Below are 72089 nucleotides of genomic sequence, written 5' to 3'. Positions count from 1 at the left end.
GTGCCCTAGTGACTGTGAATTCCACTTTGGCGTGACTTGGACCTGCTGACCCTGGTTGCCACCTGCGCCTGAACTCGAACTGTTGACTCTGGTTCTTTCAAGGGCCTCCCCTGTACCTGGTGATCCTGCTCCCACCTGGGACTCACCTGGACGTGGTGACCCTTGTAACCACGGGGGACTCACCTGGACCTGCTTACTGTGTTCCACACCTGGGTCTCAAGTGGACCTGTTGCCTCTGATCCCCACCGGATCCTCACGTGTACCTGGTAACTCTGGTCCTCACCTGGGCCTCATCTGCACCTAGTGACTCTGGTCCCCACCTGGGCTTCACCTCGATCTGGTGACTCAGGTCCCCACCTGGACTTCACCTGGATCTAGTGACTCTGGTTCCCACCTGGACCTCTCCTGGACCTGGTGACTCTCTTTCCAACATGGACCTCACCTGGATCTGGTGAATCTTGTACTCAGTTTGGCCTCACCATGTCCCCAGCTATGCCTCAATTCGACCTGTTGAATCTGGTCCTCACGTGGGCTTCACATGGACCTGGGACTCAGCTGGATAGAGTGGCTCTGGTTCCCACAAGGGGCTCACCTCATACTGGTGACTGTGGTCTTTTTCTGTGACTCACCAGGACCTAGTGATTCTGTTCCCCATCTGGGCCTGCATGGCCCTAGTGACTCTGGTCCTGACCCAGGCATCATTCGGAACTGGATACTCTATTCCACACCTGGGCCTCACTTTGACCACGGACCACTGGTCCCATTCTGGGCCTCAAACTAAACTGGTTACTCTGGTTCCCCTTCTGGGCCTCACCCTTACCTGGTAAATCTAGTCACCCCTTGGGCTTCACTTGGGCCTGGTGAATCTGGTCCTTAGCTGGTCTGCACATGGATCTGGTGACTGTTCGCTACCTGGGCCTCACATGGGCTTGGTGAATCCTGTTGCCACCTGCACCTCACCGGGACCTTGTGACTCTTTTCCCACCTGGCATCAATGGGACATCGTTACTCTGTTCCCCACCCGGGCCTCACCTGGACATGATAACTTTGCTCCACACTTTGGCCTCAATGGTCCTGATGACGCTGGTCCCCCCACCTAGGCCTCAATCTGGACCTGGAGACTGTGGTCCCCACCTCTTTCTCACCTGGACCTGGTGTCTCTCGTTCCCACATGAACCACACCTGGACCTGGTGATGGTGGTGTTCTTGAAGACGCACATTTACCTGGTGACTCCGGTCCCACTAGGGCCTCACGTGGATCTGGTGACTCTGGCCTGAAGGTTGTCCTCACCTGGACATGGTGAGTGGGGTTGCCACCCCATACCTGGTGACTCAGTTCCACACGTGGGCCTCTTGGACCTGTTAATCTGGTCGTTAACTGGTCCTCTCCCAGACCCGGGGACTCTGGTCCCCAACTGGGCCTCATCTGGACCTGTGAATCTGGTCCCCATCTGGGCCTCACCCAGTCCTGGTGAATTTGTTCCCCATCTGAATCTGATTGCTGTGGACTCTTTCTTGGCCTCACCGGGAACTGGTGACTCTGATCCTATCTGCGCGTCACCCAGACCTGGTGACTCTGGTCCTCACCTGGCCATCATTGGTACCTGGTGACTCTGTTCCACACCTGGCCTGCAGGTTGGGCTCACCTGGACCTGGTGAGTGGCGTTGTCACCTTGGCCTCACCCATGCCTGGAGACACAGGTCCCCACGTGGGCCTCACTTGGACCTGGTGAATCTGGTCCTTACCTGGTCCTCACCTGAAACTCCTAAATCGGTTCACCACCTGGGAATCACCTGAACCTGGTTAATCTGGTCCCCATCTGGTCCTCATCTAATCCTGGTGACTAAGTCACCCCACCTGGACCGGATTGCTGTGGACTCCTTCTTGGCCTCACCTGGAACTGGTGACTCTGATCCTAAGCATGGCCTCAACTGACCTGGTGACTGTGGTTCCCATCAGGACTTCACCCGGACCTCATGTCTCTGGTCCCACCTGGGCCTCACCAGGACCTGGTGTCTCTCGTACCCACCTGGGTAGCATTAGGATATGGTTACACTGTTCACTAACAGTGACCCAGCCGGACCTATTAACTCTGGTCTTCAGCTGGGCCACACCTGGACATGGTGACACTGGTTCCAACCTGGGCCTCACCTGGACATGGTGAGTCGGATACCCACCTGGTCCTCATTTGTAACTGGTGATTCTCGTTCCCACATGGACATCATGTGGACCTGGTGGCTGCAGTGTTTCTAGCTTCTCATGTACCTCGTGACTCTGGTCCCCACCAAGGACTCACCGGGACCTGGTGTGTGTGGTTGCCACCTCCGCCTCACCTGGACCTGGTGATTCTGGTCTGCACCTGAGACTAACCTGGATCTGGTGACGTGGTCCCCACCTGGGCTTCACCTGGATTTGGGGACTCCGGTCCCCACCTGGGCCTCACCTGGCCCTGTTGTCCATGGTCCTCACCTGGGCAAAATCGGAACCGGTGACTGTGTTCCACAACTGGACCTCACCTGGACCACATGACTCTGGTCCCCCTCTGGGTCTCACCGATCCCTAGTGACTGTGAAACCCACTTTGGCCTGACTTGGACCTTCTGACACTTGTTGCCACCTGCGCCTGACCTCGAACTGTTGACTCTGGTTATTTCAAGGTCCTCCCCTGTACCTGGTGATCCTGGTCCCACCAGGGCCTCATCTGGACATGGTGACACTTTTCAACACGGAGGACTCACCTGGACCTGCTTACTATGTTCCACTCCTGGGTCTCAAGTAGACCTGTTGACCATGGTCCCCAAGCCGGCCTCACATAGACCTGTTGCCTCTGATCCCCACCGAGGCCTCACGTGTACCTGGTAACTCTGGTCCTCACCTGGGCCTCAACCGGACATAGTGACTCTGGTCCACAACTGGGCTTCACGTGATCTGGAGACTCTGGTCCACACCTGGACCTCTCCTGGACCTGGTGACTCTCTTTCCAACATGGACCTCACCTGGATCTGGTGACTCTGGTCCTCAGTTTGGCCTCACCTGGACCTGGTGTCTCTCGTTCCCATTTTGACCTAACTCAGAACTGCTGAATCTTGCCCCACCTAGGCCGCACCCAGACCTGGTGACTCTTGTCCCCAGCTATGCCTCAATTCGACCTGATGAATCTGGTCCTCACGTGGGCCTCACATGGGCCTGTGACTCAGCTGGATAGAGTGGCTCTGGTTCCCACAAGGGGCTCACCTGATACTGCTGACTGGGGTGTGTTTCTATGCCTCACCAGGACCTAGTGATTCTGTTCCCCATCTGGTCCTGCATGGCCCTAGTGACTCTGGTCCTCACCCAGGCATCACTGGGATCTGGATACTCTATACCCCACATGAGCCTCACTTTGACCACGGAACTCTGGTCCGATTCTGGGCCTCAAACAAAATGGTTACTATGGTTCCCCCTCTGGGCCTCACCCTTACCTGGTGACTCTGGTCACCACTTGGGGTTCACTTGGGCCTTGTGTCTGGTCCTTAGGTGGTCCGCACCTGGATGTGGTGACTTGTCGCCATCTGGGCTTCACCTGGACCTGGTGAATCCTGTTGCCACCTGCACCTCACCTGGACCTTGTGACTGTGGCCACACCTGGACCTCACCTGGATCTGGTGGCTCTGGTTCCCATATGGGGCTCTCCTGGACCTGGTTCCTGTGGTCTCCATCTGGCCTCACCTGGAACACAATGACTCTGATCCATATCTGGACCTCTCCTGGACCTGTTGACTCTGGTCCTTACCTAGGCATCATTGGGACCTGGATACTCTCTTATATACCTGGGCCTCACCTGGACCTGGTGACTCAGGTCCTCATATGGGCATCATGGAACCTGGTTTCTCAGTTCCACATCGGGGCCTCACCTGGACCTAGTGATTCTCTTCCACCTCTGGGCCTCTTCCTGACGGGCTGACTCTGGTTCCCACCTGGATATCACCAGAACCGGGTGACTCTGGTCCCCCTCTGGGACTCACCCGAAGCTGGGGACACTGGTCCTCAGCTGGGCCTCAACAGGACCTGGTGAATCTACTCCTCACTTAGACCTCGTCTGGACCTTGTGACTCTTTTCCCACCTGGCATCAATGGGACATGGTTACTGTGTTCCCCACCTGGGCCTCACCTAGACATGATAACTTTGCTGCACACTTTGGCCTCAACTGGTCCTGATGACTCTGGTCCCCCCACCTAGGCCTCAATCTGGACCTGGTGACTGTGGTCCCACCTCTTTCTCACTTGGACCTGGTGACTCTCGTTCCCAGATGAACCACACGTGGACCTGGTGACTGTGGTGTTCTTGTAGACTCACATTTACCTGGTGACTCTGGTCCCCACTAGGGACTCACCTGGATCTAGTGACTCTGGCCTGCAGGTTGGCCTCACCTGGACCTGGTGAGTGGGGTTGCCACCTGGGGCTCACCCTTACATGGTGACTATGGTCCCCATCTGGGTGTCACCTTGACCAGGTGAATCTGGTACCCCTCTGGGCCTCAACTACACCTGGTGACACTGGTCCTCAACTGGGCCTCACCGGGACCTAGTGAATATGCTCCCCATTGCGCCTCATCTGGACCTGGTGACTCGGGTTCTACCTGGGCATCATCGGGTCATGGTTACTCTATTCCCCACTGGGACTGACCTGATCCTGGTAACTCTGGTCCTGACTTTTGGCTCTTCTGTACCAGGTGACTCTGGCTCCAACTGGGCCTCACCTGTATCTGTTGAATCTGATCCTAAGCATGGACTCACCTGACCTGATGTCTGTGGTGCCCATGGGACCTCACCTGGTCCTCATGTCTCTGGTCTCACCTGGGCCTCACCAGGACTTGGTGTCTCTCGTACCCACCTGGGAAGCATCAGGATATGGTTACACTGTTCACTAACAGTGACCCAGCCGGACCTATTAACTCTGGTCTTCACCTGGGCCACACATGTACATGGTGACACTGGTTCCCACCTGGGTCTCACCTGAACATGGTGAGTCGGATCCCCACAGGGCCCTCTCATCTAACTGGTGATTCTCGTTCCCACATGGACATCATGTGGACCTGGTGGCTGCAGTGTTTCTACCTTCTCATGTACCTCGTGACTCTGGTCCCCACCAGGGCCTCACCGGTACCTGGTGAGTGTGGTTGCCACCTGCACCTCACCTGGACCTGGTGATTCTGGTCTGCAACTGAGACTACCCTGGATCTGATGACTGGGGTCCCAACCTGGGCTTCACCTGGATTTGGGCACTCCGATTCCCATCTGGGCCTCACCTGGCCTTGTTGACCATGGTCCTCAACTGGGCAAAATTGGGACCCGGTGACTGTGTTCCACACCTGGACCTCACCTGGACCAGTTTACTCTGGTCCCCCTCTGGGTCTCACCGTTCTCTAGTGACTCTGAACCCCACTTTGGCCTGACTTGGACCTGCTGACCCTGTTTGCCACCTGCGCCTGACCTCGAACTGTTGCCTCTGGTTCTTTCAAGGGCCTCCCCTGTACCTGGTGATCCTGGTGCCCACCTGGGCCTCACCTGGACCTGGTGACTCTTGTCTCCACCGGGGACTCACTTGGACCTGGTTACAGTGTTCCACACTGAGCCTCAAGTAGAACTCTTGACCATGGTCCCCAAGCCTGCCTCACATGGACCTGTTGCCTCTGATACCTACCGGCGCCTCACGTGTACCTGGTAACTCTGGTCCTCACCTGGGCCTCATCTGGACCTAGTGACTCTGGTACCCATCTGGGCTTCACCTGGATCTGGTGACTCAGGTCCCCACCGGGACCTCTCCTGAACCTGGTGACTCTCTTTCCAACATGGACCTCCCCTGGATCTGGTGACTCTGGTCCTCAGTTTGGCCTCACCTGGACCTGGTGTCTCTCGTCCCCACTTTGACCTAACTCAGAACTGCTGAATCTTGCCCCACCTAGGCCGCACCCAGACCTGGTGACTCTTGTCCCCAGCTATGCCTCAATTCGACCTGATGAATCTGGTCCTCACGTGGGCCTCACATGGACCTGGGACTCAGCTGGATAGAGTGGCTCTGGTTCCCACAAGGGGCTCACCTGATACTGCTGAATGTGGTCATATTCTATGTCTCACCAGGACCTAGTGATTCTGTTCCCCATCTGGGTCTGCATGGCCCTAGGGACTCTGGTCCTCACATAGGCATCATTGGGTCCTGGATACTCTATTACACACCTGGACTTCACTTTGACCAGTGACCTCTGGTCCCATTCTGGGCCACAAACTAAACTGGTTACTCTGGTTACACTTTGGGCCTCACCCTTCCTGGTGACTCTGGTCACCCCTTGGGCTTCACTTGGCCCTGGTGAATCTAGTCCTTAGCTGGTCCGCACCTGGATCTGGTGACTGGTCGCCACCTGCGCCTCACCTGGGCTTGGTGAATCCTGTTGCCATCTGCGCCTCCCCTGGACCTTGTGACAGTGGTCCCACCTGGACCTCACCTGGATCTGGTGGCTCTGGTTCCCATATGGGGCTCTCCTGGACCTGGTTCCTGTGGTCTCCATCTGACCTCACCTGGAACACAATGACTCTGATCCATATTTGGGCCCCTCTGGACCTGTTTACTCTGTCCTCACCTTGGCATTATTGGGACCTGGATACACTCTTATATACCTGGGACTCAGCTGAACCTGGTGACTGTGGTCCCACCTGGCCTCAGCTGGACGAGGTGACTGGTTCCCACAGGGACCTCACCTGGACCTGGTGACTCAGGTCCTCATATGGGCATCATGGTTCCTGCTTTCTCAGGTCCACATTGGGGCCTCACCTGGACCTAGTGATTCTCGTCCCCCTCTGGGCCTCACCCTGACGTGGTGACTCTGGTCCCCACCTGGATATCACCAGAACCGGGTGACTCTCGTTCCCCTCTGGGACTCACCCAAAGCTGGGGACACTGGTCCTCAACTGGGCCTCAACAGGACCTGGTTAATCTCCTCCTCACTTAGACCTCGTCTGGACCTGTGACTCTTTTCCCACCTGACATCAATGGGACATGGTTACTCTGTTCCCCAACTGGGCCTCACCTGGATATGATAACTTTGCTCCACACTTTGGCCTCAACTGGTCCTGATGAATCTGGTCCCCACACCTAGGCCTCAATCTGGACCTGGTAACTGTGGTCCCCACCTGGGTCTCTCCTGGACCTGGTGACTCTTGTTCCTACATGAAACACACCTGGACCTGGTGACTGTGGTGTTCTTGTAGACTCACATTTACCTAGTGACTCTGGTCCCCACTGGGCTTCACATGGATCTGGTGACTCTGGCCTGCAGGATGGCCTCACCTGGACCTGGTGAGTGGGGTTGCCACCTAGGACACACCCATACCTGGTGACTCAGGTCCCCACGTGTGCCTCTTGGACCTGGAGAATATGGTCCTTACGTGGTCCTCTACTAGACCCGGGGACTCCGGTCACCACCTGGACCTCACTTGGACCTGGTGAGTGAATCTGGTCTCCATCTGGGCCTCACCCATTCCTGGTGACTTTGTTCCCCACCTGGACCTGATTGCTGTGGACTCTTTCTTGGCCTTACCTGGAACTGGTGGCTCTGATCCTATCTGAGCGTCACCGAGATCTGGTGACTCTGGTCCTCACCTGGGCATCATTGGTACCTGTGACGCTGTTCCACACCTGAGCCTCACCTGGACATGATGACTCTGGAACCTCTCTGGGCCTCAACCTGACCTGGTGACTCTTGTCCCCATCTGGATGTCAACTGGACCAGGTGATTCTTGTACCACTCTAATACTCAACCAGATCTGGTGACTCTGGTCCTCAACTGGGCCTCACCTGGACCTAGTGAATATGCTCCAACTGGGCCTCATTTGGACCTGGTGACTCTGGTCCCTTCCTGGGCATCATCGGGACATGGTTCAGCTGCATGGCCTTCAGGTTGGCCTCACCTGGACCTGGTAACTCTGGTCCCTACCTGGGCATCATCGGGACATTGTTCCTCTACATGGCCTGCAGGTTGGCCTCACATGGAGCTGGTGAGTGGGGTTGGCACCTGGGCCTCACACATACATGGTGACACAGCTCCCCCGTGGGCCCAGTTTGACCTGGTGATTCTCGTCCTTACCTGGTCCTCACCCGTACCTGGTAACCCTGGTCACCATCTGGGAATCACCTGGACCTGGTGAATCTGGTCCCCATCTGGTCGTCACCCAGTCCTGGTGACTTTGTTCCCCTCTGGACCTGATTGCTGTGGACTCCTTCTTGGCCTCAACTGGAAGTGGTGACTCTGATCCTACCTGGGCCTCACCCAGATCTGGTGACTCTGGTAATCACCTGTGGACCATTATGACCTGGATACTCTGTTAAACACCTGAGCCTCACCTGGACATGATGACTTTGGATCCCCTCGGGGCCTCACCCTGACATGTGACTCTGGTCCCCATCTGGATGTCACCTAGACCAGGTGAATCTGTTACCCCTCTAGGGCTCAAATAGACCTGGTGACACTGGTACTCAACTGGGTGTCACCGAGACCTAGTGAATATGCTCCCCACCTGCGCCTCATCTGGACCTGGTGACGCTGGGTCTCCCAGGGCATCATCGGGACATGGTTACTCTGTTCCCCACTGGGAATGACCTGATCCTGGTAACTCTGGTCCTGATTTTGGCCTCTTCTCTACCAAGTGACTCAGGCTCCACCTGGGCCTCACCTGTAACTGGTGACTCTGATCCAAAGCGTGGCCTCTCCTGATCTGGTGACTGTGGTTCCCATCGGGACCTCCCCTGGACCTCATGTCTCTGGTCCCACCTGGGCCTCACCAGGACCTGGTGTCTCTGGTACCCACCTGGGTAGCATCAGGATATGGTTACACTGTTCACTAACAGTGACCAAGCCGGACCTATTAACTCTGGTCTTCACCTGGACCACACCTGGACATGGTGACACTGGTTACCACCTGGGTCTCACCTGGAAATGGTGAGTCAGATAACCACCTGGTCCTAACCTATAACTGGTGATTCTCGTTCCCACATGGACATCATGTGGACCTGGTGGCTTCGGTGTTTCTAGTTTGTCATGTACCTTGTGACTCTGGTCCACACCAGGGCCTCACCGGGACCTGGTGATTGTGTTTGCCACCTGCACCTCACCTGGACCTGGTGATTCTGTTCTGCACCTGAGACTACCCTGGATCTGGTGACTGTTGTCCCCACCTGGGCTTCACCTGGATGTGGGGACTCTGGTCCCCATCTGAGCCTCACCTGGCCCTGTTGACCATGGTCCTCAACTGGCCAAAATTGGAACGCGGTGACTGTGTTCCACAACTGGACCTCACCTGGACCACATGACTCTGGTGCCCCTCTGGGTCTCACCATTCCCTAGTGACTGTGAACCCCACTTTCCCCTTACTTGGACCTGCTGACCCTGGTTGAAACCTGCGCCTGACCTCGAACTGTTGACTCTGGTTCTTTCAAGGGCCTCCCCTATACCTGGTGTTCCTGGTCCCCACCTGGGCTTCACATGGATCTGGTGACTCAGGACCCCACCTGGACTTCACCTGGATCTGGTGACTCTGGACCCCACCTGGACCTCTCCTGGACCTCGTGACTCTCTTTCCAACATGGACCTCACCTGGATCTGGTGACTCTGGTCCTCAGTTTGGACTCACCTGGTCCTGGTGTCTCTCGTCCCCACTTGGAACTAACTCAGAACTGCTGAATCTTGCCCCACCTAGGCCGCACCCAGACCTGGTGACTCTTGTCCCCAGCTATGCCTCAATTCGACCTGATGAATCTGGTCCTCACGTGGGACTCACCTGGTCCTGGTACTCAGCTCGATAGTGTGGCTCTGATTCTCACAATGGGCTCACCTGATACTGCTGAATGTGGTCTTATTCTATGCCTCACCAGGACCTAGTGATTCTGTTCCCCATCTGGGCCAGCATGGCCCTAGTGACTCTGGTCCTCACCCAGGCGTCATTGGGACCTGGATACTCTATTCCACACCTGGGCCTCTCTTTGACCAGGGACCTCTGGTCCCATTCTGGGCCTCAAACTAAACTGGTTACTCTGGTTCCCCCTCTGGGCCTCACCCTGCCCTGGTGACTCTGGTCACCCGTTGTGCTTCACTTGGGCCTGGAGAATCTGGTCCTTAGCTGTTCCACACCTGGATCTGGTGACTGGTCGCCACCTGGGCCTCACCTGGACTTGGTGAATCCTGTTGCCTCCTGCGCCTCACCTGGACCTTGTGACTGTAGTCCCACCAGGACCTCACCTGGACGAGGTGACTGGTTCCCACAGGGACCTCACCTGGACCTGGTGTCTCAGGTCCTCATATGGGCAACATGGGACCTGGTTTCTCAGTTCCACATCGGGGCCTCACCTGGACCTAGTGATTCTTGTCCCCCTCTGGGCCTCACCCTGACGTGGTGACTCTGGTTCCCACCCGGATATCACCAGAACCGGGTGACTCTGGTCCCCCACTGGGACTCACCTGGAGCTGGGGACACTGGTCCTCAGCTGATCCTCCACAGGACCTGGTGAATCTACTCCTCACTTAGGCCTCGTCTGGACCTTGTGTCTCTTTTCCCACCTGTCATCAATGGGACATTGTTACTCTGTTCCCCACCTGGCCCTCACCTGAACATGATAACTTTGATCCACACTTTGGCCTCAACTGCTCCTGATGACTCTCGTCCCCCCTCCTAGGTTCACTCTGGACCTGGTGACTGTGGTCCCCACCTGGGTCTCACCTGGGCCTGGTGACTCTCGTTCCCACATGAACCACACCTGGACCTGGTGACTGTGGTGTTCTTGTAGACTCACATTTACCTGGTGACACCGGTCCCCACTTGGGCCTCACCTGGATCTGCTGACGGTGCTTGCAGGTTGGCCTCACCTGGACCTGGTGAGTGGGGTTGCCACCTGAGCTTCACCTATACCTGGTGACTCAGGAACCCACGTGGTTCTCTTGGACCCGGTGAATCTGCTCCTTACATGGTCCTCTCCCAGACCCGGGGATTCTGGTCACCACCTGGGCCTCCCCTGGACCTGGTGAATCTCTTCCGCATCTGGGCCTCTACCAGTCCTGGTGACTTTGTTCCCCACCTGGACCTGATTGCTTTGGACTCTTTCTTGGCCTCACCTGGAACTGGTGACTCTTATCCTCTCTGCGCGAGACTCAGGCCTTGTGACTCTGGTCCTCACCTGGGCAACATTGGTACTTGGTGACTCTGTTCCATACCTGAGCCTCACCTGGACATGATGACTCTGGAACCTCTCTGGGCCTCACCCTGACCGGGTGACTCTGGTCCCAATCTGGATGTCACTTGGACCAGGTGATTCTGGTACCCCTCTAGGCCTAAACAAGATCTGGTGTCTCTGGTCCTCAACTTGGCCTCGGCTGGACCTAGTGAATATGCTCCATCTTGGCCTCATTTGGACCTGGTTACTCTGGTCCCTACCTGGGCATCTTGGGGACCTGGTTTCACTGCATGGCCTGCAGGTTGGCCTCACCTGGACCTGGTAACTCTGGTCCATACCTTGGCATTATCGGGACCCGGTTCCTTTGCATGGCCTGCAGGTAGGCCTCACCTGGACCTGGTGAGTGGGGTGGCCACTTGGGCCTCACACATACCTGGTTACACAGGACCCTACGTGGGCCTCACTTGGATGTGGTGTATCTGGTAATTCTGGTCACCACCTGGGAATCACCTGGACCTGGTGAATCTGGTAACTCTGGTCACCACCTGGGAATCACCTGGACCTGGTGAATCTGTGTCCCCATCTGGGCCTACCCATTCCTGGTGACTTTTTTCCCCACATGGACCTGATTGCTGTGGACTCCTTCTTAGCCTCACCTGGAACTACTGACTCTGATCCTAACTGGGCCTAACCCAGATCTGGTGACTCTGGTCCTCACTTGTGAACCATTATGACCTGGATACTCTGTTCCACACCTGAGACTCACCTGGACATGATGACTCTGGATCCCCTCTGGGCCTCTCACTGACATGGTGACTCTGGTCCCCATCTGGACGGCACCTAGACCAGGTGAATCTGGTACCCCTCTAGGCCTCAAGTTGACCTGGTGACTCTGGTCCTCAACTGGGCCTCAACCGGGACCTAGTGAACATGGTCCCCACCTGCGCCTCATCTGGACCTGGTGACTCTGGTTCTACCTGTGCATCACCGGTACATGGTTACTCAATTCCCCACTGGGACTGCCTGATCCTTGTAACTCTGGTCCTGACTTTGGCCTCTTCTATACCAGGTGACTCTGGCTCCACCTGGGCCTCACCTGTAACTGGTGACTCTGATTCAAAGCATGGCCTCACCTGACCTGGGGATTGTGGTTCCAATGGGGACCTCAACTGGACCTCAGGTCTCTGGTCCCATCTCGGGGTCACCAGGAACTGGTGTCTCTGGTACCCACCTGTGTAGCATCAGGATATCGTTACACTGTTCACTAACAGTGACCCAGCCGGACCTATTAACTCTAGTCTTCACCTGGGCCACACCTGGACATGGTGACACTGGCTCCCACCTGGGTCTCACCTGTACATGGTGAGTCGGATCCCCACCTGGTCCTCACCTGTAACTGGTGATTCTCGTTCCCACATGGACATCATGTGGATCTGGGGGCTGCAGTGTTTCTAGCTTCTCATGTACCTCGTGACTCTGGTCCCCACCAGGGCCTCACCGGGACCTGGTGAGTGTGGTTGCCACCTGCACCTCACCTGGACCTGGTGATTCTGGCCTGCACCTGAGACTACCCTGGATCTGGTGACTGTGGTCTCCACCTGGGCTTCACCTGGATTTGGGGACTCCGGTCCCCATCTGGGCCACACCTGGCCCTGTTAACGATGGTCCTCAACTGTGCAAAATTTGGACCCGGAGACTTTGTTCCACAACTGGACCTCACCTGGGCCATGTGACTCTGGTCCCCCTCTGGGTCTCACCGTGCCCTAATGACTCTGAACCCCACTTTGGCCTGACTTGGACCTGCTGTCCTTGGTTGCTACCTGTGCCTGACCTCGAACTGTTGACTCTGGTTCTTTCAAGGGCCTCCCCTGTATCTGGTGATCCTGGTCCCCACCTGGGTATCACTTGGACGTGGTGACTCTTGTCACCACCGGGGACTCACCTGGACCTGGTTACTGTGTTCCACACATGGGCCTCAAATACAACTGTTGACCATGGTCCCCAAGCCGGCCTCACATGGAGCTGTTGCCTCTGATTCCCACCGTGGCCTCACGTGTACCTGGTAACTCTGGTCCTCACCTGGGCCTCTTCTGGACCTAGTGACTCTGGTCCCCACCTGGGCTTCACTTGGATCTGTTGACTCTGGTCCCCACCGGGACTTCACCTGGATCTGGTGACTCTGGTCCCCACCTGGACCTCTCCTGGACCTGGTGACTCTCTTTCCAACATGGACCTCACCTGGATCTGGTGACTCTGGTCCTCAGTTTGGTCTCACATGGACCTGGTGTCTCTCGTCCCCACTTGTACCTAACTCAGAACTGCTGAATCTTCCCCCACCTAGGCCGCACGCAGACCTGGTGACTCTTGTCCCCAGCTATGCCTCAATTCGACCTGATGAATCTGGTCCTCACGTGGGCCTCACATGGACCTGGGACTCAGCTGGATAGAGTGGCTCTGGTTCTCACAAGGGGCTCACCTGATACTGCTGACTGTGGTCTTATTCTATGCCTCACCAGGACCAAGTGATTCTGTTCCCCATTTGGGCCTGCATGGCCCTAGTGACTCTGGTCCTCACCCAGGCATCATTGGGACCTGGATACTCTATTCCACACCTGGGCCTCACTTTGACCAGGGACCTCTGGTCCCATTCTGGGCCTCAAACTAAACTGGTTACTCTGGTTCCCCCTCTGGGCCTCACCCTTACCTGGTGACGCTGGTCACCCCTTGGGCTTAACCTGGGCCTGGTGAATCTAGTCCTTAGCTGGTCCTCACATGGATCTGGTGACTTGTCGCCACCTGGGCCTCACCTGGACTTGTGAATCCTGTTGCCACCTGCGCCTCACCGGGACCTTGTGACTCTTTTCCCACCTGGCATCAATGGGACATGGTTACGCTGTTCCCCACCTGGGCCTCACCTGGACATGATAACTTTGCTCCACACTTTGGCCTCAACTGGTCCTGATGACTCTGGTCCGCCCACCTAGCCCTCAATCTGCACCTGGTGACTGTGGTCCCCACCTGGGTCTCACGTGGACCTGGTGTCTCTCGTTCCCACATGACCACACCTGGACTTGGTGACTGTGGTGTTCTTGTAGACGCACATTTACTTGGTGACTCCAGTCCCCACTAGGGCCTCACGTGGATCTGGTGACTCTGGCATGAAGGTTGGCCTCACCTGGACCTGGTGAGTGGGGTTGCCACCCCGTACCTTGTGACAGTTCCCCACGTGGGCCTCTTGGACCTGGTGAAACTGGTCCTTACCTGGTCCACTCCCAGACCCGGGGACTCTGGTCACCACCTGGGCCTCACCTGGACCTGTTGAATCTGGTCCCCATCTGGGCCTCACCCAGTCCTGGTGACTGTGTTCCCCACCTGGACCTGATTGCTGTGGACACTTTCTTGGCCTCACCTGGAACTGGTGACTCTGATCCTATGTGCGCGTCACCCAGATCTGGTCACTCTGGTCCTCACCTGTGGACCACTATGACCTGGAAACTGTGTTCCCCACCTGAGCCTCACCTGGACATGTTGACTCTGGAGCCCCTCTGGGCCTCACCCTGACCTGGTGACTCTGGTCCCCATCTGGATGTCACCTGTACCGGGTGATTCTGGTACCCCTCTAGTCCTCAACCAGATCTGGTGACTCTGGTCCTCAACTGGGCCTCACCTGGACCTAGTGAATATGCTCCATCTGGGCCTCATTTGGGCCTGGTGACTCTGTTCCCTACCTGGGCATCATCGGGACATGGATCCACTGCATGGCCTGCAGGTTGGCCTCACCTGGACCTGGTAACTCTGGTCCCTACATGGGCATCATCCGGACATGGTTCCTCTACATGGCCTGCAGGTTGGCCTCACCTGGACCTGGTGAGTGGGGTTGCCACCTGGGCCTCACCCATACCTGATGACAAAGGTCCCCACGTGGGCCTAGATTGGACCTTGTGAATCTGGTCCTTACCTTATACTCACCCGGAACTGGTTACTCTGGTCACCACCTGGGCCTCACCCTGACTTGGTGATTCTGGACCCATCTGGATTTCACCTAGACCAGGTGAATCTGGACCCCTCTACGCCTCAACTAGAACTGGTGACTCTTTTCCTCAACTTGGCATCACCGGGACCTAGTGAATATGCTCCCACCTGCGGCTCATATGGACCTGGTGACTCTGGTTCTTCCTGGGCATCATCGGGACATGGTTACTCTATTCCCCACTGGGACTGACCTGATCCTGGTAACTCTTGTCCTGACTTTGGCCTCTTCTGTACCAGGTGACTCTGGCTCAACCTGTGCCTCACCTGTAACTGGTGACTCTGATCCTAAGCATGGTCTCACCTGACCTGCTGACTGCGGTTCCCATGGGGACCTCACCTGGACCTCATGTCTCGGGTCCCTCTTGGGCCTCACCAGGACCTGGTGTCTCTGGTAACCATCTATGTAGCATCAGGTTATGGTTACACTGTTCACTATCAGGAACTCTGGTCCCCATCTGGATGTCACCTGGACCAGGTGATTCTGGTACCCCTCTAGGCCTCAACCAGTTCTGGTGACTCTGGTCCTCAACTGGGCCTCACCTGGACCTAGTGAATATGCTCCATCTGGGCCTCATTTGGACCTGGTGACTCTGGTACCTACGTGGGCAACATCGCGACCTGGTTCCACATAATGGTCTGCAGGTTGGCCTCTTCTTGACCTGGTAAATCTGGTCCCTAACTGGGCATCATCGGGACACGGTTCCTCTGCATGGCCTGCAGGTTGGCGTCATCTGGACCTCGTACCTCTGGTCCCTACCTGGGCATCATCGGGACACGGTTCCTCTGCATCGCCTGCAGGTTGGCCTCACCTAGACCTGGTGAGTGGGTTTGTCACCTGGGCCTCACCCATACCTGGTGACACAGGTCTCACGTGGGCCTCACTTGGACCTGGGGAATCTGGTCCTTACCTGGTCCTCACCCGGAACTGGTAACTCTGGTCAGCACATGGGAATCACCTGGGCCTGGTGAATCTGGTCCCCATCTGGGCCTCACCCAGTCCTGTTGACTTTGTTTTTTTTTTTTTTTTGCTAGTCCTGTTGACTTTGATCCCCACCTGGACCTGATTGCTTTGGACTCCTTCTTGGCCTCACCTGGAACTTGTGACTCTGCTCCTAACTGGGCCTCACCCAGATCTGGTAACTCTGGTCCTCACCTGTGGACCATTATGACCTGGATACTCTTTTCCACACCTGAACCTCACCTGGACATGATGACTCTGGATGCACTCTGGGCCTCACCCTGACATGGTGACTCTGGTCCCCATCTGGATGTCCCCTAGACCAGGTGAATCTGGTACCCCTCTAGGCGTCAACTAGACCTGGTGACTCTGGTCCTCATCTGGGCCTCACCTGGACCTAGTGAATATTCTACCCACCTGCGCCACAGCTGGGCCTGGTGACTCTGATTCTACCTGGGCATCATTGGGACATGGTTACTGTATTACCCACTGGGACTGACCTGATCCTGGTAACTCTGGTCCTGACTTTGGCCTCTTCTGTACCAGGTGACTCTGGCTCCACCTGGGCCTCACCTGTACCTGGTAACTCTGATCCTAAGCATGGGCTCCCCTGACCTGATGACTGTGGTTCCCATGGGGACCTCACCTGGACCTCATGTCTCTGGTCCCACTTGGGCCTCACCAGGACCTGGTGTCTCTGCTACCCACCTGGGTAGCATCAGCATATGGTTATACTGTTCACTGACAGTGACCCACTAACACTCATCCAGCCGGACCTATTAACTCTGGTCTTCACCTGGTCCACACCTGGACATGGTGACACTGTTTCCCACCTGGGTCTCACCTGGACATGGTGAGTCGGATCCCCACCTGGTCCTCACCTGTAACTGGTGATTCTCGTTCCCACATGGAGATCATGTGGACCTGTTGGCCGCAGTGTTTCTAGCATCTTTTTTTTTTAATTTTTTTTTATTTATGATAGTCACAGAGAGAGAGAGAGGAAGAGACACAGGCAGAGGGAGAAGCAGTCTCCATGCACCGGGAGCCCGACGTAGGATTCGATCCCGGGTCTCCAGGTTCGCGCCCTGGTCCAAAGGCAGGCGCCAAACCGCTGCGCCACCCAGGGATCCTATGTGTTTCTAGCTTCTCATGTACCTCGTGACTTCTCATGTACCCCACCAGTGCCTTACCGGGACCTGGTGAGTTTGGTTGTCACCTGCACCACACCTGGATCTGGTGAATCTGGTCTGCACCTGAGCCTACCCTGGATCTGGTGACTGTGGTCCCCACCTGGGCTTCACCTGAATTTGGGGACTCCAGTCCCCATCTGGGCCTCACCTGGCCCTGTTGACCATGGTCCTCAACTGTGCGAAATTGGGACCCGGTGTCTGTGTTCCACAACTGGACCTCACCTGGACCAGGTGACTCTGGTCCCACTCTGGGTGTCACCGTGCCCTAGTGACTCTGAACCCCACTTTGGCCTGACTTGGACCTGCTGACCCTGGTTGCCACCTGCGCCTGACCACGAACTGTTGACTCTGGTTCTTTCAAGGGCCTTCCCTGGACCTGGTGATCCTGGTCGGACCTGGCTCACACCTGGACGTGGTGACTCCTGTCACCAATGGGGACTCACCTGGACCTGCTTACTGTGTTCCACACCTGGGCCTCAAGTAGACCTGTTGATCATGGTCCCCAAGCCGGCCTCACATGGACCTGTTGCCTCTGATCCCCACCGGATCCTCACGTGTACCTGGTATCTCTGGTCCTCACGTGGGCCTCATCTGGACCTAGTGACTCTGGTCCCCACCTGGGCTTCACATGGATCTGGTGACTCTGGTCCCCACCTGGACTTCACATGGATCTGGTGACTCTGGACCCCACCTGGACCTCTCCTGGACCTCATGACTCTCTTTCCAACATGGACCTCACCTGGATCTGGTGAATTTGGTCCTCAGTTTGGCCTCACCTGGACCTGGTGTCTCTCGTCCCCACTTTGACCTAACTCAGAACTGCTGAATCTTGCCCCACCTAGGCCGCACCCAGACCTGGTGACTCTTGTCCGCAGCTGTGCCTCAATTCGACCTGATGAATCTGGTCCTCACGTGGGACTCACCTGTTCCTGGGACTCAGCTGGATAGAGTGGCTCTGGTTCTCACAAGGGGCTCACCTGATACTGCTGAATGTGGTCTTATTCTATGCCTCACCAGGACCTAGTGATTCTGTTCCCCATCTGGGCCTGCATGGCCCTAGTGACTCTGGTCCTCACCCAGGCGTTATTGTGACCTGGATACTCTATTCCACACCTGGGCCTCTCTTTGACCAGGGACCTCTGGTCCCATTCTGGGCCTCAAACTAAACTGGTTACTCTGGTCCCCCCTCTGGGCCTCACCCTGTCCTGGTGACTCTGGTCACCCATTGGGCTTCACTTGGGCCTGGAGAATCTGGTCCTTATCTATTCCGCACCTGGATCTGGTGACTGGTCGCCACCTGGGCCTCACCTGGACTTGGTGAATCCTGTTGCCTCCTGCGGCTCACCTGGACCTTGTGACTGTTGTCCAACCTGGACCTCACCTGGACGAGTTGACTGGTTCCCACAGGGACCTCACCTGGACCTGGTGACTCAGGTCCTCATATGGGCTTCATGAGACCTGGTTTCTCAGTTCCACATCGGGGCCTCACCTGGACCTAGTGATTCTCGTCCCCCTCTGGGCCTTACCCGGACGTGGTGATTCTGGTCCCCACCTGGATATCACCAGAACCGGGTGACTCTGGTCCCCCTCTGGGACTCACCCGGAGCTGGGACACTGGTCCTCAGCTGATCCTCAACAGGACCTCTTGAATCTACTCCTTACTTAGGCCTCGTTTGGACCTTGTGACTCTTTTCTCACCTGACATCAATGGGACATGTTTATTCTGTTCCCCAACTGGGCCTCACCTGGACATGATAACTTTGCTCCACAGTTTGGCCTCAACTGCTCCTGATGACTCTTGTCCCCCCACCGAGGCCTCAATCTGGACCTGGTGACTGTGGTCCCCACCTGGGTCTCACCTGGACCTGGTGACTCTGGTTCCCACATGAAACACACCTGGACCTGGTGACTGTTGTTTTCTTGTAGACTCACATTTACCTGGTGACACCGGTCCCCACTAGGGCCTCACCTGGATCTGGTGACTCTGGCTTGCAGGTTGGCTTCACCTGGACCTGGTGAGTGGGGTTGCCACCTGAGCTTCACCCATACCTGATGACTCAGGAACCCACGTGATTCTCTTGGACCTGGTGAATCTGGTCCTTACATGGTCCTCTCCCAGACCAGGGGATTCTGGTCACCTCCTGGGCCTCACCTGGACCTGGTGAATCTCTATCCCATCTGGGCCTCAACCAGTCCTGGTGAGTTTGTTCCCCACCTGGACCTGATTGCTTTGGACTCTTTCTTGGCCTCACCTGGAACTGGTGACTCTTATCCTCTCTGCGTGTGACTCAGGCCTGGAGACTCTGGTCCTCATCTGGATATCACCTGGACCAGGTTATTCTGGTACCCCTCTAGGGCTAAACCAGATCTGGTGTCTCTGGTCCTCAACTGGGCCTCGTCTGGACCTAGTGAATATGCTCCATCTGGGCCTCATTTGGACCTGGTGACTCTCTTCCCTACCTGGGCATCATCGGGACAAGGTTCCACTGCATGGCCTTTAGGTTGGCCGCACCTGGACCTGGTAACTGTGGTTCTACCTGGGCATCATCGGGACGTGGTTACTCTATTCTCAGTGGGACTGACCTGATCGTGGTAACTCTGGTCCTGACTTTGGCCTTTTCTGTGTCATGTGACTCTGGCTCTCCCTGGACCTCACCTGTAAGTGGTAACTCTGATCCTAAGCATGGCCTCACCTCACCTGGAGACTGTGGTTTCCATCGGTACCTCACCTGGACCTCATGTCTCTGGTCCCAACTGGGACTCACCAGGACTTGTATCTGGTACCCACCTGAGTAGCATCAGGATATGGTTACACTGTTCACCAACAGTGACGCGGCCGGACCTATTAACTCTCGTCTTCACCTGGTCTACACTTGGACATGGTGACACTGGTTCCCACCAGGGTCTCACCTGGACATGGTGACTCAGATCCCTACCTGCTCCTCACCTGTAACTGGTGATTCTCGTTCCCACATGGACATCTTGTGGACCTGGTGGCTGCAGTGTTTCTAGCTTCTCATGTACCTCGTGACTCTGGTCCCCATCAGGACCTGACCGGGACCTGGTGAGTGTGGTTGCCACCTGCACCTCACCTGGATCTGGTGATTCTGGTCTGCACCTGAGACTACCCTGGATCTGGTGACTGTGGTCCCCACCTGGGTTCACCTGGATTTGGGGACTCTGGTCCCCATCTGGGCCTCACCTGGCCGTGTTGACCATGGTCCTCAACTGGGCAAAATTGGGACCCGGTGGCTGTGTTCCACAACTGGACCTCACCTGGACCAGGTGACTCTGGTACCCCTCTGGGTCTCACCGTGCCCTAGTGACTGTGAACCCCACTTTGGCCTGACTTGGACCTGCTGACCCTGGTTGCAACCTGCTCCTGACCTCGAACTTTTGACTCTGGTTCTTTCAAGGGCCTCCCCTGTACCTGGTGATCCTGGTCCCCACCTGGGCCTCACCTGGACGTGGTGACTCTTGTCAACACCGGGGACTCACCTGGCCCATATTACTGTGTTCTACACCTGGGCCTCAAGTAGAACTTTTGCCTCTGATCCCCACCGGGGCCTCAGTTGTCTGGTAACTCTGGTCCTCACCTGGCCTCATCTGGACCTAGTGACTCTGGTCACCACCTGTTCTTCACCTGGATCTGGTGACTCTGGTCCCCACCTGGACTTCACCTGGATCTGGTGACTCTGGTCCCCACCTGGACATCTCCTGGACCTGGTGACTCTCTGTCCAACATGGACCTCACCTGGATCTGGTGACTCTGGTCCTCACTTTGCCCTCACCTGGACCTGGTGTCTCTCATCCCCACATTGAACTAACTCAAAACTGCAGAATCTTGCCACACCTAGGCCGCCCCCAGACCTGGTGACTCTTGTCCCCAGCTATGCCTCAATTCGACCTGATGAATCTGGTCCTCACCTGGGCCTCACATGGACCTGGGACTCAGCTCCATAGAGTGGCTCTGGTTCCCACAAGGGGATCACCTGATACTGCTGACTGTGGTGTTATTCTATGCCTCACCAGGACCTAGTGATTCTGTTTGCCATCTGGGCCTGCATGGCCCTAGTGACTCTGGTCCTCACCCAGGCATCATTGTGAACTGGATAATCTATTCTACACCTGGGCCTCACTTTGACGAGGGACCTCTGGTCCCATTCTGGGCCTCAAACTAAACTGGTTACTCTGGTTCCCCCTCTGGGCCTTCACCCAGTCCTGGTGAATTTGTTCCCCACCTGGACCTGATTGCTGTGGACTCTTTCTTGGCCTCACCTGGATGTGGTGACTCTGATCCTATCTGCGCGTCACCCAGATCTGGTGAATCTGGTCCTCACCTGGGCATCATTGGTACCTGGTGACTCTGTTCCACAGCTTAGCCTCAGCTGGACATGATGAGTCTCGAAACTCTCTATGCCTCACCCTGACCTGGTGACTCTGGTCCCCATCTGGATGTCACCTGGACCAGGGGATTCTGGTACCCCTCTCGGCCTCAACCAGATCTGGTGACTCTGGTCCTCAACTGGGCCTCACCTGGACCTAGTGAATATGCTCCATCTGGGCCTCATTTGGACCTGGTGACTCTGGTCCCTACGTGGGCAACATCGGACCATGGTTCCACATAATGGTCTGCAGGTTGGCCTCTTCTTGACCTGGTAACTCTGATCCCTACCTGGGCAACATCGGGACATGGTTCAGCTGCATGGCCTTCAGGTTTGCCTCACCTGGACCTGGTAACTCTGGTCCCTACATGGGCATCATCGGGACATGGTTCCTCTACATGGCATGCAGGTTGGCCTCACCTGGACCTGGTGAGTGGGGTTGGCACCTGGGCCTCACCCATACATGGTGACACAGGTCCCCCGTGGGCCCAGTATGACCTGGTGAATCTCGTCCTTACCTGGTCATCACCCGCACCTGGTAACCCTGATCACCACCTGGGAATCACCTGGACCTGGTGAATCTGGTCCCCATCTGGGCCTCACCCAGTCCTGGTGACTTTGTTCCCCTCTGGACCTGATTGCTGTGGACTCCTTCTTGGCCTCAACTGGAAGTGGTGACTGTGATCCTACCTGGGCCTCACCCAGATCTGGTGACTCTGGTCCTCACCTGTGGACCATTATGACCTGGATACTCTGTTCCACACCTGAGCCTCACCTGGACATGATGACTCTGGATCCCCTCTGGGCCTCAGCCTGACATGGTGACTCTGGTCCCCATCTGGATTTCACGTAGACCAGGTGAATCTGGTACCCCTCTAGGCCTCAACTTGACCTGGTGACTCTGGGCCCCAAGTGGGCCTCACCGGGACCTAGTGAACATGCTCCCCACCTGCGCCGCATCTGGGCATGGTGACTCTGGTTTTACCTGGGCATCCTCGGGAAATGGTTACTGTATTCCCCACTGGGACTGACCTGATCATGGCAACTCTGGTCCTGACTTTGGGTCTCTGTACCAGGTGACTCTGGCTCTACCTGGGCCTCAACTGTAACTGGTGACTCTGATCCAAAGCATGGCCTCACCTGACCTGGTGACTGTGGTTCCCATCGGGACCTGACCTGGTCCTCATGTCTCTGGTCTCACCTGGGCCTCACCAGGACTTGGTGTCTCTCGTACCCACCTGGGTAGCATCAGGATATGGTTACACTGTTCACTAACAGTGACCCAGCCGGACCTATTATCTCTGGTCTTCACCTCGTCACACCTGGACATGGTGACACTGGTTCCCACCTGGGTCTCACCTGGACATGGTGAGTCGGATCCCCACAGGGTCCTCACATCTAAGTGGTGATTCTCGTTCCCACATGGATCATCATGTGGACCTGGTGGCTGCAGTGTTTCTAGCTTCTCATGTACCTCGTGACTCTGGTCCCCACCAGGGCCTCACCGGGACCTGGTGAGTGTGGTTGCCACCTGCACCTCACCTGGACCTGGTGATTCTGGTCTGCACCTGAGACTACCCTGGATCTGGTGACTATGGTCCCAACCTGGGCTTCACCTAGCCCTGTTGACCATGGTCCTCATCACGGAAAAATGGCACCCGGTGACTGTGTTCCACACCTGGACCTCACCTGGAGCAGGTGACTCTGTTCCCCCTGTGGGTCTCACCGTGCTCTAGTGACTGTGAACCCCACTTTGGTCTGACTTGGACCTGCTGACCCTGGTTGCCACCTGCGCGTGACCTCGAACTGTTGACTCAGGTTGTTTCAAGGGCCTACCCTGTACCTGGTGATCCTGGTTCCCACCTGGGCCTCACCTGGGCCTGGTGACTCTTGTCACCACCGGGGACTCACTTGGACCTGGTTACAGTGTTCCACACTGGGCCTCAAGTAGAACTCTTGACCCTGGTCCCCAAGCCTGCCTCACATGGACCAGTTGCCTCTGATACCTACCAGCACCTGAAGTGTACCTTGTAACTCTGGTCCTCACCTGGGCCTCATCTGGACCTAGTGACTCTGGTCCCCACCTGGGCTTCACCTGGATCTGGTGACTCTGGACCCCACCTGGCCTTCACCTGGATCTGGTGACTCTGGTCCCCACCTGGACCTCTCCTAGACCTGGTGACTCTCTTTCCAACATGGGCCTCACCTGGATCGGGTGACTCTGGTCCTCAGTTTGCCCTCACCTGGACCTGGTGTCTCTCGTCCTCACTTTGACCTAACTCAGAACTGCTGAATCTTGCCCCACCTAGGCCACACCCAGAACTGGTGACTCTTGTCCCCAGCTATGCCTCAATTCGACCTGATGTTTCTGGTCCTCACGTGGGCCTTAGATGGACCTGGGACTCAGCTGGATAGAGTGGTTCTGGTTCCCACAATGGGCTCACCTGATATTGGTGACTGGGGTCTTTTTCTATGCCTCACCAGGACCTAGTGATTCTGTTCCCCATCTGGGCCTGCATGGCCCTAGTGACTCTAGTCCTCACCCAGGCATCATTGGGACCTGGATACTCTATTCCACACCTGGGCCTCACTTTGACCAGGGACCTCTGGTCCCATTCTGGGCCTCAAACTAAACTGGTTACTCTGGTTCCCCCTCTGGGACTCACCCTTACCTGGTGAATCTGGTCACGCCTTGGGCTTCACTTTGGCCTGGTGAATCTGGTCCTTAGCTGGTACTCACCTGGATCTGGTGACTGGTCGCCACCTGGGCCTCACCTGGACCTGGTGAATCTCTTCCCCATCTGGGCCTCACCCAGTCCTGGTGACTTTGTTCCCCACCTGGACCTGATTGCTTTGGACACTTTCTTGGCCTCACCTGGAACTGGTGATTCTCGTTCCCACATGGACATCATGTGGACCTGGTGGCTGCAGTGTTTCTAGCTTCTCACGTACCTCGTGATTCTGGTCCCCACCAGGGCCTCAAAGGGACCTGGTGAGTGTGGTTGCCACCTGCATCACACCTGGAACTGATGATTCTGGTCTGCACCTGAGACTACCCTGGATCTGGTGACTGTGGTCCCCACCTGGGCTTCACCCGGATTTGGGGACTCCGGTTCCCATCCGGGCCTCAACTGTACCTGTTGACCATGGTCCTCAACTGGGCAAAATTTGTACCCGGTGACTGTTCCACAACTGGACCTCACCTGGACCACGTGACTCTGGTCCCCCTCTGGGTCTCACTGTGCCTTCGTGTCTGTGAACCCCACTTTGGCCTGACTTGGACCTGCTGACCCTGGTTGCCACCTGCGCCTGACCTCGAACTGTTGACTCTGGTTCTTTCAAGGGCCTCCCCTGTACCTGGTGATCCTGGTCCCCACCTGGGCCTCACGTGGACGTGGTGACTCTAGTCACCACCGCGGACTCACCTGGACCTGCTTACTGTGTTCCACACCTCGGCCTCAAGTAGACTTGTTGACCATGGTCCCCATGCCGGCCTCACATGGACATTTGACTCTAATCCCCACCGGGTCCTCACGTGTACCTGGTAACTCTGGTCCTCACCTGCGACTCATCTGGACCTAGTGACTCTGATCCCCACCTGGGTTTCACCTGGAACTGGTGGCTCTGGTCCCCACCTGGATTTCACCTGGAACTGGTGACGCTCTTTCCAACATGGACTTCACTTGGTGAATCTGGTCCTTAGCTGGTCCACATTTGGATCTGGTGACTGGTCGCCACCTGGGCCTCACCTGGACTTGGTGAAACCTGTTGCCACCTGCGCCCCCCCTGGAACTTGTGACTGTGGTCCCACCAGAACCTCACCTGGATCTGGAGGCTCTGGTTCCCCTAAGGGGCTCTCCTGGACCTGGTTCTTGTGGTCTCCGACTAGCCTCACCTGGAACACAATGACTCTGATCCATATTTGTGCCTCTCTTGGACCTGTGGACTCTGGTCCTTACCTGGGCATCATTGGGACATGGATACTCTCTTATATACCTGGGCGTCACCTGGACCTGGTGACTGTGGTCCCACCTGGGCCTCAGCTGGATGAGGTAACTGGTTCCCACAGGGACCTCACCTGGACCTGGTGACTCAGGTCCTCAAATGGGCATCATGGGACCTGTTATCTCAGTTCCAAATCGGGGCCTCACCTGGACCTAGTGATTCTCGTCCCCCTCTGGGCCTCACCCTGACCTGTTGACTCTGGTCCTCACCTGGATATCACAAGAACCGGGTGACTCTGGTCCTCCTTTGGGACTCACCGGAGCTGGGGAGACTGGTACTCAACTGGGCCTCAACACGATCTGGTGAATCTACTCCTCACTTAGGCCTCGTCTGCACCTTGTGACTCTTATCCCACCTGGAATCAATGGGATATGGTTACTCAGTTCCACACTTGGGCCTCACTTGGACATGATAACTGTTCTCCGCACTTTGGCCTCAACTGGTCCTGATGACTCTGGTCCCCCCACCTAGGCCTCAATCTGGACCTGGTGACTGTGGTCCCCACCTGGGTCTCACCTGGACCTGTTGCCTCTCGTTCCCAAATGAACCACACCTGGACCTGGTGACTGTGGTGTCCTTGTAGACTCACATTTACCTGGTGACTCCGTTCCCGTCTAGGGCCTCACCTGGATCTGGTGACTCTGGCCTGCAGGTTGGCTTCACCTGGAATTGGTGAGTGGGGTTGTCACCTGGGCCTCACCCATACCTGGTGACTCAGGTCCCTACGTGGGCCTCTTGGACCTGGTGAATCTAGTACTTACCTGGTCCTCTCCCCGACCCGGGGACTCTGGTCACGACCTGGGCCTCACCTGGACCTGGTGAATCTGTTCCATATCTTGGCCTCACCGAGTCCTGGTGCCTTTGTTCCCCACTTGGACCTGATTGCTGTGGACTCTTTTTGTCTCACCTGGAACTGGTGACTCTGATCCTATCTGCGCGTCACCCAGATATGGTGACTCTGGAACTCACCTGGGCATCATTGGTACCTGATTACTCTGTTCCACACCTGAGCCTCACCTGGACATGATGACTCTGGTACCTCTCTGGGCCTCACCCTGACCTGGTGACTCTGGTCCCCATCTGGATGTCACCTGGACCAGGTGATTCTGGTACCCCTCTAGGCCTCAACCAGATCTGGTGACTCTGGTCCTCAACTGGGCATCACCTGGACCTAGTGAATATACTCGATGTGGGCCACATTTGGACCTGGTGACTCTGCTCCCTACCTGGATATCATCGGGAGATGGTTCCACTGCATATCCTGCAGGTTGGCATCACCTGGACCTCGTAACTCTGGTCCCTACCTGGGCTTCATCGGGACACCGTTCCTCTGCATGGCCTGCAGGTTGGCCTCACCTGGACCTGGTGAGTGGTGTTTCCACATGGGCCTCACACATACCTGGTGACATAGGTCCCCAAGCGGGCCTCACTTGGACCTGGTGAATCTGATCCTTACCTGGTCCTCACCCAGAACTGGTAACTCTGGTCACCACCTGGGAATCACCTGGACAGGGTGAATCTGGTCCCCATCTGGGCCTCCCCCAGTCCTGATGACTTTGTTCCCCACCTGGAACTGATTGCTGTGGACTCCTTCTTGGCCTCACCTGGAACTGGTGACTCTCATCCTAACTGGGCCTAACTCAATCTGCTGACTCTTGTCCTCCCCTGTGGACCATTATGAACTGGATACTCTGTTCCACACGTGAGCCTCACCTGGACATGATGACTCTGGATCCACTCTGGGCCTCACCCTGACGTGGTGACTCTGGTCCTCATGTGGATGTCACCTAGACCAGGTGAATCTGGTACCCCTCCAGGCCTCAACTAGACCTGGTGACTCTGGTCCTCAACTGGGCCTCACCGGGACCTAGTGAATATGCTCCCCAACTGTGCCTTATCTGGACCTGATAACTCTGGTTCTACCTGGGCATCATCGGGACATGTTTACTGTATTCCCCACTGGGACTGACCTGATCCTGGTAACTCTGGTCCTGATTTGGCCTCTTCTGTACCAGGTGACTCTGGATCCACCTTGGGTTCACCGGTAACTGGTGACTCTGATCCTAAGCATGGCCTCACCTGACCTGGTGACTGTGGTTCCCATCGGGACCGCACCTGGACCTCATGTCTCTGGTCCCAACTTGGCTTCACCAGGACCTGGTGTCTCTGGTACCCACCTTGGTAGCATCAGGATACGGTTACACTGTTCACTAACAGAGGGACCTATTAACTCTGGTCTTCACCTGGGCCACACCTGGACATGTTGACACTGGTTCCCACCTGGTCTCACCTGGACATGGTGAGTCGGATCCAAAACTGGTCCTCCCCTGTACTGGTGATTCTCGTTCCCACATGGACATCATGTGGACCTGGTGGCTGCAGTGTTTCTAGCTTCTCATGTACCTCGTGACTCTGGTCCCCACCAGGGACTCACAGGGACCTGGTGAGTGTGGTTGCCACCTGCACCTCAAGTGGACCTGGTCATTCTGGTCTGCACCTGAGACTACCCTGGATCTGGTGACAATGGTCCCCGCCTGGGCTTCACCTGCTTTGGGGACTCCGGTCTCCATCTGAGCCTCACCTGGCCCTGTTGACCATGGTCCTCAACTGGGCAAAATTAGGACCCGGTGACTGTATTCCACAACTGTACCTCACCTGGACCAGGTGATTCTGGTCTCCCTCTGGGTCTCACCGCGCCCTAGTGACCATAATCCCAACTTTGCCCTGACTTGGACCTGCTGACCCTGGTTACCACCTGCGCCTCACCTCGAACTGTTGACTCTGGTAATTTCAAGGGCCTACACTGTACCTTGTGATCCTGGTCCCCACCTGGGACTCACCTGGACGTGGTGACACATGTCACAACCGCGTACTCACCTGGAGCTGTTTACGGTGTTCCACATCTGGGCCTCAAGTAGACTTGTTGACCATGGTCGCCAAGCCGGACTCACATGGACCTGTTGCCTCTGATCCCCACCGGGGCCTCACGTGTACCTGGTAACTCTGGTCCTCACCTGGGCCTCATCTGGACCTATTGACTCTGGTCCCCACCTGGGCTTCACCTGGATCTGGTGACTCTGGTCCCCTCCTGTACTTCACCTGGATCTGGTGACTCTGGTCCCCACCTGGAACTCTCCTAGACCTGGTGACTCTCTTTCCAACATGGACCTCACCTGGATCTGGTGACTCTGGTCCTCAGTTTGGCCTCACCTGGACCTGGTATCTCTCGTCCCCACTTTGACCTAACTCAGAACTGCTGAATCTTGCCCCACCTAGGCCGCACCCAGACCTGGTGACTCTTGTCCCCAGCTATGCCTCAATTTGCCCTAATGAATCTGGTCCTCACGTGGGCCTAACATGGACCTGGGACTCAGCTGGATAGAGTGGCTCTGGTTCCCACAAGGGGCTCACCTGATACTGGTGACTGTGGTCTTATTCTATGCCTCACCAGGACCTAGTGATTCTGTTCCCCATCTGGGCCTGCATGGCCCTAGTGTCTCTTGTCCTCACCCTGGAATCATTGGGAACTAGATACTCTATTCCACACCTGGGCCTCACTTTGACCAGGGACCTCTGGTCCCATTCTGGGCCTCAAACTAAACAGGTTACTCTGGTATCCCCTCTGGGCCTCACCCTAACCTGGTGACTCTGGTCACCCTTGGGCTTCACTTGGACCTGGTGAATCTGGTCCTTAGCTGGTCCGCACCTGGATCTGGTGACTGGTCGCCACCTGGGTCTCACCTGGACTTGGTGAATCCTGTTGCCACCTGCACTTCACCAGGACCTTGTGACTGTGGTCCCACCTGGACCTCACCTGGATCTGGTGGCTCTGGTTCCCATATGGGGCTCTCCTGGACCTGGTTCCTGTGGTCTCCATCTGGCCTCACCTGGAACACAATGACTCTGATCCATATTTGGGCCTCTCCTGGACCTGTTGACTCTTGTCCTTACCTGGGCATCATTGGGACCTGGATACTCTCTTATATACCTGGGCCTCACCTGGACCTGGTGACTGTGTTCCCACCTGGGCCTCACCTGGACGAGGTGACTGTTTCCCACAGGGACCTCACCTGGATCTGGTGACTCAGGTCCTCATATGTATATCATGGGACCTGGTTTCTGAGTTCCACATCGGGGCCTCACCTGGACCTAGTGATTCTCGTCCCCCTCTGGGCCTCACCCTGACATGCTGACTCTGGTCCCCCCCTGGATATCACCAGAACCGAGTGACTCTGGTCCCCCTCGGGACTCACCCCGAGCTGGGGTCACTGGTCCTCAACTCGGCCTCAACAGGACCTGGTGAATCTCCTCCTCACTTAGGCCTCGTCTGGACCTTGTGACTCTTTTCCCACCTGGCAACAATGGGACATGGTTACTCTGTTCCACACCTGGGCCTCACATGGACATGATAACTTTGCTCCGCACTTTGGCCTCAACTGGTCCTGATGACCCTGGTCCCCCAACCGAGGCCTCAATCTGGACCTGGAGACTGTCGTCCCCACGTGGGTCTCACCTGGACCTGGTGACTCTCGTTCCCACATGAACCACACCTGGACCTGGTGACTGTGGTGTACTTGTAGACTCACATTTACCTGGTGACTCCGGTCCCCACTAGGGCCTAACCTGGATCTGGTGACTCTGGCCTGCAGGTTTGCCTCACCTAAACTTGGTTAGTGGGATGCCACCTGGGCCTCAGACATACCTGGACTCAGGTGTGCACGTGGGCCCCTTGGATCTGGTGAATCTGGCCCTTACCTGGTCTTCTCCCAGACCCGGGGAATCTGGTCACAACCTGGGCCTCACGTGGACCTGGTGAATCTGGTCCCCATCTGGGCCTAACCCAGTCCTGGTGACTATGTTTCCCACCTGGAACTGATTGCTCTGGACTCTTTCTTGGCCTCACTTGGAACTGGTGACTCTGATCCTATCTGTGTGTCACCGAGACCTGGTGACTCTGGTCCTCACCTGGGCATCATTGGTACCTGGTTACTGTGTTCCACACCTGAGCCTCACCTGGACATGATGTCTCTGGGACCTCTCTGGGCCTCACCCTGACCTGGTGATCTGGTCCCCATCTGTATGTCACCTGGACCAGGGGATTCTGGAACCCCTCAAGGCCTCAACCAGATCTGGTGACTCTTGTCCTCAACTGGGCCTCACCTGGACCTAGTGAATATGCTCCATCTGGGCCTCATTTGGACCTGGTGACTCTGGTCACTCACTGGGCATCATCTGGAAATGGTTCCACTGCATGGCCTGCTGGTTTGCCTCACCTGGACCTGGTAACTCTGGTCCCTACCTGGGCATCATCGGGACATGGTTCCTCAGCATGGCCTGCAGATAGACCTCATCTTGACCTGGTGAGTGGAGTTCCCACCTGGGTCTTACCCATGCCTGGTCACACAGGTCCCCACGTGGGCCTCACTTGGACCTGGTGAATTTGGTCCTTACCTAGTCCTCACCCGGAACTGGTAAATGTGGTCACCACCTGGGCATCACCTAGACCTGGTGACTTTGTTCCCCACCTGGACCTGATTGCTGTGGACACCTTCTTGGCCTCACCTGGAAGTGGTAACTCTGATCGTAACTGGGCGTTTCCCAGATCTGGTGACTCTGGTCCTCACCTGTGGACAATTATGACCTGGATACTCTGTTCCACACCTGAGCCTCACCTGGACATGATGACTCTGGATCCACTCTGGGCCTCACCCTGACATGGTTACTCTGGTCCCCATCTGGATGTCACCTAGACCAGGTGAATCAGGTACCCCTCTGGGCCTCAACCAGATCTGGGGCCTCTGGTCCTCAACTGGGCCTCACCTGGACCTAGTGAATATGCTCCATCTGTGCCTCATTTGGACCTGGTGACTCTGGTCCCTACGTGGGCAACATCAGGACATGGTTCCACATAATGGTCTGCAGGTTGGCCTCTTCTTGACCTGGTAACTCTGGTCCCTACCTGGGCATCATCTGGACACGGTTCCTCTGCATGGCCTGCAGGTTGGCGTCACCTGGACCTCGTAACTCTGGTCCCTACCTGGGCATCATCTGGACACGGTTCCTCTGCATGGCCTGCAGATAGGCCTCACCTGGACCTGGAGAGTGGGCTTGCCTTCTGGGCCTCACCCATACCTGGTGACACAGGTCTCACGTGGGCCTCACTTGGACCTGGTGAACCTGGTCCTTACCTGGTCCTCACCCGGAACAGGTAACCCTTGTCACCACCTGGGAATCACCTGGACCTGGTGAATCTGGTCCCCATCTGGGCCTCACCCAGTCCTGGTGACTTTGTTCCCCACATGGAGCTGATTGCTTTGGACTCTTTCTTGGCCTCACCTGGAACTGGTGACTCTTATCCTCTCTGCGCGTGACTCAGGCCTGGTGAATCTGGTCCTCACCTGGTTATCATTGGTACCTGGTGACTCTGTTCCACACCTGAGCCACACCTGGACATGATGACTCTGAAACCTCTCTGGGCCTCACCCTGACCTGGTGACTCTGGTCCCCATCTGGATGTCACCTGGACCAGGTGATTCTGGTACCCCTCTAGGCCTCAACCAGATCTGGTGTCTCTGGTCCTCAACTGGGACTCGGCTGGACTTAGTGAATATGCTCCATCTTGGCCTCATTTGGACCTGGTTACTCTGGACCCTACCTGTGCATCATGGGGACCTGGTTCCACTGCATGGCCTGCAGGTTGTCCTCACCTGGACCTGGTAACTCTGGTCCCTACCTTGGCATTATCGGGACCCGGTTACTTTGCATGGCCTGCAGGTAGGCCTCACCTGGACGTGGTGAGTGGGGTTGCCACTTGGGCCTCACGCATACCTGGTGACACAGGCCCCTACGTGGGCCTGACTTGGACCTGGTGTATCTGGTAATTCTTGTCACCACCGGGAATCACCTGGATCTCTTGAATCTGGTAACTCTGGTCACCACCTGGGAATCACTTGGACCTGGTGGATCTGTGTCCCCATCTGGGCCTCACCCAGTCCTCGTGAATTTTTTCCCCACCTGGAACTGATTGCTGTGGACTCCTTCTTAGCCTCACCTGGAACTGTTGACTCTGATCCTAACTGGGCCTCACCCAGATCTGGTGACTCTGGTCCTCACCTGTGGACCATTATGACCTGGATACTCTGTTCCACACCTGAGACTCACCTGGACATGATGACTCTGGATCCCCTCTGGGCCTCTCCCTGACATGGTGACTCTGGTCCCCATCTGGAAGGCACCTAGTCCAGGTGAATCTGGTACCCCTCTATGCCTCAACTAGACCTGGTGACTCTGGTCCTCTACTGGGCCTCAAAGGGACGTAGTGAATATGCTCCCCACCTTTGCCTCATCTGGACCTGGTGACTCTGACTCCACCTGGGCCTCACCTGTAACTTGTGACTCAAATCCTAAGCATGGCCTCACCTGACCTGTTGACTGTGGTTCCCATAGGGAACTCACCTGGACCTCATGTCTCTGTTCCACCTGGGCCTCACCAGGAACTTTTGTCTCTGGTTACCACCTGGGTAGCATCAGGATATGGTTACACTGTTCACTATCAGTGACCCAGCCAGACCTATTAACTCTGGTCTTCACCTGGGCCACACCTAGACATGGTGACACTCGTTCCCACCTGGGTCTCACCTGGACATGGTGAGTCGGATCCCCACCTGGTCCTCACCTGTAACTGGTGATTCTCGTTCCCACATGGACATCATATGGACCTGTTGGCTGCAGTGTTTCTAGCTTCTCATGTACCTCGTGACTCTGGTCCCCACCAGGGCCTCACCGGGACCTGGTGAGTGTAGTTGCCACCTGCACCTCACCTGGACCTGGTGATTCTGGTCTGCACCTGAGACTACCCTGGATCTGGTGACTGTGGTCTCCACCTGGGCTTCTCCTGGATTTGGGGTCTCCGGTCCCCATCTGGGCCACACCTGGCCCTGTTGACCATGTCCTCAACTGTGCAAAATTGGGACCCGGTGACTTTAGACCTCACCTACCATGTGACTCTGGTCCGCCTCCGGGTCTAACCTTGGACCTCACCTGGACCATGTGACTCTGGTCCGCCTCCGGGTCTAACCGTGCCCTAATGACTCTGAAACCCACCTTGGCCTGACTTGGACCTGCTGACCTTTGTTGCCACCTGTGCCTGACCTCGAACTGTTGACTCTGGTTCATTCAAGGGCCTCCCCTGTACCTGATGATCCTGGTCCCCACGTGGGTCTCACCTGGACGTGGTGAGTCTTGTCACCACCGGGTACTCACCTGGACCTGGTACTTGTTCCGCACCTGGGCCTCAAGTAGACCTGTTGACCATGGTCCCCAAGCCGGCCTCACATGGACCTGTTGCCTCTGATCCCCACCGGGGCCTCACGTGTACCTGGAAACTCTGGTCCTCACCTGGGCCTCATATGGACCTAGTGACTCTGGTCCCCACCTGGGCTTCACTTGGATCTGGTGACTCTGTTCCCCACCGGGACTTCACCTGGATCTGGTGACTCTTGTACACACCTGGACCTCTCCTGGACCTGGTGACTTTCTGCCCAACATGGACCTCACCTGGATCTGGTGACTCTGGTCCTCAGTTTGGCCTCACATGGACCTGGTGTCTCTCGTCCCCACTTTGACTTAACTCAGAACTGGTGAATCTTGCCCCACCTAGGCCGTACCCAGACCCGGTGACACTTGTCCCCAGCTATGGCTCAATTCGACCTGATGAATCTGGTCCTCACGTGGGCCTCACATGGACCTGGGACTCAGCTGGATAGAGTGGCTCTGGTTCCCACAAGGGGCTCACCTGATATTGGTGACTTATTCACCAGTGGTCTTATTCTATGCCTCAACAGGACCTATTGCTTCTCTTCCCCATCTGGGCCGGCATGGCCCTAGTAACTCTGGTCCTCACCCAGGCATCATTGGGACCTGGATACTCTATTCCACACCTAGGCCTCACTTTGACCAGGGACCTCTGGTCCCATTCTGGGACTCAAACTAAACTGGTTACTCTGGTTCCCACTCTGGGCCTCACCCTTACCTGGTGACTCTCGTAACCCCTTGGGCTTCACTTGGGCCCGGTGCATCTGGTCGTTAGCTGGTCCGCACCTGGATCTGGTGACTGGTCGCCACCTGGGCCTCACCTGGACTTGGTGAATCCTGTTGACACCTGCGACTCAACTGGACCTTGTGACTGTGGTCCAACCTGGACCTCACCTAGATCTAGTGGGTCTGGTTCCCATATGGGGCTCTCCTGGACCTGGTTCCTGTGGTCTCCATCTGGCCTCACCTGGAACACAATGACTCTGATCCATATTTGGGCCTCTTCTGGACCTGTAGACTCAGGTCCTTACCTGGGTATCATTGGGACCTGGAACTCTCTTATATACCTGGGCCTCACATGGACCTGGTGATTGTGGACCCACCTGGGCCTCACCTGAACGAGGTGACTGGTTCCCACAGGGACCTCACCTGGTCCTCGTGACTCAGGTCCTCAAATGGGCATCATGGGACCTGGTTTCTCAGTTCCATAACGGGGCCTCACCTGGACCTAGTGATTCTCGTCCCCCTCTGGGCCTCACCCTGAGGTGGTGACTCTGGTCCCCACCTGGACATCACCAGAACCGGGTGACTCTGGGCCCCCTCTGGGACGCAACTGGACCTGGGGACACTGGTCCTCAACTGAGGCTCAACAGGACCTGGTGAATCTACTCCTCACTTAGACCTCGTCTGAACCTTGTGACTCTTTTCCCACCTGGCATCAATGGGACGTGTTTACTCTGTTCCCCACCTGGGCGTCACCTGAACATGATAACTTTGCTCCACTCTTTGGCCTCAACTCTTCCTGATGACTCTGGTCCCCCCACCTAGGCCGCAATCTGGAACTGATGACTGTGGTCTCCACCGGGGTCTCACCTGGATTTGGTGACTCTCGTTCCCACATGAACAACACCTGGACCTGGTGACTGTGGTGTTCTTGTACACTCACATTTACCTGTTGACTCCGGTCCCCACTAGGGCCTCACCTGGATCTGGTGACTCTGGCTTGTAGGTTGGCCTCACCTGGACCTGGTGAGTGGGGATGCCACCTGGGACTCACCCATACCTGGTGACTCTGGTCCCCACCTGGAACTCACATGGGTCTTGTGACTCTGGTCTCTGTTTGGCCTCACCTGGACAGGTGTCTCTCGTCCCCACTTTGAACTAACTCAGAACTGCTGAATCTTGCCCCACCTAGGCCGCACCCAGACCTGGTGACTCTTGTCCCCTGCTATGCCTCAATTCGACCTGATGAATCTGGTCCTCACGTGGGCCTCACATGGACCTGGGACTCAGCTGGATAGAGTGGCTCTGGTTCCCACAAGGGGCTCACCTGATACTGGTGACTGTGTTCTTATTCTATGCCTCAACGTTACCTAGTGATTCTGTTCCCAATCTGGGCTTTCTTGGCCCTAGCGAGTCTGGTCCTCACCAAGGCATCATTGGGACCTGGATACTCTATTCCACACCTGGGCCTCACTTTGTCCAGGGACCTCTGGTCCCATTCTGGGCCTCAAACTAAACTGGTTACTCTGGTTCCCCCTCGGGGCCTCACCCTTACCTGGTGACGCTGGTCACCCCTTGGGCTTCACTTGGGCCTGGTGAATCTGGTTCTTAGCTGGTCCGCACCTGGCTCTGGTGACCGGTCACGACGTGGGCCTCACCTGGACTTGGTGAATCATGTTGCCACCTGCGCCTCACCTGGACCTTGTGAATGTGGTCCCTCCTGGACCTCACCTGGATCTGGTGGCTCTGGTTCCCATATGGGGCTCTCCTGGACCTGGTTCCTGTGGTCTCCATCTGGCCTCACTTGGAACACAATGACTCTGATCCATATTTTGGCCTCTCCTGGACCTGTTGACTCTGGTCCTTACCTGGGCATCATGGGACCTGGATACTCTCTTATATACCTGGGCCTCACCAGGACCTGGTGACTGTGGACCTACCTGGGCCTCACCTGGACGGGGTGACTGGTTCCCACAGGGACATCACCTGGACCTGGTGACTCAGGTCCTCATATGGGCATCTTGGGACCTGGTTTCACTGTTCCACATCGGGGTCTCACCTGGACCAAGTGATTCTCGTCCCCCTCTGGGCCTCACACTGACTTGTGACACTGGTCCCCACCTGGATATCACCAGAAGCGGGTGACACACCCGGAGCTGGGGACACTGGTCCTCAGCTGGGCCTCAACAGGACCTGGTGAATCTACTCCAAACTTAGGCTTCGTCTGGACCTTGCGACTCTTTTCCCACCTGGCATCAATGGGACATGGTTACTCTGTTCCCCACCTGGGCCTCACCTGGACATGATAACTTTGCTGCACACTTTGGCCTCAACTGGTCCTGATGACTCTCGTACCCCAACCTAGGCCTCAATCTGGACCTGGTGACTGTCGTCCCCAACTGGGTGTCAGCTGGACCTGGTGACTCCAGTTCCCACATGAACCACACCTGGACCTGGTGACTGTGGTGTTCTTGTAGACTCACATTTACCTTGTGATTCCCGGCCCCACTAGGGCCTCAACTGGATATGGTGACTCTGGCCTGCAGGCTGGCCTCACCTGGACATGGTGACTGGGGTTGCCACCTGGGCCTCACCCATACCTGGTGACTCAGGTCCACACGTGGGCCTCTTGGACCTGGTGAATCTGGTCCTTACCTGGTCCTCTCTCAGAACCGTGGATTCTGGTGACCACCTGGGCCTCACCTGGACCTGGTAAATCTGGTCCCCATCTGGGCCTCACGCAGTCCTGGTGACTTTGTTCGCCACCTGGACCAGATTGCTGTGGACTCTTTCTTGGCCTCACCTGGACCTAGTGACTCTGATCCTATCTGCGCGTCACCCAGATCTGGTGACTCTGGTCCTCACCTGGGCATCATTGGTACCTGGTGACTCTGTTCCACAGCTGAGCCTCAGCTGGACATGATGACTCTCGAACCTCTCTGTGCCTCACCCTGACCTGGTGAGTCTGGTCCCCATCTGTATGTCACCTGGACCAGGGGATTCTGGTACCCCTCTGGGCCTCAACCAGATCTGGTGACTCTGGTCCTCAACTGGGCCTCACCTGGACCTAGTGAATATTCTCCATCTGGGCCTCATTTGGAGCTCGTCCCTCTGGTACCTACGTGGGCACCATCGGGACATGGTTCCACTGCATGTCCTGCAGGTAGGCCTCACCTGGACCTGGTAACTCTGGTCCCTACCTGGACATAATCGGGACACGGTTCCTCTGCATGGCCTGCATGTTGGCCTCAGCCGGACCTGGTGAGTGGGGTTACCACCTGGGGCTCACCCACTCCTGGTGACACAGGTCCCCACGTGGGCCTCACTTGGACCTGGTGAATCTGTTCCTTACCTGGTCCTCCCCCGGACCTGGTAACCCAGGTCACCACCTGGGAATCACCTGGACCTGGTGAATCTGGTCCCCATCTGGGCCTCACCCAGTCCTGTTGACTTTCTTCCCCACCTGGACCTGATTGCTGTGGACTCCTTCTTGGACTCAACTGGAACTGTTGACTCTGATCCTAACTGGGCTTCACCCAGATCTGGTGACTCTGGTCCTCACCTGTGGACCATTATGACCTGGATACTCTGTTCCACACCTGAGCCTCACCTGGACAGGAAGACTCTGGATCCCCTCTGGGCCTCACCCTGACATGGTGACTCTGGTCCCCATCTGGATGTCACCTAGACCAGGTGAATATGGTACCCCTCTAGGCCTCAAGAAGACCTGGTGACTCTGGTCCTCAATTGGGCCTCACCGGGACCTAGTGAATATGCTCCCCACCTGCGCCTCATCTGGACCTGTGACGCTGGTTCTATCTGGGCATCATCGGGACATGGTTACTCTGTTCCCACTGGGACTGACCTGATCCTTATAACTCTGCTATGACTTTGGCCTCTCTGTACCAGGTGACTCTGGCTCTACCTGGGCCTAACCTGTAACTGGTGACTCTGATCCTAAGCATGGCCTCAACTGACCTGGTGACTGTGGTCCCAATCGGGAAATAAACTGGACCTCATTTCTCCGGTCCCATCTGGGCCTCACCTGGACCTGGTGTCTCTGGTACCCCCCTGGGTAGCATCAGCATATGGTTACACTGTTCACTAACAGTGACCCAGCCGGACCTATTAACACTGGTCTTCACCTGGGCCACACCTGGACAAGGTGACACTGGTTCCCACCTGGGTCTCACCTGGACATGGTGAGTCGGATCCCCACCTGGTCCTCACCTGTAACTGGTGATTCTCGTTCCCACATGGTCATCATGTGGACCTGGTGGCTGCAGTATTTCTAGCTTCTCATGTACTTCGTGACTCTGATCCCCACCAGGACCTCACCGGGTCCTGGTGAGTGTGGTGGCCACCTGCACGTCACCTGGACCTGGTGATTCTGGTCTACACCTGAGACTACCCAGGATCTGGTGACTCTGGTCCCCACCTGAGCTTCACTTGGATTTGGGGACTCCGGTCTCCATCTGGGCTTCACCTGGCCCTGTTGACCATGGTCCTCAACTGGGCAAAATTGGAACCCGGTGACTGTGTTCCACAACTGGACCTCACCTGGACCAGGTGACTCTGGTCCCCCTCTGGGTCTCACCGTTCCCTAGTGACTGTGAACCCCCTATATGGCCTGTCTTGGTCCTGCTGATACTGGTTGCCTCCTGCGCCTGACCTCAAACTGTAGACTCTGGTTTTTCAAAGGCCTCCCCTCGACCTGGTCATCCTGGTCCCCACCTGGGTCTCACTTGGACGTGGTGACATTGTCAACATCGGGCACTCTCCTGGACCTGCTTACTGTGTTCCACACCTAGGCCTCAAGTAGACCTGTTGACCATGTTCCCCAGGACGGCCTCACATGGACCTGTTGACACTGCTCCCCACCGGGGCCTCACTTGTACCTGGTATCTCTGGTCCCCACCTTGACCTCATCTGGACTTAGTGACTCTGGTCCCCACCTGGGCTTCACCTGGATCTGGTGACTCTGGTCCACACCTGGACTTCACCTGGATCTGGTGACTCTGGTCCCCACCTGGACCTCTCCTGGACCTGGTGACTCCTTTCCAACATGGACCTCACCTGGATCTGGTGACTCTGGTCCTCAGTTTGGCCTCACCTGGACCTGGTGACTCTCGTTCCCACATGAATCACACCTGGACCAGGTGACTGTGGTGTTCTTGTAGACTCACTTTTACCTGGTGACTCTGGTCCTCACTAGGGCCTCTCCTGGATTTGGTAACTCTGGCCTGCTTGTTGGCCTCACCTGGACCTGGTGAGTGGTGTTGCCACCTGGGCCTCACCCATACCTGGTGACTCAGGTCCCCACGTGGACCTCTTGGACGTGGTGAATCTGGTCCTTACCTGGTCCTCTCCCATACCCGGGGACTCTGGTCACCACCTGGGCCTCGCCTGGACATGGTGAATCTGGTCCCCACCTGAGCCACACCCAGTCCTGGTGACTTTGTTCCCCACCTGGACCTGATTGCTGTGGACTTTTTCTTGGCCTCACCTGGAACTGGTGACTCTGATCCTATCTGGGCATCACCCAGACCTGGTGACTCTGGTCCTCACCTGGGCATCCTTGGTACGTGGTGACTCTGTTCCACACCTGAGCCTCTCCTGAACATGATGACTCTTGAACCTCTCTGGGCCTCACTCTGACCTGGTGACTCAGGTCCCCATCTGGATGTCACCTGGACCAGGTGATTCTGGTATCCCTCTAGGGCTCAACCAGATCTGGTGATTCTGGTCCTCAACTGGGCCTCACCTGGACCTAGTGAATATGCTCCAACTGGGCCTCATTTGGACCTGGTGTCTCTGGTCCCTACATGGGCATCATCGGGACACGTTTCCTCAGCAGGTCCCAAAGGTTGGCCTCAACTGGACCAGGTAAGTCTGGTCCCTACGTGGGCATCATTGGGACATGGTTCCTCTGCATGGCCTGCACGTTGGCCTCACCTGGACCTCGTGATTGGGATTTCCACCTGGGCCTCACCCATACCTGGAGACACAAGTCCCCACGTGGGCCTCACTTGGACCTGGTGAATCTGGTCCTTACCTGTTGCTCACCTGGAACTGGTAACTCTGGTCACCACCTGGGAATCACCTGCACCTGGTGAATCTGGTCCCCATCTGGGCCTCACCCAGTCTTGGTTACTTTGTTCCCAACCTGGACCTGATTGCTGTGGACTCCTTCTTGGCCTCACCTGGAACTGGTGACTCTGATCCTAACTGGACCTCACCCAGATCTGCTGACTCTGGTACTCACCTGTGGATTTTATGACCTGGATACTCTGTTCCAAACCTGAGCCTCACCTGGACTTGCTGACTCTGGATCCCCTCTGGGCCTCAGCCTGAAATGGTGACTCTGGTCCCCATCTGGATGTCACCTAGACCAGGTGAATCTGGTACCCTTCTAGGCTTCAACTTGACCTGGTGACTCTAGTCCTCATCTGGGCCTCACTGGGACTTAGTGAACATACTCCCCACCTGCGCCTCATCTGGACCTGGTGACTCTGGTTTTACCAGGGCATCATCAGGAAATGGTTACTCTATTCACCACTGGGACTGAACTGATCCTGGTAACTCATGTCCTGACTTTGGCCTCTTCTGTACCAGGTGACTCTGGCTCCTCCTGGACCTCACCTGTAACTGGTTACTCTGATCCTAAGCATGGCCTCACCTGACCTGGTGACTGTGGTTCCCATCGGGACCTCACCTGGACCTCATGTCTCTGGTTCTACCTGGGCCTCACCAGTACCTGGTGTATCTGGTACCCACCGGGGTAGCATCAGTATATGGTTACACTGTTCACTAACAGTGACCCAGCTGGACCTATTAACTCTGGTCTTCACCTGGGCCACACCTGGACATGGTGACACTGGTTCCCACCTGGGTCTCACCTGGACATGGTGAGTCGGATCCCCACCAGGTCCTCACGTGTAACTGGAGATTCTCGTTCCCACGTGGACATCACGTGGAACTGGTGGCTGCATTGTTTCTAGCTTCTCATGTACCTCGTGACTCTGGTCCGCACCAGGGCCTCACCGGGATCTGGTGAGTGTGGTTGCCACCTGCAACTCACCTGGACCTGGTGAATCTGGTCTGCACATGAGACTATCCTGGATCTGTTGACTGTGGTCCCCACCTGGTCTTCACCTGGATTTGGGGACTCCAATCCGCATCTGGGCCTCACCTGGCCCTGTTGACCATGGTCCTCAACTGGACAAAATTGGGACACGGTGACTGTGTTCCACAACTGGACCTCACCTGGACCAGGTGACTCTGGTCCCCCTCTGGGTCTCACCATGCCCTAGTGACTGTGAACCCCACTTTGGCCTGACTTGGACCTGCTGACCCTGGTTGCCACCTGCGACTGACCTCGAACTGTTGACTCTGGTTCTTTCAATGGCCTCCCCTGGACCTGGTGATCCTGGTCCCCACCTGGGCCTCACCTGGACGTGGTGACACTTGTCACCACCGGGGACTCACCTGGACCTGCTTACTGTGTTCCACACCTGGGCCTCAAGTAGACCTGTTGACCATGGTCCCCAGGCCGGCCTCACATGGACCTGTTGCCACTGCTCCCCACCGGGGCCTCCCTTGTACCTGGTTTCTCTGGTCCCAACCTTGACCTCATCTGGACCTAGTGACTCTGGTCCCCACCTGGGCTTCACCTGGATCTGGTGACTCTGGTCCCCACCTGGACCTTTCCTGGACCTGGTGACTCTCTTTGTACATGGACCTCACCTGGATTTGGTGACTCTAGTCCCCTCCTGGACCTCACCTGCATCTGGTGACTCTAGCCTGCTGGTTGGCCTCACCTGGACCTGGGGAGTGGGGTTGCCACCTGGGCCTCACACATACCTGGTGACTCAGGTCCCCACGTGGGCCTCATTTGAACCTGTTGAATCTGGTCCTTAGCTGGTCCTCTCCCAGCCCCGAGGACTCTGGTCACCACCTGGGAATAACCTGGACCTGGTGACTCTGGTCCAAATCTGGGCCTCACCAAGTCCTGGTGACTTTCTTCACCACCTGGACCTGATTTAGTAGACGCCTTCTTCTTCTTCTCAGTCACCTGGAACTGGTGACTCTGATCCTATCTGCATGTCACCCAGATCTGGTGACTCTGGTCCTCACCTGGGCATCATTGGTACCTGGAGATTCTGTTCCACACCTGAGCCTCACCTGGACCCGATGACTCTGGAACCATTCTGGGACTCACCCTGACCTGGTGACTCTGGTCCCCATCTGGATATCACCTCGATCAGGTGATTCTGGTACCCTTCTAAGCCGAACCAGATATGGTGAAACTGGTCCTCAACTGGGCCTCACCTGGACCAGGTGACTCTGGTCCCTCTCTGGGTCTCACCGTGCCCTAGTGACTGTGAACCCCACTTTGGTCTGACTTGGACCTCCTGACCCTGGTTGCCACCTGCGCCTGACCTCGAACTGTTGACTCTGGTTCTTTCAAGGGCCTCCCCGGGACCTGATGATCCTGGTCCCCACCTGGGCCTCACCTAGACGTGGTCACTCTTGTCACCACTGGGGACTCACCTGTACCTGCTTACTGTGTTCCTCACCTGGGCCTCAAGTAGATCTGTTGACCATGGTCCCCAAGCCGGCCTCACATGGATCTGTGGCCTCTGATCCCCACCGAGTCCTCACGTGTACCTGATAACTCTGGTCCTCACCTGGGCCTCATCTGGACCTAGTGACTCTGATCCCCACCTGGGCTTCACCTGGATGTGGTGACTCTAGTCACACCTGGACCTCTCCTGGACCTGGTGACTCTCTTTCCAACATGGACCTCAACTGGATATGGTGACTCTGGTCCTCAGTTTGGCCACACCTGGACCTGGTGTCTCTCGTCCCCACTTTGACCAAACTCAGAACTGCTGAATCTTGCCCCACCTATGCCGCACCCAGTCCTGGTGACTCTTGTCCCCAGCTATGTCTCATTTCGAACTGATGAATAAGTTACTCACGTGGGCCTCCCATGGACCTGGGACTCAGCTGGATAGAGTGGCTCTGGTTCCCACAAGGGGCTCACCGGATACTGCTGACTGTGGTCTTATTCTATGCCGAACCAGGACCTAGTGATTCTGTTCCCCATCAGGGCCTGCATGGGCCTAGTGACTCTGGTCCTCACTCAGCCATCATTGGGACCTGGATACTCTATTCAACACCTGGGCCTCACTTTGACCAGGCACCTCTGGTCCCATTCTGGGCCTCAAACTAAACTGGTTACTCTGGTTACCACTCTGGGTCTCACCTTTACCTGGTGACTCTGGTCACCCCTTGGGCTTCACTTGGGCCTGGTGAATCTGGTCCTTAGATGGTCCGAACCTGGATCTGGTGACTGGTCGCCTCCAAGGCCTCTCCTGGACTAGGTGAATCCTGTTGCCACCTGCGCGTCACCGGGACCTTGTGACTGTGGTCCCACCTGGACCTCACCTGGATCTGGTGGCTCTGGTTCCCATATGGGGCTCTCCTGGACCTGGTTCCTGTGGTCTCCATCTGGCCTCACCTGGAACACAATGACTCTGTTTCATATTTGGGCCTCTCCTGGAGCTGTTGACTCTGTTTTTTACATGAGCATCATTGGGACCTGGACACTCTCTTATATACCTGGGCCTCACCTGGACCTGGTGACTGTGGTCTCACCTGGGCCTCATCTGGACGAGGTGACTGGTTCCCACAGGAAACTCACCTGGATCTGGTGACTCAGGTCCTCATATGGGCATTATGGGACCTGGTTTCTCAGTTCCACATCGGGGCCTCACCTGCACCTAGTGATTCTCGTCCCCCTCTGGGCCTCACCCTGACGTGGTGACTCAGGTCCCCACGTGGGCCTCTTGGACCTGGTGAATCTGGTCCTTACCTGGTCCTCTCCCAGACCCGGGTCCACCACCTGGACCTCACCTGGAACTGGTGAATCTGGTCCCCATCTGGGCCTCACCTAGTCCTGATTAATTTGTTGCCCACCAGGACCTGATTGCTGTGGAACCCTTCTTGGCCTCACCTGGAACTTGTGACTCTGATCCTAACTGGGCCTCACCCAGATCTGGTGACTCTGGTCCTCACCTGAGGACCATTATGATCTGGATACTCTGTTCCACACCTGAGCCTCACCTGGACATGATGACTCTCGATCCCCTCTGGGCCTCACCCTGACACGGTGACTCTGGTCCCCATCTGGATGTCACCTAGACCAAGTGAATCTGGTACCCGTCTAGGACTCAACTAGACCTGGTGACCCTTGTCCTCAACTGGGCCTCACCGGGACCTAGTGAACATGCTCCCCACATGGGCCTCACCTGGATCTGGTAACTCTGGCCTGCAGGTTGGCCTCACCTGGACCTCTTGAGTGGGTTGCCACCTGGGCCTCACCCATACCTGGTGACTCAGGTCCCCACGTGAGCCTCTTGGACCTGGTGAATCTGGTCCTTACCAGGTCCTCTCCCAGACCCGGAGACTCTGGTCAACACCTGGGCCTCACCTGGACCTGGTGAATCTGTTCCCCATCTGGGCCTCACCCCGTCCAGGTGACTTTGATCCCCTCCTGGACCTGTTTGTTGTGGACCCTTTCTTCGCCTCATCTGCAACTGGTGACTCTGATCCTATCTGCGCGTCTCCCAGATCTGGTGACTCTGGTCCTCACATGGGCATCATTCGTACCTGGTGACTCTGTTCCTCACCTGAGCCTCACCTGGACATGATGACTCTGGAAACGCTCTGGGCCTCACCCTGACCTAGTGACTCTGGTCCCCATCTCGATGTCACATGGACAAGGTGATTCTGGTACCCCCTAGGCCTCAAACAGATCTGGTGACTCTGGTCTTTAAAGGGGACTCACCTGTACCTAGTGAATATGCTCCATCTGGGCCTCATTTGGACCTGGTGACTCTGGTCCATACCTGGGCATCATCAGGATATAGTTCCACTGCAAGGCCTGCATGTTGGCCTCACCTGGACCTGGTAAGTCTGGTCTCTACCTGGGCATCATCTGGATATGTTTCCACTGCATGGCATGCAGGTTGGCCTCACCTGGACCTGGTAACTCTTCTCCCTACCTGGGCATCATCGGGATATGCTTCCACTGCATGGCCTGCAGGTTGGCCTCACCTGGACCTGGTGAGTGTTATTGCCACCTGGGCCTCACCCATACCTTGTGACTCAGGTCCCCACGTGGGCCTCTTGGACCTGGTGAATCTGGTCCTTTCCTGCTCCTTTCCCAGAACGGGGACTCTGGTCAACACCTGTGCCCCACCTGGACCTGGTGAATCTGGTACCCCTCTCGGCCTCAACAAGGTCTGGTGACTCTGATCATATCTGCGCGTCACCCAGACCTGGTGACTCTGTTCCTCACCTGGGCATCATTGGGACCTGGTGACTCTGTTCCACACCTGAGCCTCACCTGGACATGATGACTCTGGAACCTATCTAGGCCTCATCCTGACCTGATGACTCTGGTCCCCATCTGGATGTCACCTGGACCAGGTGATTCTGGTACCCTTCTAGGCCTCAACCAGATCTGGTGACTCTGGTCCTCAACTGGGCCTCACTTGGCCTAGTGAATATGCACCATCTGGGCCTCTTTTGGACCTGGTGACTCTGGTCCCTACCTGGGCATCATCGGGACATGGTTCCACTGCATGGCCTGCAGGTTGGCCTCACTTGGACCTGGTAAGTCTGGTCCCTACATGGTCATCATCGGGACATGGTTCCTCTGCATGGCCTGCAGTTTGGCCTCACCTGGACCTGGTCAGTGGGGTTGCCACCTGGGCCTCACCCATGCCTGGTGACACAGTTCCCCACATGGGCCTCACTTTGACCTGGTGAATCTTCTCCTTACCTCGTCCTCACCCGGAACTGGTAAGTCTCGTCACCACCTGGATATCACCTGGCCCTTGTGTATCTGGTCGCCATCTAGGCCTCACCCAGTCCTGGTGACTTTGTTCCCCACCTGGACCTGATTTCTGTGGACTCCTTCTTGGCCTCACCTGGAACTGGTGACTCTGGTCCCCACCTGAACCTCTCCCGGACCTGGTGACTTTCTTTCAAACATGGACCTCACATGGATCTGGTGACTCTGGTACTCAGTTTGGCCTCACCTGGAACTGGCGTCTCTCGTCCCCACTTTGACCTAACTCAGAACTGCTGAATCTAGCCCAACTTAGGCTGCACCCAGACCTGGTGTCTCTTGTCCCCAGGTATGCCTCAATTAGACCTAATGAATCTGGTCCTCAGGAGAGCCTCACCTGGACCTGGGACTCAGCTGGATAGAGTGTCTCTGGTTCCCGCAAGGGGCTCAGCTGATACTGCTGACTGTGGTCTTTTGTATGCCTCACCAGGACAAGGTGATTCTGTTCCCCATCTGGGCCTGCATGGTCCCAGTGACTCTGGTCCTCACCCAGGCATCATTGGGTGATGGACCCAATAATCCTCACCCTGGAACTCTATTCCACACCTGGGCCTCACTTTGACCAGGGACCTCTGGTCCCATTTTGGGCCTCAAACTAAACAGGTTACTCTGGTTCCACCTCTGGGGCTCACCCTTACCTGGTGACTCTAGTCACCCTTTGGGCTTCACTTCGGCCTGGTGAATCTGGTCCTTAGCTGGTCCGCGCCTGGATGTGGTGACTGGTCGCCAGCTGGGCCTCACCTGGACTTGGTGAATCCTGTTGCCACCTGCGCCTCACTTGGACCTTGTGACTGTGGTCCCACCTGGAACTCACCTGGATCTCGTGGCTCTCGTTCCCATATGGGGCTCTCCTGGACCTGGTTCCTGTGGTCTCCATCTGGCCTCACCTGGAACACAATGACTCTGATCCGTATTTGGGCCTCACCTGGACCTGTTGACTCTGGTCCTTACCTGGGCATCATTGGGACCTCGTTACTCTCTTATATACCTGGGCCTCACCTGGACCTGGTGACTGTGGTCCCACCTCGGCCTCACCTGGACGAGGTGACGGGTTCCCACAGGGACCTCACCTGGACGTGGTGACTCAAGTCCTCATATGGGCATCATGGGACCTGGTTTCTCAATTCCACATCGGGTCTCACCTGTAGCTAGTGATTCTCGTCCCCCTCTGGGCCTCATCCTGACGTGGTGACTCTGGTCCCCACCTGGATATCACCAGAGCCGTGTGACTCTGGTTCCCCTCTGAGACTCACCGGAGCTGTGGACACTGGTCCTCAACTGGGCATCAACAGGACTTGATGAATCTACTCTTCACATAGGCCTCGTCTGGAACTTGTGACTCTTTTCTCACCTGGCATCAATGGGACATGGTTACTCTGTTCCCCACCTGCGCCTCACCTGGACATGATAATTTTGCTCCACAGTTTGGCCTCACCAGGTCCTGATGACTCTGGTCCCCCCACCTAGGCCTCAATCTGGACCTGGTGACTGTGGTCCCCACCTGGGTCTCACCTGGACCTGGTGACTCTTGTTCCCACATGAACCACACCTGGACCTGGTCCCTGTGGTGTTCTTGTAGACTCATATTTACCTGGTGACTCCGGTCCCCACTAGGGCCTCACCTGGATCTGGTGACTCTGGCCTGCAGGTTGGCCTCACCTGGACCTGGTGAGTTTGGTTGCCACCTGGGTGTCACCCATACCTGGTGACTCAGGTCCCCACGTGGGCCTCTTGCACCTGGTGAATCTGGTCCTTACCTGGTCCTCTCCCAGACCTGGGACTCTGGTCACCACCTGGGCCTCAACTGGACCTGGTGAATCTGCTCCCCATCTGGGTGTCACCCAGTCCTGGTGACTTTGTTTCCCACCTGGAACTGATTGCTGTGACTCCTTTTGGGCCTCACCTGGAACTGGTGACTCTGAACCTAACTGGGCCTCACCCAGATCTGGTGACTCTGGTCCTCACCTGGGCATCATGGTACCTGGAGACTCTGTTCCTCACCTAAGCCTCATCTGGACATGATGACTCTGGAACCTCTCTGGGCCTCTCCCTGACCTGGTGACTCTGGTCCCATCTGCATGTCACCTGCACCAGGTGATTCTGGTACCCCTCTAGGCATCAACCAAATCTGGTGACTCTGGTCCTCAACTGGGCCTCACCTGGACCTAGTGAATTTGCTCAATCTGGACCTCATTTGGACTTGGTGTCTCTGGTCCCTACCTGGGCATCATCGGGACACGGTTCCTCTGCATGGCCTGCAGGTTGGCGTCACCTGGACCTCGTACCTCTGTTCCCTACCTGGGCATCATCGGGACGGTTCCTCTGCATGGCCTGCAGGTTGGCCTCACCTAGACCTGGTGAGTGGGCTTGTCACCTGGGACTCACCCATACCTGGTGACACAGGTCCCCACGTGGGCCTAACTTGGACGTGGTGAATCTGGTCCTTACCTGGTCCTCACCCGAAATCCTAACTCGGGTCACCACCTGGGAATCACATGAACCTGGTTAATCTGGTCCCCATCTGGTCCTCATCCAGTCCTGGTGACTTTGTCACCCCACCTGGACCTGATTGCTGTGGACTCCTTCTTGGCCTAACCTGGAACTGGTGACTCTGATCCTAACTGGGCCTCACCCAGATCTGGTGACTCTGGTCCTCACCTATGGACCATTAGGACCTGGATACTCTGTTCCACACCTGAGCCTCACCCTGACATGATGACTCTGGTCCCCATCAGGATGTCACCTAGACTAGGTGAATCTGGTATTCCTCTAGGACTCAACTTGACCTGGTGACTCTGGTCCTGAACTGGGCCTCACGGGTACCTAGTGAACATGCTCCCCACCTGCGCCTCATCTGGATCTGGTGACTCTGGTTCTACATGGGAATCACTGGGACCTGGATACTCTCTTATATATCTGGGCCTCACCTGGACCTGGTGACCCTGGTCCCCATCTGGATGTCACTTGGACCAGGTGATTCTGGTACCCCTCTAGGACTCAACCAGATCTGGTGACTCTGGTCCTAAACTGGGCCTCACCTGGACCTAGTGGATATGCTCCATCTGGGCCTCTTCTGGACCTGGTGACTCTGGTCCCTACCTGGGCATCATCGGGACATGGTTACTCTATTCCACACTGGGAATGACCTGATCCTGGTAACTCTGGTCCTCTCTTTGGACTCTTCTGTACCAGGTAACTCTGGCTCCACCTGGGCCTGACCTGTAACTGGTGACTCTGATCCTACGCATGGCCTCATCTGACCTGGTGACTGTGCTTCCCATCGGGACCTCACCTGGACCTCATGTCTCCGGTCCCACCTGGGCCTTACCAGGACCTGGTGTCTCTGGTACCCACATGGGTAACATCAGGATATGGTTACACAGTTCACTAACAGTGACACAGACGGACCTATTAGCTCTGGGCTTCACCTGGGCCACACCTGGACATGGTGACACTGGTTCCCACCTGGGTCTCACCTGGATATGGTGAGTCGGATCCCCACCTGGTCCTCACGTGTAACTGGTGATTCTCGTTCCCACATGGACTCATGTGGAACTGGTGGCTGCAGTGTTTTGAGCTTCTCATGTACCTCTTGACTCTGGTCCCAACCAGGGCCTCACCGGGACCTGGTGAATCTGGTCCCCATCTGGGCCATACCCAGTCCTGGTGACTTTGTTCCCCACCTGGACCTGATTGCTGTGGACTCTTTCTTGGCCTCACCTGAAACAGGTGACTCTGATCCTATCTGCGCGTCACCTAGACCTGGTGACTCTGGTCCTCACCTGGGCATCATTGGTACCTGGTGACTCTGTTCCACACCTGAGCCTCACCTGGACATCATGACTCTGGAACCTCTCTGGGCATCAACCTGACCTGGTGACTCTGGTCCCCATATGGAAGTCACCTGGACCAGGGGAGTCGGGTACTCCTCTGGGCCTCAACCAGGTCTGGTGACTCTAGTCCTCAACTGGGTCTCACTTGGAGCTAGTGAATATGCTCCATCTGGGCGTCATTTGGACCTGGTGACTCTGGTACCTACCTGGGCATCATCGGTACATGGTTCCACTGCATGACTTGCAGGTTGGCCTCACCTGGACCTGGTAACTCTGGTCCCTACCTGGGCATCATCGGGATATGGTTCCACTGCATGGCCTGTAGGTTGGCCTCACCTGGACCTGGTAACTATCGTCCCTACCTGGGCATCATTGGGACCTGGTTCCTCTGCATGGCCTGGAGGTTGGCATCACCTGGACCTGGTGAGTGGGTTTGTCACCTGGGCCTCACCCATGCCTAGTGACACAGGTCCCCACATGGGCCTCACTTGGACCTGGTGAATCTGGTCCTTACCTGGTGGTCACCCGGAACTGGTAACTCTGGTCACCACCTGGGAATCACCTGGTCCTGGTGAATCTGGTCCCCATCTGTGCCTCACCCAGTCCTGTTGACTTTCTTCCCCACCTGGACCTGATTGCTGTGGACTCCTTTTTGGCCTCACCTGGAACTGGTGACTCTGATCCTAACTGGGCCTCACCAAGATCTCGTGACTCTGGTCCTCACCTGTGGACCATTATGACCTGGATACTCTGTTCCACACCTGAGCCTCACCTGGATATGATGACTCTGGATCCCCTCTGGGCCTCAGCCTGACATGGGGACCATGGTCCCCATCTGGATGTCATCAGACCAGGTGAATCTGGTACCCCTCTAGGCCTCAACTAGACCTGGTGACTCTGACCTCAACTGGGCCTCAACGGGACCTAGTGAACATGCTCCCCACCTGCGCCTCATCTGGACCTGGTCACTCTGGTTCTACCTGGGCATCATCGGGACATTGTTACTCTATTCCCACTTGGAGTGACCTGATCCTGGTAACTCCTGTCCTGACTTGGCCTCTTCTGTACCAGTTGACTCTGGCTCCACCTGGGCCTCTCCTGTAACTGGTGACTCTGATCCTAAGCATGGCCTCACCTGACCTGGTGACTGTGGTTCCCATCGGGACCTCACCTGGACCTCATGTCTCTGGTCCCATTTGGGCCTCACAAGGACCTGGTGTCTCTGCTACCCACCTGGTAGCATTAGGATATGGTTACACTGTTCACTAACAGTGACCCAGCCGGACCTATTAACTCTGGTATTTACCTGGGCCACACCTGGACATGGTGACACTGGTTCCCACCTGGGTCTCACCTGGACATGGTGAGTCGTATCCCCACCTTGTCCTCACCTGTAACTGGTGATCCTCGTTCCCACATGGAGATCATGTGGACCTGTTGGCCGCAGTGTTTCTAGCTTCTTTTTTTTTAATTTTTATTTATTTATGATAGTCACAGAGAGAGAGAGAGGCAGTGACACAGGCAAAGGGAGAAGCAGGCTCCATGCACCGGGAGCCCGACTTTGGATTCGATCCCTGGTCTCCAGGATCGCGCCCTGGGCCAAAGGCAGGCGCCAAACCGCTGCGCCACCCAGGGATCCAATGTGTTTCTAGGTCTTCATGTACCTCGTGACTCTGTTCCCCACCAGTGCCTCACCGGGACCTAGTGAGTTTGGTTGCCACCTGCACCACACCTGGACCTGGTGATTCTCGTCTGCACCTGAGACTACCCTGGATCTTGTGACTGTGGTCCCCACCTGGGCTTCACCTGGATTTGGGGACTCCGGTCCCCATCTGGGCCTCACCTGGCCCTGTTGACCATGGTCCTCAACTGGGCAAATTTGGGACCTAGTGACTGTGTTCCACAACTGGACCTCTCCTGGACTAGGTGACTCTGGTCCCCCTCTTGGTCACACCGTGCCCTAGTGACTGTGAACCCCACTTTGGCCTGACTTGGACTTGCTTACCCTGGTTGCCACCTGCGCCTGACCTCGAACTGTTGACTCTGGTTCTTTCAAGGGCCTCCCCTGTACCTGGTGATCCTGGTCCCCACCTGGGCCTCACCTGGACGTGGTGGCTCTTGTCACCACGGGGGACTCACCTGCACCTGCTTACTGTGTTCCACACCTGGGTCTCAAGTGGACCTGTTGACAATGGTCCCCAAGCCGGACTCACATGGACCTGTTGCCTCTGATCTCCACCGTCTCCTCACGTGTACCTGGTAACTTTGTTCCTCACCTGGGCCTCATCTGGACCTAGTGACTCTGGTCCCCACCTGGACTTCACCTGGATCTAGTGACTCTGGTCCCAAACTGGACCTCTCCTGGACCTGGTGACTCTCTTTCCAACATGGACCTCACCTGGATCTGGTGACTCTGGTCCTCAGTTTGGCCTCACCTGGACCTGGTGTCTCTCGTCCCCATTTTGACCTAACTCAGAACTGCTGAATCTTGCCCCACCTAGGCCGCACCCAGACCTCGTGACTCTTGTCCTCAGCTATGCCTCAATTCGACCTGATGAATCTGGTCCTCACGTGGGCCTCACATGGACCTGGGACTCAGCTGGATAGAGTGGCTCTGGTTCCCACAAGGGGCTCACCTGATACTGCTGACTGGGGTGTGTTTCTATGCCTCACCAGGACCTAGTGATTCTGTTCCCCATCTGGTCCTGCATGGCCCTAGTGACTCTGGTCCTCACCCAGGCATCACTGGGATCTGGATACTCTATACCCCACATGAGCCTCACTTTGACCAGGGACCTTTGGTCCCATTCTGGGCCTCAAACAAAATGGTTACTATGGTTCCCCCTCTGGGCCTCACCCTTACCTGGTGACTCTGGTCACCCCTTGGGGTTCACTTGGGCCTGGTGATTTTGGTCCTTAGCTGGTCCGCACCTGGATGTGGTGACTTGTCGCCACCTGGGCTTCACCTGGACTTGGTGAATCCTGTTGCCACCTGCACCTCACCTGGACCTTGTGACTGTGGCCACACCTGGACCTCACCTGGATCTGGTGGCTCTGGTTCCCATATGGGGCTCTCCTGGACCTGGTTCCTGTGGTCTCCATCTGGCCTCCCCTGGAACACAATGACTCTGATCCATATTTGGACCTCTCCTGGACCTGTTGACTCTGGTCCTTACCTAGGCATCATTGGGACCTGGATACTCTCTTATATAACTGGGCCTCACCTGGACCTGGTGACTGTGGTCCCACTTGGGCCTCACCTGGACGAGGTGACTGGTTCCCACAGGGACCTCACCTGGACCTGGTGACTCAGGTCCTCATATGGGCATCATGGAACCTGGTTTCTCAGTTCCACATCGGGGCCTCACCTGGACCTAGTGATTCTCTTCCCCCTCTGGGCCTCTTCCTGACTTGCTGACTCTGGTTCCCACCTGGATATCACCAGAACCGGGTGACTCTGGTCCCCCTCTGGGACTCACCCGGAGCTAGGGACACTGGTCCTCAGCTGGGCCTCAACAGGACCTGGTGAATCTACTCCTCACTTAGACCTCGTCTGGACCTTGTGACTCTTTTCCCACTTGGCATCAATGGGACATGGTTACTGTGTTCCCCACCTGGGCCTCACCTGGACATGATAACTTTGCTCCACACTTTGGCCTCAACTGGTCCTGATGACTCTGGTCCCCCCACCTAGGCCTCAATCTGGACTTGGTGACTGTGGTCCCCACCTATTTCTCACTTGGACCTGGTGACTCTCGTTCCGAGATGAACCACACGTGGACCTGGTGACTGTGGTGTTCTTGTAGACTCACATTTACCTGGTGACTCCGGTCCCCACTCGGGACTCACCTGGATCTGGTGACTCTGGCCTGCAGGTTGGCCTCACCTGGACCTGGTGAGTGGGGTTGCCACCTGGGGCTCACCCTTACATGGTGACTATGGTCCCCATCTGGATGTCACCTTGACCAGGTGAATCTGGTACCCCTCTGGGCCTCAACTACACCTGGTGACACTGGTCCTCAACTGGGCCTCACCGGGACCCAGTGAATATGCTCCCCACCTGCGCCTCATCTGGACCTGGTGACTCGGGTTCTACCTGGGCACCATCGGGTCATGGTTACTCTATTCCCCACTGGGACTGACCTGATCCTGGTAACTCTGGTCCTGACTTTTGGCTCTTCTGTACCAGGTGACTCTGGCTCCAACTGGGCCTCACCTGTATCTGTTGAATCTGATCCTAAGCATGGACTCACCTGACCTGATGTCTGAGGTGCCCATGGGACCTCACCTGGTCCTCATGTCTCTGGTCTCACCTGGGCCTCACCAGGACTTGGTGTCTCTCGTACCCACCTGGGTAGCATCAGGATATGGTTACACTGTTCACTAACAGTGACCCAGCCGGACCTATTAACTGTGGTCTTCACCTGGGCCACACCTGGACATGGTGACAGTGGTTCCCACCTGGGTCTCACCTGGACATGGTGAGTCGGATCCCCACAGGGTCCTCTCCTCTAACTGGTGATTCTCGTTCCCACATGGACATCATGTGGACCTGGTGGCTGCAGTGTTTCTACCTTCTCATGTACCTCGTGACTCTGGTCCCCACCAGGGCCTCACCGGGTCCTGGTGAGTGTGGTTGCCACCTGCACCTCACCTGGATCTGGTGATTCTGGTCTGCAACTGAGACTACCCTGGATCTGATGACTGGGGTCCCAACCTGGGCTTCACCTGGATTTGGGCACTCCGATTCCCATCTGGGCCTCACCTGGCCCTGTTGACCATGGTCCTCAACTGGGCAAAATTGGGACCCGGTGACTGTGTTCCACACCTGGACCTCACCAGGACCAGTTTACTCCGGTCCCCCTCTGGGTCTCACCGTTCTATAGTGACTCTGATCACCACTTTGGCCTGACTTGGACCTGCTGACCCTGTTTGCAACTTGCGCCTGACCTCGCACTGTTGACTCTGGTTCTTTCAAGGGCCTCCCCTGTACCTGGTGATCCTGGTGCCCACCTGGGCCTCACCTGGACCTGGTGACTCTTGTCACCACCGGGGACTTACTTGGACCTGGTTACAGTGTTCCACACTGGGCCTCAAGTAGAACTCTTGACCATGGTCTCCAAGCCTGCCTCACATGGACCTGTTGCCTCTGATACCTACCGGCGCCTCACGTGTACCTGGTAACTCTGGTCCTCACCTGGGCCTCATCTGCACCTAGTGACTCTGGTCCCCATCTGGGCTTCACCTGGATCTGGTGACTCAGGTCCCCACCTGGACCTCTCCTGGACCTGGTGACTCTCTTTCCAACATGGACCTCACCTGGATCTGGTGACTCTGGTCCTCAGTTTGGCCTCACCTGGACCTGGTGTCTCTCGTCCCCACTTTGGCCTAACTCAGAACTGCTGAATCTTGCCCCACCTAAGCCGCGCCCAGACCTGGTGACTCTTGTCCCCAGCTATGCCTCAATTTGACCTGATGAATCTGGTCCTCACCTGGGCCTCACATGGACCTTGGACTCAGCTGGATAGAGTGGCTCTGGTTCCCAAAAGGGGCTCACCTGATACTGCTGAATGTGGTCTTATTCTATGTCTCACCAGGACCTCGTGATTCTGTTCCCCATCTGGGCCTGCATGGCCCTAGGGACTCTGGTCCTCACCTAGGCGTCATTGGGTCCTGGATACTCTATTACACACCTAGACATCACTTTGACCAGTGACCTCTGGTCCCAGCCTGGGCCACAACCTAAACTGGTTACTCTGGTTACACTTTGGGCCTCACCCTTCCTGGTGACTCTGGTCACCCCTTGGGCTTCACTTGGCTCTGGTGAATCTAGTCCTTAGCTGGTCGGCACCTGGATCTGGTGACTGGTCGCCACCTGCGCCTCACCTGGGCTTGGTGAATCCTTTTGCCATCTGCGCCTCCCCTGGACCTTGTGACAGTGGTCCCACCTGGACCTCACCTGGATCTGGTGGCTCTGGTTCCCATATGGGGCTCTCCTGGACCTGGATACTGTGGTCACCATCTGGCCTCACCTGGAACACAATGACTCTGATCCATATTTGGGCCTCTCCTGGACCTGTTTACTCTGTCCTCACCTTGGCATTATTGGGACCTGGATACACTCTTATATACCTGGGCCTCAGCTGGACCTGGTGACTGTGGTCCCACCTGGCCTCAGCTGGACGAGGTGACTGGTTCCCACAGGGACCTCACCTGGACCTGGTGACTCAGGTCCTCATATGGGCATCATGGTTCCTGCTTTCTCAGGTCCACATTGGGGCCTCACCTGGACCTAGTGATTCTCGTCCCCCTCTGGGCCTCACCCTGACGTGGTGACTCTGGTCCCCACCTGGATATCACCAGAACCGGGTGACTCTGGTTCTCCTCTGGGACTCACCCAAAGCTGGGGACACTGGTCCTCAACTGGGCCTCAACAGGACCTGATGAATCTACTCCTCACTTAGACCTCGTCTGGACCTGTGACTCTTTTCCCACCGGACATCAATGGGACATGGTTACTCTGTTCCCCAACTGGGCCTCACCTGGATATGATAACTTTGCTCCACACTTTGGCCTCAACTGGTCCTGATGAATCTGGTCCCCACACCTAGGCCTCAATCTGGACCTGGTAACTGTGGTCCCCACCTGGGTCTCTCCTGGACCTGGTGACTCTTGTTCCCACATGAAACACACCTGGACCTGGTGACTGTGGTGTTCTTGTAGACTCACATTTACCTAGTGACTCTGGACCCCACTGGGCCTCACGTGGATCTGGTGACTCTGGCCTGCAGGATGGCCTCACCTGGACCTGGTGAGTGGGGTTGCCACCTAGGACACACCCATACCTGGTGACTCAGGTCCCCACGTGTGCCTCTTGGACCTGGAGAATCTGGTCCTTACCTGGTCCTCTACTAGACCCGGGGACTCCGGTCACCACCTGGACCTCACCTGGACCTGGTGAGTGAATCTGGTCTCCATCTGGGCCTCACCCATTCCTGGTGACTTTGTTCCCCACCTGGACCTGATTGCTGTGGACTCTTTCTTGGCCTTACCTGGAACTGGTGGCTCTGATCCTATCTGAGCGTCACCGAGACCTGGTGACTCTGGTCCTCACCTGGGCATCATTGGTACCTGGTGACGCTGTTCCACACCTAAGCCTCACCTGGACATGATGACTCTGGAACCTCTCTGGGGCTCACCCTGACCTGGTGACTCTAGTCCTCATCTGGATGTCAACTGGACCAGGTGATTCTTGTACCACTCTAATACTCAACCAGATCTGGTGACTCTGGTCCTCAACTGGGCCTCACCTGGACCTAGTGAATATGCTCCAACTGGGCCTCATTTGGACCTGGTGACTCTGGTCCCTTCTTGGGCATCATCGGGACATGGTTCAGCTGCATGGCCTTCAGGTTGGCCTCACCTGGACCTGGTAACTCTGGTCCCTACCTGGGCATCATCGGGACATTGTTCCTCTACATGGCCTGCAGGTTGGCCTCACCTGGACCTGGTGAGTGGGGTTGGCACCTGGGCCTCACCCATACATGGTGACACAGCTCCCCCGTGGGCCCAGTATGACCTGGTGAATCTCGTCCTTACCTGGTCCTCACCCGTACCTGGTAACCCTGGTCACCATCTGGGAATCACCTGGACCGGGTGAATCTGGTCCCCATCTGGTCGTCACCCAGTCCTGGTGACTTTGTTCCCCTCTGGACCTGATTGCTGTGGACTCCTTCTTGGCCTCAACTGGAAGTGGTGACTCTGATCCTACCTGGGCCTCCCCCAGATCTGGTGACTCTGGTACTCACCTGTGGACCATTATGACCTGGATACTCTGTTAAACACCTGAGCCTCACCTGGACATGATGACTTTGGATCCCCTCGGGGCCTCACCCTGACATGTGACTCTGGTCCCCATCTGGATGTCACCTAGACCAGGTGAATCTGTTACCCCTCTAGGGCTCAAATAGACCTGGTGACACTGGTCCTCAACTGGGCCTCACCGAGACCTAGTGAATATGCTCCCCACCTGCGCCTCATCTGGACCTGGTGACGCTGGGTCTACCAGGGCATCATCGGGACATGGTTACTCTGTTCCCCACTGGGAATGACCTAATCCTGGTAACTCTGGTCCTGATTTTGGCCTCTTCTGTACCAGGTGACTCAGGCTCCACCTGGGCCTCACCTGTAACTGGTGACTCTGATCCAAAGCGTGGCCTCTCCTGACCTGGTGACTGTGGTTCCCATCGGGACTTCCCCTGGACCTCATGTCTCTGGTCCCACCTGGGCCTCACCAGGACCTGGTGTCTCTGGTACCCACCTGGGTAGCATCAGGATATGGTTACACTGTTCACTAACAGTGACCAAGCCGGACCTATTAACTCTGGTCTTCACCTGGACCACACCTGGACATGGTGACACTGGTTCCCACCTGGGTCTCACCTGGAAATGGTGAGTCAGATACCCACCTGGTCCTAACCTATAACTGGTGATTCTCGTTCCCACATGGACATCATGTGGACCTGGTGGCTGCGGTGTTTCTAGTTTGTCATGTACCTTGTGACACTGGTCCACACCAGAGCCTCACCGGGACCTAGTGATTGTGTTTGCCACCTGCACCTCACCTGACCTGGTGATTCTGGTCTGCACCTGAGACTACCCTGGATCTGGTGACTGGTCCCCACCTGGGCTTCACCTGGATTTGGGGACTCTGGTCCCCATCTGAGCCTCACCTGGCCCTGTTGACCATGGTCCTCAACTGGCCAAAATTGGGACGCGGTGACTGTGTTCCACAACTGGACCTCACCTGGACCACGTGACTCTGGTGCCCCTCTGGGTCTCACCATTCCCTAGTGACTGTGAACCCCACTTTCCCCTTACTTGGACCTGCTGACCCTGGTTGAAACCTGCGCCTGACCTCGAACTGTTGACTCTGGTTCTTTCAAGGGCCTCCCCTGTACCTGGTGTTCCTGGTCCCCACCTGGGCTTCACATGGATCTGGTGACTCAGGTCCCCACCTGGACTTCACCTGGATCTGGTGACTCTGGACCCCACCTGGACCTCTCCTGGACCTCGTGACTCTCTTTCCAACATGGACCTCACCTGGATCTGGTGACACTGGTCCTCAGTTTGGCCTCACCTGGTCCTGGTGTCTCTCTTGCCCACTTTGACCTAACTCAGAACTGCTGAATCTTGCTCCACCTATTATGCACCCAGACCTGGTGACTCTTGTCCCTAGCTATGCCTCAATTCGACCTGATGAATCTGGTCCTCACGTGGACCTCACATTTACCTGGGACTCAGCTGGAAAGAGTGGTTCTGATTCCCACTAGGGGCTCACCTGGTACTGCAGAATGTGGTCTTATTCTATGCCTCACCAAACCTAGTGATTCTGTTCCCCATCTGGGCCAGCATGGCCTTAGTTACTCTGGTCCTCACTCAGGCATTATTGGGACCTGGATACTCTATTCCACACCTGTGCCTCACTTTTACCAGGAACCGATGGTCCCATTCTGGGCCTCAAACTAAACTGGTTACTCTGGTTCCCCCTCTTAACCTCACCCTTACCTGATGACTCTGGTCACCCCTTGGGCCTCCCCTGGGCCTGGTGACTCTGGCCTGCAGGTTGGCCTCACCTGGACTTGATTAGTGGGATGCAACCTGGGCCTCACCCATACCTGGTGACTCAGGTCCCCACGTGGGCCTCTTGGACCTGGTGAATCTGGCCCTTACCTGGACTTCTCCCAGACCCGGAGAGTCTGGTCACAACATGGGCCTCACCTGGACCTGGTGAATCTGGTCCGCATCTGGGCCTAACCCAGTCCTGGTGACTATGTTCCCCAACTGGACCTGATTGCTCTGGACTCTTTCTTGCCCTCACCTTGAACTGGTGACTCTGATCCGATCTGTGCGTCACCCAGACCTGGTGACTCTCGTCCTCACCTGGGCATCATTGGTACCTGGTTACTCTGTTCCACACCTGAGCCTCACCTGGACATGATGTCTCTGGGACCTCTCTGGGCCTCACCCTGACCTGGTGATCTAGTCCCCATCTGGATGTCACCTGGACCAGGTGATTCTGGAACCCCTCTAGGCCTCAACCAGATCTGGTGACTCTTGTCCTCAACTGGGCCTCAACTGGACCTAGTGAATATGCTCCATCTGGGCCTCATTTGGACCTGGTGACTCTGGTCACTCACTGGGCATCATCTGGAAATGGCTCCACTGCATGGCCTGCTGGATTGCCTCACCTGGACCTGGAAACTCTGGTCCGTACCTGGGCATCATCGGGACATCTTGACCTGGTGAGTGGGGTTCCCACCTGGATCTTACCCATGCCTGGTGACACAGGTCCCCACGTGGGCCTCACTTGGACCTGGTGAATGTGGTCCTTACCTAGTCCTCACCCGGAACTGGTAAATCTGGTCATCACCTGGGCATCACCTAGTCCTGGTGACTTTGTTCCCCACGTGGACCTGATTGCTGTGGACGCCTTCTTGGCCTCACCTGGAAGTGGTAACTCTGATCCCAACTGGGCCTCTCCCAGATCTCGTGACTCTAGTCCTCACCTGGGCCTCATCTGGACCTAGTGACTCTGCATGGCCTGTAGGTTGGCCTCACCTGGACCTGGTAACTGTCGTCCCTACATGAGCATCTTTCGGACCTGGTTCCTCTGCATGGCCTGCAGGTTGGCCTCACCCGGAACTGGTGATGGGGTTTGTCACCTGGGTCTCACCCTTGCCTAGTGACACAGGTCCCCACGTGGGCCTCACTTGGACCTGGTGAATCTGGTCCTTACCTGGTGGTCACCCGGAACTGGTAACTCTGGTCACCACATGGGAATCACCTGGGCCTGGTGAATCTGGTCCCCATCTGGGCCTCACTCAGTCCTGCTGACTTTCTTCCCCACCTGGACCTGATTGCTGTGGACTCCTTCTTGGCTAACCTGGAACTGCTGACTCTGATTTAACTGGGCCTCACCCAGATCTGGTGACTCTGGTCCTCACCTGACCATTATGACCTGGATACTCTGTTCCACACCTGAGCCTCAACCGGATATGTTGACTCTGGATCCCTTCTGGGCCTCAGCCTGACATGAGGACTCTGGTCCCCATCTGGATGTCACCAGACCAGGTGAATCTGGTACCCCTCTAGGCCTCACCTAGACCTGGTGACTCTGGTCCTCAACTGGGCCTCAACGGACCTAGTTAACATACTCCCCACCTGCGCCACATCTGGGCCTGGTGACTCTGGTTCTACCTGGGCATCATCGGGACATGGTTACTCTATTCCCAATTGGAGTGACCTGATCCTGGTAACTCTGGTCCTGACTTTGGCCTCTTCTGTACCAGGTGACTCTGGATCCACCTTGGGTTCACCGGTAACTGGTGACTCTGATCCTCAGCATGGCCTCACCTGACCTGGTGACTGTGGTTCACATTGGGACCTCCCCTGGACCTCATGTCTCTGGTCCAAACTGGGCCTTACCAGGACCTGGTGTCTCCGGTACCCACCTTGGTAGCATCAGGATACGGTTACACTGTTCACTAACAGTGACCCAGCAGGACCTATTAACTCTGGTCTTCACCTGGGCCACACCTGGACATGTTGACACTGGTTCCCACCTGGGTCTCACCTGGACATGGTGAGTCGCATCCACAACTGGTCCTCCCCTGTAACTGGTGATTCTCGTTCCCACATGGACATCATGTGGACCTGGTGGCTGCAGTGTTTCTAGCTTCTCATGTACCTCATGACTCTGGTCCCCACCACGGCCTCACAGGGACCTGGTGAGTGTGATTGCCACCTGCACCTCAAGTGCACCTGGTCATTCTGGTCTGCACCTGAGACTACCCTGGATCTGGTGACTGTGGTCCCCACCTGGGCTTCACCTGCTTTGGGGACTCTGGTCTTCATCTGGGCCTCACCTGGCCCTGTTGACCATGGTCCTCAACTGGGCAAAATTGGGACCCGTTGACTGTATTCCACAACTGGACCTCACCTGGACCAGGTGATTCTGGTCTCCCTCTGGGACTCACCACGCCCTAGTGACTGTGAACCCAAGTTTGCCCTGACTTGGACCTGCTGACCCTGGTTGCCACCTGCGCCTGACCTCGAACTGTTGACTCTGGTACTTTCAAGGGCCTACCCTGTACCTTGTGATCCTGGTCCCCACCTGGGACTCACCTGGACGTGGTGACTCATGTCACAACCGCATACTCACCTGGACCTGCTGACTGTGTTCCACATCTGGGCATCAAGTAGACTTGTTGACCATGGTCCCCAAGCCGGCCTCACATGACCTGTTGCCTCTGATCCCCACCGGGGCCTCACGTGTACCTGGTAACTCTGGCCCTCATCTGGGCCTCATCTGGACCTAGTGACTCTGGTCCCCACCTGGGCTTCACCTGGATCTGGTGACTCTGGTCCCCACCTGGATATCACCAGAACCGGGTGTCACTACCGGAGCTGGGGACACTGGTCCTCAGCTGGGCCTCAACAGGACCTGGTGAATCTACTCCAAACTTAGGCTTCGTCTGGACCTTGTGACTCTTTTCCCACCTGGCATCAATGGGACATGGTTACTGTGTTCCCCACCTGGGCCTCACCTGGACATGATAACTTTGCTCCGCACTTTGGCCTCAACTGGTCCTGATGACTCTGGTCCCCCCAACTAGGCCTCAATCAGGACCTGGTGACTGTGGTCCCCACCTGGGTCTCACCTGGACCTGGTGACTCTCGTTCCCACATGAACCACAGCTGGACCTGGTGACTGTGGTGTTCTTGTAGACTCAGATTTACCTGGTGAGTCCGGTACCCACAACGGCCTCACCTGCATTTGGTTACTCTGGCCTGCAGGTTGGCCTCACCTGGACCTGGTGAGTGGGGTTGCTACCTGGGCCTCACCCACACCTGGTGATTCAGGTCCTCATGTTGGTCTCTTGGACCTGGTGAATCTGGGCCTTACCTGGTCCTCTCCCAGACCCGGGGACTCTGGTCACCACCTGGGCCTCACCAGGAACTGGTGAATCTAGTCCCCATTTGGGCCTCACCCAGTCCTGATGACTTTGTTCCCACATGGACCTGATTGCTGTGGACGCTTTCTTGGTCTCACCTGGAACTGGTGACTCTGATCCTATTGTGCGTCTCCCAGATCTGGTGACTCTGGTCCTCACCTGGGCATCATTGATACCTTGGTACTCTGTTCCACACCTGAGCCTCACCTGGATATGATGACTCTGGAACCTCTCTGGGACTCACTCTGACCTGGTGACTCTGGTCCCCATCTGGATGTCAACTGGACCAGGTGATTCTGGTACCCCTCTAGGGCTCAAGGTGATCTGGTGACTCTGGTCCTCAACTGGCCCTCACCTGGACCTAGTGAATATACACCATCTGGGCCTCATTTGGACCTGGTGACTCTGGTCCCTACCTGGGCATCATCGATATATAGTATCAGGCATGGCCTGCAGGTTGGCCTCACCTGGACCTGGTGAGTGGGGTTGTCCTCAACTGGGCAAAATTGGGACCCGGTGACTGTGTTCCACATGTGGCCTCACCTGGACCAAGTGACTCTGGTCCCCCTCTGGGGGTCACCGTGCCCTAGTGACTGTGAACCCCACTTTCCCCTTACTTGGACCTACTGACCCTGGTTGTCACCTGCGCCTGACCTCGAACTGTTGACTCTGGTTCTTTCAAGGGCCTCCCCTGGACCTGGTGATCCTGGTCCCCACCTGGGCCTCACCTGGACGTGGTGACTCTTGTCACCACCGGGGACTCACCGGGACCTGCTTACTGTGTTCCACACCTGGGCCTCAAGTAGACCTGTTGACCATGGTCCCCAAGCCAGACTCACATGGATATGTTGCCTCTGATCCCCACCGGAGCCTCACGTGTACCTGGTAACTCTGGTCCTCACCTGGGCCTCATCAGGACCTAGTGACTCTGGTCCCCACCTGGACTTCACCTGGAACTGGTGACTCTGGTCCACCCCAGGACGTCTCCTGGACCTGGTGACTCCTTTCCAACATGGACCGCATGTGGATCTGGTGACTCTGGTCCTCAGTTTGGCCTCACCTGGACTTGGTGTCTCTCGTCCCCACTTGGACCTAACTCAGAACTGCTGAATCTTGCCCACATAGGCCGCACCCAGACCTGGTGACTCTTGTCCCCAGCTATGCCTCAATTCGACCTGATGAATCTGGTCCTCACGTGTGCCTCACATGTACCTGGGACTCAGCTGGATAGAGTGGCTGTGGTTCCCACAAGGGGCACACCTGATACTGCTGACTGTGGTCTTATTCTATGCCTCACCAGGACGTAGTTATTCTGTTCCCCATCTGGGCCTGCATGGCCCTAGTGCCTCTGGTCCTCACCCAGGCATCATTGGGTGATGGACCCAATGATCCTCACCCTGGATACTCTATTCCACACCTGGGCCTCACTTTGACCAGGGACTTCTGGTCCCATTCTGGGCCTCAAACTAAACTGGTTACTCTGGTTCCCCTCTGGGCCTCAGCCTTACCTGGTGACTCTGGTCACCCCTTGGGCTTCACTAGGGTCTGGTGAATCTGGTCCTTAGCTGGTCCGCACCTGGATCTGGTGACTGGTCGCCACATGGGCCTCACCTGGACTTGGTGAATCCTGTTGCCACCTGCGCCTCACCTGGACCTTGTGACTGTGGTCCCACCTGGACCTCACCTGGATCTGGTGGCTCTGGTTCCCATATGGGGCTCTCCTGGACCTGGTTCCTGTGGTCTCCAACTGGCCTCACTTGGAACACAATGACTCTGAACAATATTTGAGCCTCTCCTGTACCTGTTGACACTGGTCCTTACTTGGGCATCATTGGGAGCTGGATACTCTCTTATATACCTGGGCCTCACCTGGACCGGTGACTGTGGTCCCACCTGAGCCTCACCTGGACGAGATGACTGGTTCCCACAGGGAGCTCACCTGGACCTGGTGACTCAGGTCCTCATATGGGCAGCATTCACCTGGTTTCTCAGTTCCACATCGGGGCTTCACCTGTTCCTAGTGATTCTCGTCCCGCTCTGGGCCTCACCTCGATCTGGTGACTCTGGTCCTCAGTTTGGCCTCACCTGGACCTGGTGTCTGTCGTCCCCATTTTGACCTAACTCAGAACTGCTGAATCTTGCCCCACCTAGGCCGCACCCAAACCTGGTGACTCTTGTCCCCAGCTATGCCTCAATTCGACCTGATGAATCTGGTCCTCACATGGGCCTCACATGGACCTGGGACTCAGCTGGATAGAGTGGCTCTGGTTCCAACAAGGCGCTCACCTGATACTGGTGACTTATTCACCAGTGGTCTTATTCTATGCCTCACCAGGACCTAGTGATTCTGTTCCCCATCTGGGCCTGCATGGCCCTAGTGACTCTGGTCCACACCCAGGCATCACTGCGACCTGGATACTCTATTCCACAATTGGGCCTCAATTTGACCAGGGACCTCTGGTCCCATTCTGAGCCTCAAACTAAACTGGTTACTCTGGTTCACACTGGTCCTCACCCTTACCTGGTGACTCTGGTCACCCCTTGGGATTCACTTGGGCCTGGTGAATCTGGTCCTAAGCTGGTCCGCACCTGGATCTGGAGACTGGACACCACCTGGGCCTCACCTGGATTTGGTGAATCCTGTTGCCACCTGCGGCTCACCTGGACTTTGTGACTGTGGTCCCACCTGGACCTCACCTGGATCTGGTGGCTCTGGTTCCCATATGGGGCTCTTCTGGACCTGGTTCCTGTGGTCTCCATCTGGCCTTCCCTGGAACACAATGACTCTGATCCATATTTGGGCCTCTCCTGGACCTTTTGACTCTGGACCTTACCTGGGCATCAGTGGGACCTGGATACTCTCTTATATACCTGGGCCTCACCTGGATCTGGTGACTCTGACCTGCAGGTTGGCCTCACCTGGACTTGGGTAGTGGGATGCCACCTGGGCCTCACCCATACCTGGTGACTCAGGTCCCCACGTGGGCCTCTTGGACCTGGTGAATCTGGCCCTTACCTGGTCTTCTCCCAGACCCTGGGAATCTTGTCACAACCTGGGCCTCACCTAGACCTGGTGAATGTGGTCCCCATCTGGGCCTAACCCAGTCCTGGTGACTATGATCCCCACCTGGACGTGTTTGCTCTGGACTCTTTCTTGCCCTCACTTTGAACTGGTGACTCTGATCCTATCAGTGCGTCACCCAGACCTGGTGACTCTCGTCCTCACCTGGGCATCATTGGTACCTGGTTACTCTGTTCCACACCTGAGCCTCACCTGGACATGATGTCTCTGGGACCACTCTGGGCCTCACCCTGACCTGGTGATCTGGTCTCCATCTGGATGTCACCTGGACCAGGTGATTCTGGAAACCCTCTAGGCCTCAACCAGATCTGGTGACTCTTGTCCTCAACTGGGCCTCACCTGGACCTAGTGAATATGCTCCATCTGGGCCTCATTTGGACCTGATGACTCTGGTCACTCACTGGGCATCATCGGGAAATGGTTCCACTGCATGGCTTGCTGGTTTGCCTCATCTGGACCTGGTAACTCTGGTCCCTACCTTGGCATCTTCGGGTCATCTTGACCTGGTGAGTGGGGTTCCCACCTGTATCTTACCCATGCCTGGTGACACAGGTCCCCACGTGGGCCTCACTTGGACCTGGTGACTCTGGTCCCTACGTGGGCAATATCGGGACATGGTTCCACATAATGGTCTGCAGGTTGGCCTCTTCTTGACCTGGTACCTCTGGTCCCTATCTGGGCATCATCGGGACACGGTTTCTCTGCATGGCCTGCAGGTTGGCGTCACCTGGACCACGTAAATCTGGTCCCTACCTGGGCATCATCGGGACATGGTTCCTCTGCATGGCCTGCAGGTTGGCCTCACCTAGACCTGGTGAGTGGACTTCCCACCTGGGCCTCACCCATACCTGGTGACACAGGTCTCACGTGGGCCTCACTTGGACCTGGGGAATCTGGTCCTTACCTGGTCCTCACCCAGAACTGGTAACCCTTGTCACCACCTGGGAATCACCTGGACCTGGTGAATCTGGTACCCATCTGGGCCTCACCCATTCCTGGTGACTTTGATCCCCACCTGGACCTGATTGCTGTGGACTCCTTCTTCGCCTCAACTGGAACTTGTGACTCTGCTCCTAACTGGGCCTCACCCAGATCTGGTGACTCTGGTCCTCACATATGGACCATTATGACCTGGATACACTGTCCCACACCTGAACCTCACTTGGACATGATGATTCTGGATGCCCTCTGGGCCTCACCCTGACATGGTGACTCTGGTCCCCATCTGGATGTCCCCTAGACCAGGTGAATCTGGTACCCCTCTAGGCGTCAACTAGACCTGGTGACTCTGGTCCTCATCTGAGCCTCACCTGGACCTAGTGAATATTCTCCCCACCTGCGCCTCGCTGGACCTGGTGACTCTGATTCTACCTGGGCATCATTGGGACATGGTTACTGTATTACCCACTGGGACTGACCTGATCCTGGTAACTCTGGTCCTGACTTTGGCCTCTTCTGTACCAGGTGACTCTGGCTCCACCTGGGCCTCACCTGTACCTGGTGACTCTGATCCTAAGCATGGGCTCACCTGACCTGGTGACTGTGGTTCCCATCGAGACCTCACCTGGACCTCATGTCTCCGGTTACACCTGGGCCTCACAAGGACCTGGTGTCTCTGGTACCCACCTGGGTAGCATCAGGATATGGTTACACTGTTCACTAACACTCATCCAGCCGGACCTAATAACTCTGGTCTTCACCTGGGCCACACCTGGACATGGTGACACTGGTTCCCACATGGGTTCACCTGGACATTGTGAGTCGGATCCCCACCTGGTCCTCACCTGTACCTGGTGATTTTCGTTCCCACATGGACATCATGTGGACCTGGTGGCTGCAGTGTTTCTAGCTTCTCATGTACCTCGTGTCTCTGGTCCCCACCGGGGCATCTCCGGGACCGGGTGAGTGTGGTTGCCACCTGCACCTCACCTGGACCTGGTGATTCTGGTCTGCACCTGAGACTACCCTGGATCTGGTGACTGTGGTCCCCACCTGGGCTTCACCTGAGTTTGGGGACTCCAGTCCCCATCTGGGCCTCACCTGGCCCTGTTGACCATGGTCCTCAACTGTGCGAAATTGGGACCCAGTGTCTGTGTTCCACATCTGGACCTCACCTGGACCAGGTGAGTCTGGTCCCACTCTGGGTGTCACCGTGCCCTAGTGACTGTGAACCCCACTTTGGCCTGACTTGGACCTGCTGACCCTGGTTGCCACCTGCGCCTGACCACGAACTGTTGACTCTGGTTCTTTCAAGGGCCTTCCCTGGACATGGTGATCCTGGTCGGACCTGGCTCACACCTGGACGTGGTGACTCCTGTCACCAATGGGGAATCACCTGGACCTGCTTACTGTGTTCCACACCTGGGCCTCAAGGAGACCTGTTGACCATGGTCCCCAAGCCGTCCTCACATGGACGTGTTGCCTCTGATCCCCACCGGATCCTCACGTGTACCTGGTATCTCTGGTCCTCACCTGGGCCTCATCTGGACCTAGTGACTCTGGTCCCCACCTGGGCTTCACATGTATCTGGTGACTCTGGTCCCCACCTGGACTTCACATGGATCTGGTGACTCTGGACCCCACCTGGACCTCTCCTGGACCTCGTGACTCTCTTTCCAACATGGACCTCACCTGGATATGGTGAATTTGGTCCTCAGTTTGGCCTCACCTGGACCTGGTGTCTCTCGTCCCCACTTTGACCTAACTCAGAACTGCTGAATCTTGCCCCACCTAGGCCGCACCCAGACCTGGTGACTCTTGTCCCCAGCTATGCCTCAATTCGACCTGATGAATCTGGTCCTCACGTGGGACTCACCTGTTCCTGGGACTCAGCTGGATAGAGTGGCTCTGGTTCTCACAAGGGGCTCACCTGATACTGCTGAATGTGGTCTTATTCTATGCCTCACCAGGACCTAGTGTTTCTGTTCCCCATCTGGGCCTGCATGGCCCTAGTGACTCTGGTCCTCACTCAGGTGTCATTGTGACCTGGATACTCTATTCCACACCTGGGCCTCTCTTTGACCAGGGACCTCTGGTCCCATTCTGGGCCTCAAACTAAACTGGTTACTCTGGTCCCCCCTCTGGGCCTCACCCTGCCCTGGTGACTCTGGTCACCACTTGGGCTTCACTTGGGCCTGGAGAATCTGGTCCTTATCTGTTTCACACCTGGATCTGGTGACTGGTAGCCACCTGGGCCTAACCTGGACCCGGTGAATCCTGTTGCCTCCTGCGGCTCACTTGGACCTTGTGACTGTGGTCCAACCTGGACCTCACCTGGACGAGTTGACTGGTTCCCACAGGGACCTCACCTGGACCTGGTGACTCAGGTCCTCATATGGGCTTCATGAGACCTGGTTTCTCAGTTCCACATCGGGGCCTCATCTGGACCTAGTGATTCTCGTCCCCTCTGGGCCTCACCCTGACGTGCTGACTCTGGCTCCCACCTCGATATCACCAGGACCGGGTGACTCTGGTCCCCCTCTGGGTCTCACCCGGGGCTGGTGACACTTGTCCTCAGCTGGGCCTCAACAGGACCTGGTGAATCTACTCCTCACTTAGGCCTCGTCTGGACCTTGTGACTCTTTTCCCACCTGGCATCAATGGGACATGGTTACTCTGTTCCCCACCTGGGCCTCACCTGGACATGATAACTTTGCTGCCCACTTTGGCCTCAACAAGTCCTGATGACTCTGGTCCCCCTACCTAGTCCTCAATCTGGACCTGGTGACTATGGTCCCCACCTGGGTCTCACCTGGACCTGGTGACTCTCGTTCCCACATGAACCACACTTGGACCTGGTGACTGTGGTGTTTTTGTAGACTCACATTTACCTGGTGACTCGGGTCCCCCCTAGGGCCTCACCTGGATCTGATGACTCTGGCCTGCAGGTTGGCTTCACCTGGACCTGGTGAGTGCGTTGCCACTAGGGCCTCACCCATACCTCGTGACTCAGGTCCCCACGTGAGCCTCTTGGACCTGGTGAATCTGGTCCTTACCTGGTCCTCTCCCAGACCCGATGACTCTGGTCACCACCTGGGCCTCACCTGGACCTGGTGAATCTGGTCCCAATCTGGGCCTCACCCATTCTTGGTGACTTTGTTCCACACCTTGAGCTGATTGCTGTGGACTCTTTCTTGGCCTCACCTGGAACTGGTGACTCTGATCCCCATTAGGACGTAACCCGGACTGGGTGATTCTGGTTCCCATCTAGGCCTCAAGCAGATCTGGTGATTCTGGTCCTCAACTGGGCCTCACGTGGACTTAGTGAATATGCTCCATCTTGGCCTTATTTGGACCTGGTGACTCGGGTCCCTACCTGGGCATCATCGGGACATGGTTCCGCGCACTGCCTGCAGGTTGGCCTCACCTGAACCTGGTGAGTGGGATTGCCACCTGTGGCTCACCCATACCTGGTGACTCAGGTCCACACGTGGGCCTCTTGGACCTGGTGAATCTGGTCCTTACCGCGTCTTCTCCCAACCTGGGGACTCTGGTCATCACCTGGGCCTCACCTCGAGAAGGGGAACTGGTCCCCATCTGGGCCTCACCCAGTCCTGGTTGCATTGTTCCCCACCTGGAACTGATTGCTGTGGACTCTTTCTTTGCCTCACCTGCAACTGGTGACTCTGATCCTATCTGCGCGTCACCCAGATCTGTTGACTCTGGTCCTCATGTGGGCATCTTGGTACCTGGTGACTCAGTTCCACACCTGAGCCTAACCTGGACATGATGACTCTGGAACCTCTCTGGGCCTCACACTGTCCTGGTGACTCTGGTCCCCATCTGGATGTCACATGGACCAGGTGATTTTGGTACCCCTCTGAGCCTCAACCAGATCTGGTGACTCTGGTCCTCAACTGGGCCTCACCTGGACCTAGTGAATATGCTCCATCTGGGCCTCATTTGGACCTGGTGACTCTGGTCCCTCCCTCGGCATCATCGGTACATGGTTCCACTGCATGGCCTGCAGGTTGGCATCACCTGGACCTGGTAACTCTGGTTCCTACATGGGCATCATCGGGACACGGTTCCTCTGCATGGCGCGAAAGATGGCCTCTCCTGGACCTGGTGAGTGTGGTTGCCACCTGTGCCTCAACCGTACCTGGGGACACAGGCCCCTCGTCGGCCTCTTGGACCTGGTGAATCTGGTCTATGGGAGACCTGGTCGTCTCCCATACCCGGGGTCTCTGGTCACCCCCTGGGCCTCACCTGGACCTGGTCAATGTGGTCCCCATCTGGGCATCACCCAGTCCTGGTGACTTTGTTCCCCACCTGGATGATTGCTGTGCACTATATCTTGGCCTCACCTTGAACTGGAGACTCTGATCCTATCTGGTGACTCTGATCCTATCTGGGCATTACCCAGACCTGGTGACTCTGGTCCTCACCTGGGCATCTTTGGTACCTGGTGACTCTGTTCCACACCTGAACCT

Source organism: Canis aureus, chromosome 26 (genome assembly GCF_053574225.1).
Source record: "Canis aureus isolate CA01 chromosome 26, VMU_Caureus_v.1.0, whole genome shotgun sequence".
In the NCBI taxonomy this organism is placed as follows: Eukaryota; Metazoa; Chordata; class Mammalia; order Carnivora; family Canidae; genus Canis; species Canis aureus.
Note: the sequence above shows the minus strand (reverse complement) of the source record.